This window comes from Diadema antillarum, unplaced genomic scaffold (genome assembly GCF_040938485.1).
Source record: "Diadema antillarum isolate AM-2024a unplaced genomic scaffold, OU_Dant_1.0 seq00000578_RagTag, whole genome shotgun sequence".
NCBI lineage: Eukaryota > Metazoa > Echinodermata > Echinoidea > Diadematoida > Diadematidae > Diadema > Diadema antillarum.
Window position 1 is genome coordinate 289542 of NW_027271513.1, and position 54140 is coordinate 343681.

At 37.6% G+C, this 54140-nt stretch overlaps 1 protein-coding gene across 1 annotated transcript; it reads left to right on the forward strand.

Moving 5' to 3' along the window:
- Positions 1-5199: 5199 nt before the first annotated feature.
- LOC139735440 (ras-related C3 botulinum toxin substrate 1-like) lies at positions 5200-42354 on the forward strand. Its single transcript, XM_071646193.1, has 6 exons — positions 5200-5426; positions 28528-28599; positions 33939-34056; positions 37258-37320; positions 40429-40563; positions 42153-42354. Exons 1-6 carry the CDS (start codon positions 5392-5394, stop codon positions 42309-42311), a joined length of 582 nt encoding a protein of 193 aa, XP_071502294.1. The 5' UTR covers positions 5200-5391; the 3' UTR covers positions 42312-42354.
- Positions 42355-54140: the final 11786 nt, after the last annotated feature.

Here is a 54140-nt window from a genome sequence, read left to right on the forward strand (position 1 = left end):
GTTTGGTTTTAACAAAATTTATCGACATAATGAAAGAAAACCGCCTGTCTTGATGACTTCATTATAATGGGAGTACGCTGTAGACGTGCAATACAATTTTACCAGCCAGACTTGGAAAAGCAACTTTTAGAATTGCCCGCCTTGAGATATGAAGGCCTTCTTGAAATGATTTCTTCAGTTTTGTGTGAGCAGGTTTCTCCCTTGGTTTGCATGTGTGCATCATGTAAGTGTGTACCTACAGGGGGCTGGTCATTTTCGCTCAAGAGTGTTGTAATGATGTGTTTGAATTTAGAGGAGCAATAGAAATTTTTGGAAAAACAGTCAGGACCAAAAGTAACACTGAAAAAAAAATTAGAAATGCCAACCTCTCCTTCTTTTGGCACATACCTCATTGGTTTTGATCTGTGGAAAGGAAAGGCAGAGATTGAATCATTGAATTAAGCAAAAAGGAAGGAGTGACAGACAGACAGACAAACAGACAAACAGACAGACAGACAAACAGACAGACTGATCAGTGAAGATGGGTGGAAGAAAGAAAATCAGTGGTTTTAAAGCCCATGGACTTTGTACTTCGATCAAGTGTCATTGGCATTGTGAAGAAAAGAGATGGGTACAGATTTTAATTGTTCTTTCTTTCTTCTTAGAAAATGAGAAAGGGAGAAAGTGGTTGGAGAGAAAAAAAAAATTGCAGAGATATTTTTGCATTGTATTCCTTTCATACCATTTAAGGGCAATACTGGACCGGTTAGTAGTCTGAAAAGAGTAAAATTTGATAAGCACAACAATGAGTATTTGAAAAACAGGGGAAGTTATGAAATTTTGCAGTTTCAGTGCTTTCACAAAACAGTTCTTCTGTAGTCAATGTTAATATGCAAATGAGTGAGTTGACTGACCCCACAAGTTGCCATATTGTTGTGCACGAAGTCTTGAAATTTCCAATTTTTTCTTGTTAATGCAATCCAAATATATTTTATCATTTTGATTTGATGTTATTCAGCCAGGAATAACAATATGTTTTACACTTTTATTGCAGAAAAAAAATGTACATTTTTGTCAAGTTTCCTTTGTTTGTACACAATCGATGATAACTTGTGTGGTAATAATATCAGTAACTCACTAATTTGCATATCCATATCAACTGTTTGAAAATCATTCAGCAAAAACTTAGTAAAACTTTACAATTTTGCTAATTCCCTAATTTTCATTTCATATTTATATAAGCTTCACCCTTGTGCTTATAAAAGGTTACTCTTTCTCCAGACTGACTTTTAACTGGTCTCGGAATACTGTAAAACATGATATATTCGCGGCATGAATTTTTCGCGAATTGGAGACGACGGCCTTTTTTGTGGCATGAAATTTTCGCGAACTGCCACTGGCATTCAATGCATATAGCGTAGACAAGAACTTTTTAATTTCGCGAATCTTGGCGCTCGCGAAATTCGCGAAATTAAAATGCACGCGAACATTCCTCGTTTTACAGTAGCCCCTTCAGATGCATGCCATCTGCCATATGTATCAGCATTTTTTTGCATTACATCATGTGGTGTGAAATAGAACAAGGCTGAACAAAGCCTAGAAATAATGTGACCCATTTTTGTCAACAACATAGCAAGCAAAACTTCACAGCACTTATCCTTGTCCTGTATCCTTGTGTGGCCTATGTGGCTTCTGTAACAATGCCAGAACAGTTCAATCAAATAATAAAAACCAAAAATGATGAAAATCAAAAATCAAGGATTGCTTCATCATGAAGGAAAAATCCTTGTGTGTTTGTCTACAACAGAATGCTGTGTATTTGTTAAAATCATATTAAAGTGGAATTCAGTAGGGGGGGGGGATGATTACTACTACATGGGGTTCCTATCTTAACCCTATTAAGCCCAAGCTGTTTTGACCCCTCGCAGGCCCAAGGGGGGGGGGGGGGGGCACATTGTGCCCCCCCTATATAACTTTTTTATTATTTGATGTATCATCGTCATATTTGGCACGTGAGTAGAGTAACTCATACTCTACATGATCGTACATTTGAATTTTCACAAGGTCACCCATGGAGGGCGCTATTTACAAAAATATAAAGAAATACATAGGAAATATGCTAAAAACATGATTTTTCGGTATAATTTCTTTATCCCCATTATATATGTCTTATTATAGACCAATCATTTTCATATTTGCCACAAATGATAAGCAAGTGGAATTTTATTATTCGTTATGTTGGAAATTTCTCAAGGTCACCACATGGGGGCGCTATTCATATCAACATAATGATACATTATGAGACCTGAGATGAAATGTTTGGGATGGGAACATGTATAGTTATGACATTTCATATTTGCATAATAGTGGAATTTTGAGATTGCAAATTGATAATATGATAAACTAATGATATTAGAGGCATAACTTGGGTGAAGGAATCAATATAACTCAAAATATAAGGGCAATCTGTAGAAAATATTATTGTTTTCAATTATCTCTATTATATCTATTGTTTTAAGCCTTTGTCACATAAAAACAAAGGAAATAATAAGAAAAACTTTCCAGGACCATAATTACTTCAAAATTTTGCTTCTTCAACAAATTTCAGCCAAGAAACACCCATTTCATACACTGTAATGCTGTTAAATGAAATGGGAACAGGAAAAAGATGCAAAATCTGACTGACATGGTTGTCAGTTTATGGTTGCCATGGCAACCAGCAACATCAAATATAGCTAAATTATATATCAAAATGTTCGCAATAAGATTTTAGGAAAAGTCACCAAATTTGGTTGAAATCGGATTAAGGACGAAGGAGTGGCAACCGAAAATCTGGTAGGGGGGGCACAATGTGCCCCCCCCCCCCCCCTTGGGCTTTATAGGGTTAAAGGGATGGTACAGTATAGTGGAGATGAGAATTGGGCTTCTAACTTCTTGCGAGATGCCAAGAAAACACTTATGAAATAGTACAGAGCATACCATTTTAAGGGGAACTCAAAGTTTATTTGATGAAAATCTGGTTTGGAATGACTGAAACATCCAAAAACAAAGTAAAACAAAGCGATCGTAATAAAAGGTGGGTCCCACGCTCCTATTAAAATCGCTCATTTTTGGATATGTCAGCCATTTTAAAACCAATTTTCATCAAATAAACATTGAATTCCTCATGGAATTACATGCTCTTTCATATTTCATAAGAGGTTTCTCATTATCTCACTAAAAAGTGTTAGAAACCTCAAATTAGTTCTCAACCAAAACTATATGATCCCATTAGCGTAATACATGTACATGCAATCTTGGTTTTCCAAATTCTTAAATTTGCTTTAAATTTAAAAAAGTGGAAGGTTACATCCATATTTTAATTTGTGCTGTTGTAATTTCTTAACCAGTGATTGAAATATGCATACATATATACAATATATATATATATACATTACATGTATTCACAACAGTAGGTCAATATGAAAACTCCGTTAGAGACGTATATTTGACGAATTTTTGCTCATAGGGCTTTGTTTTTGTTTTTGTTTATATATATATAATAAGGTATATATATATATATATATATATATATATATATATATATATATAATAAGGTATATATATATATATATATATATATTTATATATGTATATATATATATATTTATATATATATATATATATATATATATATTTATATATATATATATATATATATTTATATTTATATATATATATATATATATATTTATATACATATATATTTATTTATGTGTGTGTGTATATATATATATCGTCGCTGGGGCGATAAGACCTCGTATCTACAAAATGTCGAATGTTCAGGAGAGCCAAAAACATGGCGGCCAAAGCACTGTGGCGAATGGGATAGCCTTTCCTTTGACATGCCGTGGTGGCTTCATTTTTGGACAGGGCATCACTTAACCCATTATTTGACCATTAATCCAAAAAACTCATTTTCACCAAAATTGCAGATACAAGGTCTTATCACCCCAGTGACGATATCTATGTACATATACATATGTATACTACATGCATTGTACATACATATCACTCATATATCACTTATAATCTAGTTTGACAGTATATTCTGACAGTGAAAGACCTCCATGGAGCTATCAATATTAGAATAGAAACAGATGAAGTAAAAATACCAGTATTAAAAACTCTGCCCAAAATGGTGCCCAAAACATTATCATTGAGATAAATCCTATGGAGGGGGGGGGGGGGATAGCGGAAGAATGTCTCAGTCAACTGAATTCATTTTATGTGGAAGGTTGGAAATGAACAATGTGTAACAGATATCAATGTATACTTTAAAAAAAAATCAATGCCACAAAGAAAAGTCATTCAGGCTTTCATGACATCTGCAGAAAAGTGAACAAACCTACAACAAATTAGGAGAATTCCTCTGCAGTCTCCTATATCAGAAACAGGTAGTGCATCATACCATAGAGGTATATACAAAATATATCTGCAATTTTCCAAGCATATCACCAATAGGCCTACACCAGTTTGTACTCTTGAATCTTATTAACATTGGCCTTTTAAAAGTCCTGGTAAAACTCCTGTAACTAGAAAGTAGTTTTCTTCCCCCTTTGTTTTGGGTTTCTTTCATCTTGTATGTTGTTTTTCAACCATTGACAAAACAAAATCTCTATATAAAACTGCATGACACTGGTCTGAATGAGCTTATCATAATGAATGTCTGTGTATATACGTGTTTTATACATACGATGTAATTCCTTGGGATATTATCATCCTGTGATATTACTGTTATGATTTGGGGCTTACAAAAGAGTTTCGTGAAACGCATGTCGGTAGGTATGTCTTTCATATATTAACATCACCACACATATTTAAAGAACGAAAGGAAGCAACTGAAACGAAAATGAGTGGGAAGAATAAGAAAGACAACTTTTGAACCTTGAATATATTGTAAACTTTGCTCCTCCTCGCAGCTCCCTTTCTGCAGGAGAAATTATGCTGACCCTTCAAATCCTCTTCACTCCCTATCGCTACAACGTTAGAGTGGAGACAGCGAAATCGGGGAGCGTGCTTGTTTTGGGCCAATGTACCATGTACCGTGTGCAGTTGTTCAACGAGACTAGCGAGCTGGGTGTAGAGTGAAAAAAACATCACCGAGCTATTCTACCACTGCTGCCGTACACCGTATGTATATTGCTGATATTGTATGGGATATGCATGTATACTATTCTCAATCTCATGCACGTCATCTGCCTCCATTGAAGAGAGAAACCCTGGAACTACGACGAACGAGATGATCATTCTGTGTAACTGACTCTTCGTTCCCTTTTTTATCTCGACAACTGGTCTGCTCCTTGATAGCTCCGGATCTGTAGGAGGGAAAATACTTGATCCACCCTGCTGGTTTGAGGAGAATCGAAGAGAATGCAGTCCATAAAGTGTGTCGTCGTGGGTGATGGGTAAGGAAGGCTATCGGCTACTACGGGCTGCAGCTAGCTGCGCTGCACTGCTGGTCGCTTGCTAGGCTAGCAGCGATCAGCACACAGCTGTGGCTCCAATACTATTCACGTAGATAATCTGCAAACCTAATGTAAACGGCATGTAAACTGGGATTAACGTAGACCTATTCTTGAGAGTATAGTAATTTCGTAATTGGTGTACTCGTTGGTGATGCTGCCTGTCAAGTCGGTATGCTAAGCAAGATATCACATCATTTTGGGGAGCCTGTAAAATGTAAAAAATGAAACTCATCTGGTGATGATAAGCAACCGGTATGTTGAGAAGATTTTCACCACTCTCTCAGAAGTACAGATCTGTTTGATTTCATGTCACATGATGTACAATCTAGTACTAGTAGTAGTTGCTAATTTAATTCTGAAGACAGTAATAACATTCATTGACAGAAAAATCGGTCTGTATCTTGTCGTCGGGCCCGGGATATGTTCCGCGGACACATCTGACTTCATGAATCCCTTGCCATATTACTAATCTATATCTACGGAGGAGGTTCTAAAAAATAAAAATAAAAACTCCTCCGGACAGACAGATTTTTCTGTCTAGCAATGGGTAATGTCCTGCATCTCAAAAATGTAAATGTTGATGAGTAATGTGTGTTAAATAACACTTGAATCAATGAATGGATGGTATGTCTCTCGTAGTCATACTTCGATGTGAAACAGTGCGACGTTTTTCATCAGTTCAATTTCTTTAAAACATTTCAGCAACTGGATGCTGGATGAGGCTAGCTATACATAGATGTGTCTACATGTACATACATGTATTTACATGTACTTCTACAGTGTTTCTCATCAAAGCCTGTTCAGCATTCAAGGGATTCCCAAATTTTGAGTGTTATTGGTGACAGTTGAATGGAAGTAGAATCTAGATTAAAGACATTATTATTATTACTGTTATTATTATTATTATTATTGTTATTATTGATAGTAATAATAATAATTATTGCCATATTTTGCATTTGATTTCAGCTTCTTCACTCAGCTCTTTCAAGTATACAGTTGAAGGTTGGGCGAACATTGGTCCTTACAACAACCTTACAACACCAAATTCTTCCATAATATTTGCATGTCCACCCAACAAACTTGTACACTCAATAGATTTAGGAATGACCAAGTACTATATTGAAAGAATGACAGAAATCTCCATACCTACTACTTCTATATGCTGATGAAGATGATGGTACTGAAACATGGAAAAATGCAAGAAAACAACGTAATATACTTAGCAGCTTCTTCAGTTGATGATCTCTCTCACTTTGAATATGAATAGAGGTTCTACAGGCAAAGCATGCCATTGGACCAGGGTGACAAGATTTGTTTGTTTGTTTTTTGGTAAGATACAGAAGTTTACATATTTACCCTTTGTGAGGAAGCCATACCATAACATTAAAGGGGGTGGCCCTACTGGGGGGGGGGGGGGGGGGGGGGAGGAGGAGATTGCTCCCACCCAACCTTGAGATCTAAGCTAGCTTGTATGGAGCATCCAACCCCTGTCAAGTTTGCCGCGCATATTGCCTGGGATGTAATATACAGGATTGTATGACTAATCAGATTTCTGAAATCTCCGAAATCATAACATTTGTTCTGATCGTCAATGAATTATGCAAATTTTAAAATAGTAAACTTACAAGCATAAAAAGAGTGATTATGATATAGTTCTTGTTGACCATTTAAAGCTAGTTCATGTGTTCTGTATTGGGAAAAGTCATTTTCAACACATGTACAACTGTGAATTTCCCTGTTGTGCGATAACTATAAATATAAACTGTAACTGTAAACTTAAAAACAAAAAATGGTATCAGACGCTGATGTGTAAGACTCTAGGCTCAAAAGTTCATGAGAGGTCAAGGCACAATTTTTTTGTGGTTGGGAAATGATCACAATGCTGCCCCGCCCCCTCGAAGCCCTTTTAGATTTAGGGTTACTTTCTACAAACTTATTTTTTTATTCTGCACTGAAATTCTTCCTAGCTGCTATCTGATACCACACATTCTAACTATTTATTTCAAAGTTCAGAACACAAAATACTTTTATCATCAGCATTTATCAAGAAAGTTCCACCCACCCCACTGCTGGTTCAGATATACTTGAGAAGTTTGTTTTTATGTATCCTCATGTGCTTTAGCCATGTTAATACATTGTAGCTGCTGAAGTTTGTTGCACTGTACAAATGTGTGTGGTTGTCATGACAAAACAGTGTGTACAATTTGTGAAATTTTCCAAAACAAGTCCTACATGTAGCACATTGTACAGTGGTACAATGTATTATAACAACTTTTGAATACTATATATCAAAAAGAAAGTAGATTTTTTTCTTGTTAACTACGGTATCATAGCATTTTCTTCATTAGTACATGTATGTAATAGAATGTCACAATGAGTTTGACCATACATGTAGTAATTTGTCTTGATTTTGACAGTTTATAGTACAGTGTACAGGAAATTAGCCACCTACGTGTATGTGACTTTCAAAACTTTTTTTTTCTTTTAAATAACGATTCTCAATACATATTTATCAAGGATTTGCCCATGGATTGAATTTGCAACTTATTGATTTATATAACAATTGGTTTGAAACAAGTACACATGTAGATGTCATACAATGTGTATTTCAACCAACATAATAACTTGATGTACAGTGTACTTGTGTATTTATAAAGCCCTGTTTGGATGTTTAAGATTCATCCTTTAGGCATTGCAAAAATATTCAGGTTAATTTGTTACGACTTATTATTCTTACTTTCTACTAAACCTTAAAAAAAAAAAAAAAAAAACATTTATGAGCAGTAGGCAAGTTTGTAGTGTAATGTACATAAGCTACTACAGTAATTGGTAATGTGCATCCGCTGTTACTCTGAGACCAGTGCGTTGCAGAAAAGCAATTTTGCAATTGATGCATTTCTGTCCATGCCAAAGTACAATATTGTAAGTACTGGTGCTTGGAAACTGCTCTAAGGGACTGACCAAAGTACAATTGGTATATTCCTCGGGAGAGTTAGTGGATACTGTGAAAGGGTTTCCTTTTCCCTCTTTTTCTCTCTGGGATAGAGTCGTTTCTCTTTCTCTTTCTCTTTTATTGCCTTGGGCAGTGGAAATTGACACAGCTTTCTCTGATAGCAGGATTTGTTTACCTGAGTGTCCTGCTGCCCACACAAGTTCATTTATAGGGTACATTGTAGCTGTAGCTAACTTTTATCAGGATACAACATACACAGTGGTGTATACAATGTGTGTGTGTGTGTGTGTGTGTGTGTGTGTGTGTGTGTGTGTGTGTGTGTGTTATTTTTAATATAAATGTAATGTTTGCCTATAGAGATTATGGAATAACAGACGTGCAAACAAAGTTCTGGAAATGAAGGATATTTCTAATCACTTAAAAGATGCATACATATTGTATACCTAAATGTCAGTAAATGCATACATACATGTATACAGTACAATGTGTGTGTGTGTGTTATGGTATGTAATATTTGCCTTTAGAGATTATGGGATAACAGACTTACGAACAAAGTTGTGAAAATGAGGGATATTTCTAGTCACTTTATGCATAAATGTCAGTATTCTGAATATTTACCATTTGTCGCTTAATGTTGTTCTTTGAAAAAGAGATGTCTTGTACTATGTTACCTTCAAAAATTATTGCTGCAGTGTACAGTGATTGTTATGTAGATTCATGTAGAATGAAATGAGTTTCTAGACCTCTGCAGAGTGAGAGAGGTCAATGTTCCATCAGAATGACAATTTTTGACAGGCACAGTGCCAATGCTATGTACTTACATTGTATTAATAGAAACATCCAGGCAAATGGAAATAGCATGTGCTTGCTAAAAAAATTGAAAAGACAGTTCAAGGAAATTACTATACTGTAAGTAGCTTTTTGACAGACTTTTTTTTTTCTTCAGTAAAGAGTTTCTTATTATTAACAAATTCATATTCCAGGGGAGATGGGGGGGGGGGGGGATTAGCTTCAGTACAAACGCATATGAGATTACCCCCTGTGGTTGCATTTTTGGGTTTTATTAATGCAATATACCTGAGTACAGTTTGGGCATACATTGTACAATGTATGTGCACACACTTGAATGGTGGTACTGCAATACAGTTGTACACATTGTATGCTGATGTGTGTATTGTCTTCCCAGTTGAGTCCATGGCATATTGGATTTGGTTCCAGTTTTCAATTATGTACATCGTGTACAATCACTGAGTTCTCTTTTGAAGCTCTTTAGTACAATGTACGCTACAGATGATTATACACATGCATGCATACAGACTGTACTTATGTCATGCATTCATAGATTTTTAGTTTGTATTCAGAGTTCAGATGGAGTATACAGTGTACATGTAGCACACTTTTTAATGCTCATTCTTTGCAGAGGCAGAGTTGCTAGATCAAAGATTTTTTTTTTTTTTTTTTTTTTTTTGGGGGGGGGGGGGGATGGAGGGACCCAAATCATAGCCACATGAAAAGAGTTGATATTTATTCTTGATTCTGTGCATCAAAATTGACCTCAATGTATAGTATGCATAGCACTCTTGTAATGCACTCACAATGTGTTTTATGGAGATTATGGCTATTTTTGTTTGGTCAGTACATGGAGATGCAAGATTAAAATAAATGCCCTTGAGTTAATGATGCTAGGGGGAAACTTATTGCCAGGGCCCCTTGTAACACATACAATGTACAGTTGTACATGTACTTGTAGGTACCCTTAGATTCTGCACATCTGTACCCAACGATCACAATAAAACCGCTGTACATTTGCAGTGTACAAGCGCTTCAGCTTTGATGATATGAGTATTAAAAGTACAGATTGCAGCTTGCCTGCAGAATTCACATACTTGGTAGGATTATGCACTGTGGACTTGCACACCCGGAATATGAACTTACAATATGTATGTACAATGGACATCCAGGGAGCGGCATGCAAATCGAAATGGAACTATTGTGCCCGATTAACGCCCCGAAGGTCATTGTAATTGTCTAGTCCCGTCTGTGAATTATGCATGCATCGGGTATCCCTCTGTGTGGATTAGCTGCCTGATTTATGCTGCGTGATCATCAATTGAATTACATGATCGTGCTTAGTCAAATTCAATTCCCAGCTTGTCACTCCGATGCAGATCGGATGTCTGACGCTGAATGTTGCTTTTTATGTTGAAAGACTACCTCACATATTCAGGGTGAAATAAGTCTGTAAAGTGAGGAAGAAAAAGTAGAAGTTGAATTTCAAGTGGCCATCAAATATGTTAGTTTGACCATAATTGTGAAATTTCATATTTCATTATTTTTTGTTTTGTCCAAACAGTGCAAGTTGTCACAGCCATAATGAGATAATGTCATCTCATACACCTCCAGCTAAGTAGCACACAAATCTTCACCTAATTCCTTTATTTTTTTCTATTCTTTTATTTAATTAAGGGCAAGTCCAAGATAACACGCGCGTTACGTATGGGACATTCAGAGACTTTTATGACCTGAAAAATAGTGTTAATGGCTTTTGATCATATTAAACTTTATCATGGTGATTGATATCTAGGAGAAGTATAATCATGCAAAAAATTGAGAAAAATGACCCTCACAATTATATTCTAGAAGAGAAAATAAGTGCCGTTACGTATGGGACCAGAAAAATTTTGTTTTTTTGAACATTTTTTTCTACCTCAAAACTCTCTGAAAGTATTTCATTCTACAACTTGTAACTCACTGTGATGAAAGTCACAACACTCAAGATTATCACAGGTAAGTTTCGTGTCATTAGGTAAAAAGCTCTAATTACAGGTTCTAATTAAAGACAGACATGACGTGTTACGTATGGGACAGTTACGTATGGGACAGTTTGTCCCCCATTCATTTAGTGTGTGAAGAACCATGTTTATGGGTATTTTGCATAATTATTGAAGTAAAATCAGTTGAAACTACTCAAATACTGATCCAGATTGTCAAGGAAACAATATTCCCCAAATATTCACCATCCTAATCATATTCAATCATATTTTTGTATTTTTATGACCAACCTGAGTATGCATGCCCTTTGTCCCCCATTCGTTTAGTGTGTGGAGAGACATGTTTATGGGTATTTTGCAAAATAATTTTGCAAAATACCCATATAATTTTTTTTTTGCATAATTATTGAAATGGAATCAGTTGAAACTACTCAAATACTGATTCAGATTGACAAGGGAACAATATTCCCCAAATATTTACCATCATAATCATATTTAATCATATTCTATATTTTTATGACTAACCGGAGTATGTACACGTGTATGCCCTATTTCTATCAGGATAGTTACTACTGAAAAATTGAATAGTTTAAAGTGTTTACTTCCATTGATGATGGCCAGTTTGCCATTTCGTTTCAATAAAAAAAAACTTGACACAAGAAATATTAATTTTTATAAATAAGCAATACCTGCTGAATGGAACCTCAGTGATCGAGTAGATATATGATGTCTGTCTAGCAGTCAGGTCATTGATTCGAGTCACACCTCAGTATGTATACCCATGAATTTTGTCATGGCTATTATTGAAACCTGAATAAGGACAATTTTTGTATCACTTGCAATAAAAAAAAAAATCATTTTACTTTATTTTTTTTTTTTAATATTTATATCACAACCATTTCAAATTGGATCTCCATCACTAAACTTTGAATTCCTCTTGTCTTAGGATTGTATGCTCTTTAGTAATTCATATGATTGGTTTCCAATCATCTCATCAAATGTTGAAAACTGAATCCCCATTTCTACAAAAAATTATACCATCCCTTTAATGCTGATTTTTCATTGTGTATTTTGCCATTTTCCACTCCCCCTTTCTGAAAATTTTTCAGTCAAGTACATAGTATTGTTTAAAGTGTCTATAACTCAAAAAGTAGTTACAATGTTGGGATGCTTTCTTCAGGATGGTTGACCATTTGTGCACTGAGAGACCTTCCCAGCTAGCTACATGCATTCACATGCATTATGTATGAGGATGTCCCATACGTAACGCATTTGTCCCATACGTAACATTATTTCAATGCCTCATAAAAAATATTCCTTTTGCTGTTTTTTCTTTTTTCTATGGTATTTAATTTCTCTAAACAATAAATTAGAACTTTCCAAAAGGGAATTAAAATAACCTTAGCAATTTCAGAAAAAACCTAAAAAAATGACCTCAATTTGTTACGTATGGGACATCTCATGATAGGACACGAGCTAATTTGCATAATCATTTGCATAATCCCTAAATTTTCATACCAAGTTAAACTATTGGATGAACTTCTTATGTCCACATATTAATCAAATATCATTTGCTTTCCTTTGAATTAATATGAATTTTTATAAATGTCCCATACGTAACGCTGTGTTTCACATTTATGCAAATGAAGCCCCTGAAATTTGCATAAATTTACATAATATAATTTTTTCCTCCATGGAAATCAAAACTTCAACTCATAAGCTTCAAAATGATACCAAACATGTCAATATTGAGCAAAGATGAAATTTTGCCTTCTGAGGGGACCTTATCTTGGACTTGCCCTTAAATCAATACAACAAGCCACACCCTGTGGATCCTTCCTGGTTTTCATTTCCATCCAAATACCTGTATGTTAAAGGTGTAATTGTTTGGCAAAATGAATTTGAAGAGAGAGAGAGGGTGGTCGTCCATATGCACAGATTATCAACTAAAACATGATTTCTGTAAATGTCATCAAGAGAATTGTGCAGCTATGGCTTCATTGTCTTATCTAATTTGCATATTTGTGGTTGCTATGGCTACTGCTGTTTAGTGAAAATATACAAATTCTTAAAATTTCTCATTTTTCATTTCTTTTGAAATGACAGATATCGATTAAATTTGCATCGCCCCATTTTTTATACTTTGTGTTTGTTGCATTTAGTGTGGTCATTGTTTAACATTGAATGGAATATCATAGGATTTATGTACCAGATAGCCTTTCCAATCCACCATAACTTTTGCTACTCTACTCGATACACTTCTGAGCTGAACCAAAGTACACAGTATATGGAGAGTGTCCATCATATCAGCAGAGCTCCCCAACCTGAGATGGGAATGGACGGTCTTTCACAGGGTGTTTTTATCTAGTGTGGAATGCCAGGTATTTTCAGAATCAATTTAGCTTGTCACATCACTATGTGTGTGTTTTTTGTTGTTGTTTTTTTGTGTGTATGTGTGTGTGTAGGGACCTAATATGACTGCTGGCGTACACTTTGTAATAGACATGTCGTATGTATGATGCAGTATGACTCACTGCTACATATTGTGTTGACGGGGGCACAACGAAGTAGCCACATTATTCCGATACAGCATTTTCTAAGACAAATTGCATTGTATCTGGGTGCAGGATATTAGCATATTGAATTGAATCATGACTACAAGATTTGCATTTGTTGTTGTTGTGCATGGTGTGTAAATATTTGAAGCCCACTCACGTTTCTGAAAGCTGAAATGTACATAAATGGTTGGAATGAGTGATTAATTATTCATCATCAGAATAAATACTTGTATGTAAGTACACATTGTACACTGTGTGGAATGTGATATGCTACCAGTGAGTCAGTTGCAATTCATTAAACATTGTGCATAAGACCATAGTACTCAAATGCTTACAGTGTACAAATGTACAGTATGTACATACAATTTGTACATTGTTTGTTAGTATACATCGTACAGTTGTATTGTATGTTTGTAAGGCAAAGTTCTTGTCTTTCTTTCATCTCATAACCGAGAATATTTCAGGATTATTAAAATTCATTATAGAACACGTTTGTCTGGTAAATAAGAATCTTGATGTTCTACACTGTACCTTCATGTGTAAATTATCTACAGTACACAGTAATGTCCATACAATTGTAAATCTGTTCAGGTGTGGAAATTGTTACTGTAATACTGCCCTCCCCCCCCCCCCCCCCCCCCCCCCCGGAAAAAAGCAGTATATTGTACTTGGGCTGCAATGTGATTATATTACAGATACTGCTTTCTACTGCGCCTTCTATTGCTTGTACTGTACATGTATGTACATTACTATTTAAATGCTTAATTTTCAAGTGTATAAAAAACGAGCAGATCTACCATAACATTCTACACACGTGTATAAACATGCAATATTGACAAATATGGATGAAAGCAGAGAAAAACAATCAACATAAAAAAAACCCACCCAAAATAGTAATTTGCATCACAATAACCAGCAAGGACAGAAAACAGTTGAGCTGGTTTCTTGAAACAAAGCATAAAGTTAATGTTGTGACAGAACAAACAGTTTAAGTTTTTGGAATTGTTTGATGTGATGCAATGTGGATGACAACTTTGTAATGTGCTATGTGGACATACAATAATTCTCCATGTTTGCAAAGACTGTGAATGCCCTTCAGAATGTGCCCAACATCGCAAGAAAATGGTGAAAGTGGATTGAGAATTATCAAAGACTCGGAGTAGAGAGTCAACATGTACATGTATATCCGCAGGCTTTTTATTCTGCCCAACAGCTAGTAAACAGTCCTTAAACAGATTTAAATGTCACTGTGTCACTGACTGAGTAATAAATTGCTTTATTGATGCCAGGCATCAATGTGGAATGAATTGCTGTAGGCAACTTTGAAACAGGAAGCATAATTGTGCTGTCCTCTTAAAACGTAGATACTATTACAAAGTTAGCCCACATTATGATATCTGATACTACCCTCACACTACTAGTGTTTGCTGTTTGTATACCTACATGCATCTACCTGTAACTTTGTATCATACAATTGTATACCAATTCTTAGAGATCCGCAATCAATACAATACAACAGTTCATTCGCGTGCAAAGAAAACGTCAATATTGGACAGTAAATGCAAGCTACTGCAGTGTATGATGATTTTGGATAAATGATGCACTGGGTTTAGAAGCATCGTAGATATGTTATTCAGTTTGATATATGATGACAACAGCTCAGAAAGATTATAATGTGTTCTCAGTAATGAGATTATCACAGCTTTTTGTGTTATTTGATATGCATATATTGCAAAACAATTATGTGCTGTGTGTGGGACACAGAAGCATACTGTATGAGAGGTGGATTTAAATTTGTGGAAAAATAATCCCCAGAGTATACTGTAGTTTATCAGTGTATGGAAGGTCCAATCGTAGGGCTCTGGAAATTTGAGCGTAAAACAAGCAAACAAATAAACAAAGAATTTATTTGATGGCAGTAAATCATCCAACATCAGAAGCCTTTGGATGCATGGAACATCTATTTTGATTTCAATAGAACTGTCTCCATCAAATGATTGATACCCCTTATTTCAGGCCTCCACATTTGTCTTATTCACAGACAAAGATAGAATTTATACTGAATATGTATAGAAATGAATATACCAAGATGGTGTTATAGTGTGTCAGTCTATATGATGTTTGTTAAATGTATACTCGAGTATAGTTCAAGGGAAATGATGAACTCTTCTCAGTGGGTGTAAACCTGGTGGCATTTGCTGCACTATTGAATGAGGGGAACCCACGCGTCAAGTGTTACAGTTGCATAAAATGAATGCTGACATTCACACAGTCATAACTTTCTCGATATTTGCTTGCCTGCATTCAAATCTTCCTTGATACAACTGTATGTACAACACTTTCGTCCCAACACTCTTTCAATATTGGATATTTCTGATGGCATTTAAGATCTGTCAGAAATGCAATATTCTCAGCGAAAACGAGTTATGTATGTACTGTATGTTGAGGGGAAGAGAAGTCAGTTTCAGGTGTGTTTGATTTGTACCAAAGAGAGGGGTAGGACGCTGATATACATTGTACAGTGTGGTTTATACCCACTGCAGCAATATGAGGAAGAAAGGCAATTTATAGCAGCCAACTAGTATTTTTTTTCTTTAATATTTTGTACATGTATCTTTTTGTGTATCAACAACAACAACAACAACAACAACAAGACAACAACAACAAGATAAATTTTTGAAATAATGTGATTTGTATGTATGCTTTTTCCAAAATTTGATTCATTTCAATTCAGTTCACTTCACTTCATTTCAGTGCAATTTTATTTTCGCTTCTTCAACAGAACATAACAATATATGAATACGATAGCATACTGGTACTCGGTATGTTTGTACCTGTATGCATGCACATTTTCCTCATTTTGTATTTAAACCATCATGTGACTCTTGCCATAGCAGTGTTTTGTTGTTGTTGTTTTCATACTGTGCATCAATTTGTAGTCACTTTAGGGTGTGCTGTTGTTGGCAGCCCCCAAAATATACAGATGTGTAAGAGATGAATGAATATTAAGTATAAAGAATAAATAGATAAGACACATGCATTTAGTTAATAATAGAGAGGGAAAGGGGGTGGAAACAGAGAGGGAGAGAAAATGGAAGAATTTTTGGAAGCAACGAAAGAGATGCCAGTAATTTTGATAGATTTTGATATATACTTCAGGTTATAGTACAAGTGTCAAGAGAAAAGAGAAGGGGGGGGGGTAAAAGAGGCACAACTTATAAAGACAGAGCTGGATGCCTGTACAGCTGCACTATGCTAAAGAGTGAGAGCTGCGTATAATCCCCATCTGCATCTCACCTTACTTGACATCTGACCACCGTCTGAACTCACCGAGCCAGCTCAGCGCGCATTTATATACATGCTGTGTGCATTTAATAGAGTGTGTATGTTGAGTCCCGCTTGCATCTGCACTGTACTCGCAAAAATGTTGAAAGTGTGAGAAGCTCGGTGTATTAACCTGTAGCTGGGTATGCACTATTAGTGCTGTTGGGTTTGTTCTGCTATAGTTCTTTTTTTTTTTTGGGGGGGGGGGTGGGGTTAAGGAAGGGTTTGGGTGTTTGTTTGTTTGTTTTTAGCTCGTACTCAACAGATATCTGTAAGTGTCATACTGTAGCATATTTGATTGTGTTATTCAAAGTACATATGTACATTTGACAGTTGGTGGACTTGTGAAGAAAAGAAGAGGTTTAATTATGGCAGAGGGCCTTGAAGTACTATTGAGCAGAAATGTCACATGTTTATTTTATCAGCATTTGAGGTTGTGCCACTTTTTTTTTTTTTTACTGTCAAAATTTCATGCATTTATTCTTTGGCAAATTCAGAGTGAGCTGTGCTAATTAAGTTCTTAATCTGCAAAGTTTATTCCTTACCACTTATAACATGTTCAGTGATGATCGATTAGTATTTCAAAAGAAAAATAACAACAATAACATCAACAACAACAACAATAGCAATGCGCAAAACTACTTTGTAGAGAAATGTGCAACTCGAACAAGTCAATAGATTGGCCAGATCGCATTAAATCCATGGTTTTGAGGAAAGATGTACTATGGTTTTCGTTACTCTGTAAAGTAGAATCACAGAAAAAAGTTCTATGTCACATATTTGTGCAATTTATGTTCAACATTTCAATTACAATGAAACATCCAAATTATTTTACAATATCAACTAATTACAACTGTACATAACTTCTGTTTTCACATCGGTTTGTGCTTTTCAACAGAGGCTAGTGATATGTCTTTTTTTTTTCTTTACCAAACTTGAAAATGGTCAATAGGACCTGTACATGTAGATCACATTTTGTTTGATTTCAAACTGTAGCATTGCTATCACATACAATTTATGATGATTTACAAACACGTGTATTTAAACAAGACAACACAGATCACCAAGATATCATTACACTAGTGGTCTACTGAGCCAAAGTTTCAGATGGCAAGAAAATATCACACTTGTAATCATTGTTAGTGAAATACATTTCTAATTAATGTTTTAGAGCCATTCTGTTCAGGTTGTCCTGGCTGCTATTTGCAACTGACATTCCATGCAGCAGCCGTGTCGCAAATCTCGACTCGTCAAATCAGATGCACAGCAGTATGCATACAGTGTACATGCATGCATGCAAGAGTACAGTCAGTCATACATAATGTATGTATACCAGGCATCATACAACCATATCAAAAGCCCATGGAGTTTGTTGGAGAAGTTACTATATAGTGTGTGATCAAGCTGAACTTACAAGTCCCCATACATCATGTTGCAGCTCTGGTCAACTTAATTGCAGAGACCACAAACCCAGAATTGAGCAAATCGTGATTGGAAAACCCCACCGGATTAGGACCGGCCAAAATGTGATTTTACAATAGAAGCTTGATTAGAGAAACGTGATGCTAATTTGTGCATACCGGTACATATTATGTAGGTAGACGAAAATAACCCAATTAGTGTGAAACATATTTCTAAACTCGTTTCCAAATGAGTTCTCCTTGTCATCTTTAAAGGGCTTCTTGTCTGCTTCAATGAACTGGGAGGCCACTATCCCAAAGACCAACATCTCTGACCTTGCTTTCACACGTACTGACAGTGCTTAATTTGAATGCGGAATTACACGCACACGAATGTAATTATGATTTTGAACATCGTTCGTTTACACGGCCGAGGAGGCTTTACGGATTCTGTGGTTTTAAATTTCGTAGCGAGGAGGGGAGGTTTGGCTTCTTTCCAAGTTCTGATCAAACTTTTGAGCTGATCGTGGTCTCAAACGTGTTTCTAAATGCCGTTTCTAAACGCGTTTGAAGAACATGGTTGCGTTTATCTAACCCCTGAAAATGCCTAAAACACATTTAGGATCGTGATTCTGCCTCAGAAAATTTTTAGATAAATGCAGCCTAGTTCTTTGCGCACGTTCCTACAAATTATTAAAGTTCATTAGTTCCTGCACTCGTGTTTGCTGTTCTGGTGTATTCACTAGCCCAGTTGTTTGGGCAAATGAGAACATTGATTCTTGCAGCACCTCAGTAAACCGAAGAGAAATACATACATACATCGTAAGGCCTCTATTTGTATTGTGCAAACAAGAAGCAGAAGAAATATACTATGTCATATTCAAAACGCCCTGTCACAGTTGGGCTCACGCAGAAGATTCAGTTACACTTCGCTTGATGGCAGATTCCTCTCAAGTTCTCATCCATATCACTTGTCATACAGGGCCAAAATGGTTTCCATCGCATTGATCCAGCCTGAAGCAGGCTTGGCATTGTATCTAGACATTCCAAGTCACTTCATAAATGGAAAATATGAATATGAATTCATTGTGCCTAATATCAAGAGGCTTCAAAGTGATAGTTGTAATGGTTTTGCCCCAGTAAGTTTCTGACTGAGGGCAAAGTAATGTAATATTATGATTTGTCTAATCATGAAAGCTCAAAATCAGACATAAGGATTGTGAACAACAACAGTGGCTTTTTCCCTGTATGCAATATTCTGAATAATTGTACATGTAATGCATTCACAGGCATGTCAAAAGTCATTATTTTAGCACCTACCCTACAGATTCTACATTACAGAAGAAATATACCATGTGCACAGAATTGAATGACTTGATCAAGATGTCCAGAATTGAAAAAAAGGGGGAAAATTGTTATTACAAAGGTCAGTGTTTTATCATTATGGTTTTGATTGTTTTCAATGATTGATGCATTTTTCTCATATTCTCTTTTCCATACAGAACTTGATATTATGCCTGTGGCGTGGACACCCCCCCCCCCAACAATAGTGATAATACAACAGTCATTTTGAAATGACTGGAACAGTGAAAAATTAATTTAAGTATTGCATTTTGGCTTCAGAATGAATTTGCAGATTGCTTGATTTGCCCTGAAATTGTGAATAATGAAATTCAGCCCCTCTCTGTCAAGCCCTCTTTTTTCTTTTCCCCCGCCAAGTTTCGTTTCATAGGAGACAGTCTGCATCAGAATCGTGTATTGCAAATTTTAGCAGTAAATCAAGCTGACTTCTGTTACAATACCAATCAGCGTGTTCAATTTTTGGGGTACCTCTGCTCTTTATCTCTCTCTTTGTAGTCTCTGTCTCTCTTTCTTTCAGTATTTCAGACATCCTCTTCATTTGTGACTGTCACATGTAGTAGCAGTTATTTTTTCATTGTGTAGCTCTCCCGTTATGACTGCAGTGTGAAAAGAACATATTTCAGTATGGAGCCGCGTGGACAGATATGTAATATATAGAATGGCTCTGAATAGAATACCAGTACATTGTATAGTGTAGATTCCTGAAAGATAAAGAGACTTATACTATATTGCATGAGATCGAGAAGAGTTCAATATCATGCTCCTATGATGGACATTATTTTCCTGCATTCCATGAAATACTGTGTACACCAAATATCTCGCGAGGTTTTTATTTTGCGAATTTCGCGAGTCAGCTGCTATTCGCGAAATTAAAAGCATGCGAAAATATTGACTCTGATTCCGATATGAATGTGACGTGCGCGTACACATTTCTCCATTCATTACAGGACTCCACAATCGCGAATGTAACCACTCGCGAAATCGTCGGGAAGTCTCGATTCGCGAAAATTTAGACATGCGAAATATATGGCGTATACAGTAACATATTTCCATATCATTATTTATAGATTGAATGATTATTCCCTCTGCCAATGTTTGTCCATTTTTCGGGGGGGGGGGGGGGAGGTGGTCTGTCTAAATGTCTACTATCAGGGAGGTATAAGGTGAGCTTATTTCAAGGGGGGCGAGATGGTCTGTCTAAATGTCTACTATCAGAGAGGTATAAGGTGAGCTTATTGTACATCTCAGTAGCATGGGGATACCATGGAGGTTGGCCCAGCTTGGGTATATTCCAAAATCCCTGTACCGAAATATAATATACAGCTTTATCACTGATCTCTATATAAGTACACACACAGCTGAAGAATCTCAGCTGGAGTATTAAACCGTTACCGATGAGCAAACGCTTCAATGCACATATTCGTGGTTTTCGTATGTACCCCAGTGGGTAGCGAATGAAGATCGAGTCGGTTGGGCCACCCATATCTCTGCACGCTACTGGGTCTTTAATGTTCTTTTAGGGTGTGGTGTGTGTTTAGAACATTGTGCGATTTTCTGTACACAGCAAATGTGTGCTTGGTTTCAGAATATTGATCAGAATTAATCAGAAATTCATCAATACATCTGTTTATTGCTGATGCAAAAGATTGGCTAGGCTCCAATGTCATGTACATTGTAGGGTTCAGCTAAGATAAACATATAAAGAAAGTTCAAAGAGAGAAGAGTTGGAGAGGAGGAGGGATAGAAAGATGGAAAAATGGATGGATGGAGATGGAAAGAAATTCATCGATAGATGGACCAAGAGAGAGATAGATAGAAGGAGAGATGCGAAGATGAATTGAGGGGAAAAACTGGGTAAATAGCTGTCTGGAGTGTCATCAGAATTCTGCCATTAGCTTTTGAAGATGACTTTTAATGTGAGGTCCTTGTGTGGGTATGGACTTTATTCAAGTTCATCGTGAAGCGATTGTTGAGATGAAATGAAGTATCCATGCATGGGGGGCCCAGTCTCTTGACAGTTTAGGGGAACACTTTAAATGTATCTGAAAGTATAAATTTTGCTTTCGTTTTTGTTTTGTGTTCAGTGCTCAAAGTATGGAGTATTTTTGTCCATGGATATAATATGTGGAAGTTACGTCCAGTAGGGCTGTGAGAGCTTAGATTTCAATCTGATTTCAGACTTATGCCCTTCCCCAAACCCCCCTTTTCAGATTTTTTGCAGTTCAGATGTACTGAAATATCTATAGTTTCAAAGGCATGTCAGACTTTTTTGCCATAGCTTTCAGATTTTTCTCAGACTTTTTTTTTTTTTTTTTTTGCATGTACTCTCGCACCCCTGGTCCTGCAAGAAATGGCTATAAGACCTCAATGACAAAAAAAAAAAAAAAAAAATGTGTGTGAATCTTACAATAACCATACAATACATAACAGTACTCATCCCAACCCATCATTGCATAATTGATGCAAATTGTAATCATGTGGTACATTACTAGGAGAGCATTCAGACACACAAGTGAAGGAAATTTTATTCCATGTACCGTGTAGCAATGTAATGACAGCCTTGGGGCTATTTTAGCATACAAGTAAAAGCATTGACTTTCTCATGAAAATTATAAATCCCCTCTCCCCCCCCCCCCCCCATAATCCACATCTGTGTGAAAAGGAGGCATTATTAATAACGTGAATTGAAAAGCAAAGCAATATAATGTGGTGTGAATTTTTGCCTCAAATTGGAAGGAAATATGTCAGAAAAGGAAGGGAAACTGTAGTTTTTGGCTCAAAATATGAAATATGAGAGAATAAAGGGGGAAAAAAAACACAGGAGGAGTGTTTTTTAGATTGCCAGTATTGCTCCCTGTACGAGGGAACCATATCCTCCATTCAGTCATCCTACCCAAAAACAGATGCCAGGCGGTGGATGTGAAATCAATTAAAGACGAGGTGTTCTGTAATCTCATTCCTGTCAATGGATTGGGGAAGCTACTTGTGTACAGTGCGGCTGATTTCTCGTGCGTCTTTGCCGAGCTCAAGCCACCGCCGCCAATGTATGCAAGCATCGAGGGTTGGGTGATACGTGGAAAGCAGATTTCCACTTCTGACTCCACCATGCTTAAATACAATGGGTATACTAAGTACACAGTGCATGAGTATTGTTTCAAATCATTCGTATAATGGGAAATGTTATAATTGACACTGTGCAAATATTATGTGTTGTGGATGTCACAGTTGTGTGATTATGCATGGGAATGAAAAGAAAAGATATTGCTGCCTGTTTGTTGTTTCACAGTGTTTGTGATAAATAGCTGGATGTGGATTTGTTTGAGAAATGTCTAGTGTGCAGCAGAAGCTTGAATTAATGTCAAGAGTTCTTAAAGGGATTTTGGAGACATCCTTGTGCAGGGTTCATTTGAATAACATACATTGTGTGTGTTAATGCTTACCTTCATTGTATTTTATTCTACTTCTTTGAAATAAAATGAAATAAACTGATTAAGCTGAAATGGTAACAAGCAAGAGTCCAATGCCTTCTTTAGTGCTCTGTGTCGTATTGACACATTCCAAACTAGCTGGATGCACAGGAAATAAACAGCTCTTGATGAGGCAAATTATGAATGCATATTATAGCAAATTGCCCTCTTCATATGGAGGAAAGGATTCTTTTTCCCCTTTTTTTCCTCCCCTTCCACCTCATTTCCTAGCTAGCTGTGCTGTGGAATTCAAGCGCGGACAATATTTGCAACTTTGCGTGACGTGATGAGTGTTGATGACTTGGGCCATAAATCACCGAGCCGTGACCCCTTGGTATCGACAATGTATGCCTCGGTCACAGTTCGTACGCTCTCGGATTTAGAGCTGCACTGTCATTTCCATCTACCCGTTCCTCCATCCCCTACCAGGCTTCTTCCGACCCCCTCCCATCACCCCCACCACCAGCACCACTACCACCTCCACCATGATTCCCCCCCCCCCCACCTTAAACCACCATGACCGCTTCCTTGTGTATGTATACCGTGTGTATGAGGTATGACGTAGGGTTATGTTATATGAGTTAATGGGAAAAGTAACTCGTCAGCCGTGGGAGAAAGATTCGGCTAATGATTGCCAATCTTTGCCATGAATATGGTGGCCTTTATGCTCAAATGGCAGTGTGCAGGCATGAGTTCTTAGACCCTGTGTGTATCTTCCACTGGATATTCTTTCATAAGTGTATCATAGCAACCTTTTAAACATACTACACACATGCACACACACAAGAACACACAATCATGCACTGCCAAACGTAAACATACTTTTTTGCAGTCATATGAGTGTACATTTGTGCACATGTGTGAGTGTTGAGAAAATAATGTCTCACATATGAAGATGATTGAACAGAGTATGTTATGTTTGGTAGTGCATGATTGTGTGTACATGTGTGTATGTACAATATATGTGTGTGTTTACACGTGCATATTGTATGTCTGTCTGTCTGTGTGTATGCAAGCATTTACCCCAACAGATGTTACCACATGACAGTCCTGTTTACTGGACTTGAAATTCAAAGATGAGCCACAGCTGTGCCCACCTTCAATGGTTGTGATAGTATTGCACACAAAGTGTTTAAAGGTATAATTGAGTTTTGGTCACATGCACTGATGCACAGAACATCATTTGTGATAATGACTTCATTAGAGACCACAATGAAACTAACTCATTGATTTACTTGGTACTGAAGATTTAGATACCCAGTCCATATTACATTGTACATGTATGTCAATATCTCTGACAAGCTAGACTATCTAGGGTGGAATAGTTTTGGTAGAGATGGAGGATTCATATTTTAACTTTCTGCAAAATACCTAGAAACCACTTATGAAATATTAAAGAACATACAATCTTAATACCACTATCAATTCCAAGTTTATGTGATGAAAATCAATTTTGAAATGGCTTAGATTAAATACAAAAACAAAGTAATACAAATTGGTTGTAATAAAAGGTTGGTCCCACCTTTTATTAGGCCATTTTGTTTTGGGATATCTCAGCCATTTCAAAACCAATTTTCCTCAAATAAAAACCAATTTTCCTCAAACTTTGAATTCCTCTTAGAATTACATGTACCTGGTATCTAAAAAGAAAAAAAAAATCACCATCAAAAAATGTTTGAAACGTGAAGCCATTATCTCAACCAGAATTATACCATCCCTTTAAATATCAGAAATCTTTATAATATTATTGATTGTACCTGTACATGTATTTTGCATTATGCTATGAAGGTGTCAGGGAAACCTATAATTACAGTTTGTTAGCATACACCTATTGTGATATGAAGTGTGCATAATGTGTGAATGCTTTTCACATGCCTGTAATTTATTGGTGCATGCATCACATGAAACGAAATAGTGCTGGCGGTCAATATTGTTACGTAACTGTGATATTGGTATCAGAGTACAATCGTATGAGCTGTTGATTCAGTTTTTAGGACATTGTGAATATCATACATTTGTAGATGCATTGTATGAATGCTGGTCATTTGTGAGGGAAAGATCTTTTTTCCCCACACTGGGCTCTATGGAATGGAATCAAATACTTATATAATGGATGTTGTGTCTTGCCAGAAGTAGAGTTGTATAGGCACTGTAGCTTCAGATGTACATGTATGGTTTTGGTAAGTTACTCATTTTGTGCCTCTGTTTACCAACAGAAATTGGTCTCATTGTGAAAGGACTTTCAAAAATCTTCACTTTTGTAATGAAATAGGTCACATTAACATGACCTTGTATCATGATGAGGTAACTATTGCCCTTGCCTTGCGGAGGAACTAGGTCAAGTGCTCTTTCAGTATTGTGGGGAAATTGATTTGTGTAAAATTCCCTTATACATTTCAGGCATGAGATTTCTCCGCGGATCCGCGGATTTCCGCGGATTTTGAAATTCTGGTTAGAAAATACACAGTCGGGAAAATTTCCGTGATTTTCCTCTTTTTCTTTTTTTCTTTTTTTTTTGCAGCCACCATATCTCGCCGTGTGTGAATGGTGATGAGTGCATTTTGTCAGCGGGCAGCTGTGCGATGTTGCATGTTTCATGCGTGAAATGGATGTGAAACGTGCGTGTCGATCAACTTGTAGCTACTATACTAGTGTAGCTTGCAGTGTGGTGTGATATGATGCACACGTGAGGCTGTAACTGCGTATTACGTGTATCATTACTATCAAGGAGCTTCGGCATGCATGCTGCCGCAGCATTCAGCGCGATGCGTTGACCGAAAGATCGGTCTGTATCTGTCCGTCGGGCGGGGAATGTTCCGCGGAGACTGCGTCTGGCTTCACGGATCTCCTCCGTATACGGAGGACAGCGTTATGGCAAAATATAAAAGAGTCCTCCGGACAGACGGATCTTTCTGTCTACGCCATGCGTAGACCTCCGTAGGGATCCGTGATGCCAGTCGCAGTCTCCGCGGAACATTCCCCGACGGACAGATACAGACCGATCTTTCGGTCAACGCGATGCGCTGCTTTTGTATCCCGCTGATTACGTTGGCGTGACCTAACGTTACATTTGTCATCGTGATTTTGTGGACCGGTGAGAATATTTCTTTCTTCAACGAGAAAATGTTTATGGACTTAACCGGGTCTACAAATTTTTGTACCTCCTGTAAGGTATTATAGGCAGTCTAAGTTAGCTGTTGCATGGACGTAGAGACGGTCAACAGTGCTGAGCTGCATGTATGATTTATTTTCAGCTCTCTTACATACCATGGTACATGATTCTCTACTAGACTACATGGACCAAGTACAAGATCAGCAATACTTTGCCTGGTCTGCGCACTGTAAACTGTTAATGGACTGAGGTAAAGACAGCCAACAATGGCAATGCTAAGCTGTGATTTTTTTTTTGTACCCGTATGAACTGAATCCAGCAAGACGTCACCTGGGTGTACATTACTGTGATTTATTATGGCCTCACATTTGAGTAGGTCCTAGGTATTCAACAGTTAAGCATACTATTCCTTCCTTTAGATTTTGCAAGTGTCATTTATGAGTTCAATTATCACAATGTTTCTCTGTAAAATGTACCTCATAACAATAGTAAATTTCAGTTGTAAAATGCATTAAAATGAGTTTTTTCGTACCTTGAATTTCAAAAAGTCCTCACCGTGGGAGGGGGGAAACCCCCCTCCCACACCCTCCCCCCGCTCGGTCGCTACGCTCCCTCGCAAACTCTTCTCCTCTTTTTTCAACTTTTCTCTGTCTCATGCCTGACATTTTCTCTCAAGTATTCCACTTCTGTGACATCACAAATTGTTGCTAAGTCTCTGTCAAGAGAGGATAGCATATGGAATCAACCTTCCAAGAATTTGAGTGGAATTCAATGTCAACTTTTGAACAGATTGTCCTTACGCATTCACCGAGTGTTTCATTAAATCATGCAGCATCTGCCACATCCACGTTTGGAGAAACTTCCCCTTTAAAGTTTCCTCGTACCATTGTTAGTGTGTACCTCTGTGGAAGGATGCTCAGGGCGGTGTGTTTGATTGGTTGTCACCCATCTGCTCACCCAAGATTTCACTGTCATATTTCAATTACCCCTCAGCAAAATTCCTGATAATCTAATTCCTCGGGGTTATGGCAGGATGCAGGATGTACGTACAGTAGATATCTTGGCTAACAAAAAAGTCAGGAGGTCAATGTACTTTCATATGAATTGCCACAATAACATCTGTCACGGAGTTGGCATATCCCAAGTGACTGAAAATTGATAAACACAAAATTGTTTAATACTTAGGTATACATGTATATACGTAGGCCTGCCCTTAATTAGTTTTTACATTTTTTTTTTCCATTAAATGCTCCATTTGTGTGAATTTAGTAGAATTAGTGCTCTTCTGATCACCAAATGATGCCAGAAATGTTGTGTCACCACCTTGTGGAAGCAAAAATAGTGGTGTTTGCCTCTTGTTTGCAATGGCAAGCTGGAGGAGTGTGTGTATCATGTAGGTTTGACCGCAGTGTGTATAGGCTTTCATCACACATACAACACATGTATTCTGTTTTCTCAGTGATCACATGTTTACCACCTATTCCTAGTATTTAGTTCTAATATTCATATCTTTTTCCTCTAATTTTTGTCAGGAAAAGAAAAACTTTGTTCAACCTTGATTCCTATTTTTGTGATCACCTGCTTATAGCACTGTATTTGAGATGGATGAATATTTTTATTTTGCAATATTTCCTCCCATATATTCTAGTTTATTAAATTGTAGGGTTGGTGGGTACACTGTATGTGATCAGTTTGTCAATGAAGATACAAGGTGGTTATAAGCTTTGAATATTGCGTACGAGTTGACTTTTTCTTTAAATCCTATAGAATTCGGTGTGATGCTAGCCATTTTACAATCCAGAAAGATTGATACATCATGGCACAAGTCGCTTCTGGAAGTAAAATAATGATATTGAGCAGCATGGTACACACAAATGCATCCATGAATACTGTATCAGTGGAAAAAGTGCTGTAGTGACACTTATACCTCTAATGCTCATGATTTGAAAGATTATGTTTTCTCTATTAACTCAAGAGCTGTAAAAAAAAAAGTTAAAGGGACTCTTATACTTCAACTTGTCAAAATGAATCATTCTGATGTTACATTGCTTTTCATTCTGTTTTCTGTTGTTGTTTTTTCTTTTCACTCTGCAGAGCCGTGGGTAAGACATGCTTACTCATCAGCTACACCACCAACGCCTTCCCGGGAGAATACATTCCTACAGTGTGAGTAGAGCTTATCCTTAGTATTCCTCTGTCTTCCCATTGTACCATTCAATATTTGGCGATTCGTAAACATTTACTCTCGAGTCTTGTTGGGCAGCATACAAACCCCCGTGTATGTATAGTTGAAATCAAAAGTAAACAGATGATAAATCACAGCATTCACACGTATGTGTGCGGTGTTTGTATTTTCCGTACCAAACTGGGATAATAATCTGCGATGTTCTTCCTCTTTGCTTTTGCGTTGACGAGATGGGAAATATTTGGATCATAAACTGAGCGGAATAGCTGCAGTGGTTGCCATGTGATAGCGAGGAAAAAGAAAATGATCGGATGAATATGGAAGCCAGCATTCATTCCAACTCCCCCACAGAGGGAATGTTAAAGGGATGGTACAGTATTGGTGGAGATGAGAATTGGGCTTTTAACTTTTTGCGAGATACCAAGAAAACACTTATGATATAGTACAGAGCATACCATTTTAAGAGGAATTCAAAGTTTATAAGATGAAAATCGGGTTTGGAATGACTGAAACATCCAAAAAGAAAGTAAAACAAAGCGATCGTAATAAAGTGTGGGTCCCACACTTTATTAGAATCGCTCTCTTTTGGATATCTCAGCCATTTCAGAACCAATTTTCATCAAATAAATGTTGAATTCCTCATAGAATTACATGCTCTTTCATATTTCATAAGAGGTTTCTCATCATTTCACCAAAAAAATGTTAGAAACCCGAAATTAGGTCTCAACCAAAACTGTACGATCCCTTTAAAGAGCAATTCCACTCCATGTACAAGTTAACCCATTCTGTGCCAGGGACTTTAGACAGTGTTTACCATGTTACTTGGTTTCTGTGGTGATCGGCACTCAAATGCACACAGGGTTAACTGCTTTTAAAGAGTAAAAACAAACATAGGAGATGGAAGAAATTCTATCAAAACTGGATATGAGAATAGAAACATGTTTTTTTGTGAAACAGTAATAAAAGTGGAAACCACATACAATGTAGGCCTACTTCCGTCATTTGCGGCAAATTTTTGCTGTGTTGTAACGACCTAACAACAATGACTAGGAGAGGAAGTAATTGTAATTGCTAGATTTGTTGCCCCAAACACGGATTTTGTAGTAGTGGTTTTTATGACATCATCACCTCATGATTTGCATATATCCGAGTATACTGTGGTTGCGACCAATGCCATTGTTTTTGTGCAAACAAGCCACACTTTCATATTCAATAACATTCTAATGTCAGATCCAGTTTTGCTGAAATCCTTACCATAGTTTTTCTCTGACTTCACTCATTCAAAGCCAAACTTGAACAGGGAGAGGAATGGAACTTGGGTATCAAAAGCATCACTGTGAAAATGTGAGAAAGCTCATAAAGAATTATATCTTTGCATCATAAACCAACCATGAGTAGTTGTTATGATCAGACGGTGCAGAATGTTGAAGCTGCTTCAGATCGTACCATACTTTATGCAGGCTCTCTACAAAAAGCCTCAACTGGGAATTACCCATGTAGTGACATCAGTGTCCGCAGAAGACCAAGGTTAAGTTATGCATGCACACAGAAAATCTCACCACAAGAACATATTGCTAGTGGAAAACTGATTTGTTTGGATTTCATGAATGAAGAAGGGAAACAAACAACAACAAGGCATTACTCTGAATACCTTGAATTGAGTATGCCATGAGTCACATAGGCATACATCATCCGTGGTCCGTACACAGATATAGCTCCACATGGTTTTCTATTAAATGGATTGCAACAACCATCTGGTGATGGGGTGGGGGGGGGGGGAGAGGGGAGAGGGATCGAGGCGAACACATGTCGTTCAGAATGCCACTGAGCACATGATGTAGGACACGATGCTCGCTCCCCGCGTCCATTCATCTTGATCCGTTGCCGCCCGGTAAATTGCCCTCGTTGGTGGGATCACAAATCACATGCACAAGCATGTCCGGTATGTGACAGGAGCCGTCCATCTCCCGGCTATGATGGCCAAATTACGAGATAACAGCGGCCACACGAGTGACCAGTTTGTATCGTCGCAAGTGGCCTCATATTCATTGTAGCGCAGAAGCTCATAGCATAAGGCATCGAAAACACACAGATGTACACCTGGTACAAATCTAGTCATTTATTCCTTGCACATGGTCTACTTGTATGTATCCTGGCAGAAAACATTTGCTTGTGTGTTGGTATTAATAAATGTGCACATTCAATGAAAGCCTGATGATGATGATCATGATGAAACAGCATTTATATTGCACCATTTATCTGTAGAAACATTCAAAGGCACCCAGCTCCCACAATTTTTATTTTTATTATTATTATTTTTTTTTCTTTTTTTTTTTGGGGGGGGGGGGGTATTATGTCATTTATGTTAGTGTGAGTACCTTGAACGAGACAGAGCAGATCCGCCATCCATTGCGTGATACAAAATGTCAGACCTGATATTTGGTAGAGTCTTGTTTCAATTGGTTCAGAGCGGGCCAAATCATATCAATAATGCAGGGAGCACTGTAATAATCGCAAGTTTATTTATAGCAGTCGGCTCTTGATTATATTACATGGCAAATAAGTATGGTTACGAAATTGTGCCGTGTATACAGGTAAATATAAAAATGGAATAGCAAACGAGATATGCCATAAAGTGCGTGCCTTTTTCGTGCTACATTCGATGTTATGCAGGCCTGACTTACATTGTAGGTTTGGTCATGTCAAGATAGATCTCATGAGTGTTTCTTAAAGATTGTCAGTTGAGTTGTTGTTTGCAGTGGGGGCGTGGTACACTGCATATTTGTCGGTGGTTATTTCTATGGTTTCTGAGTGTACATTAACAGGCTGGACTACTGTGGCAGTAATGCATGTGTGCTTTAAACTTATTTTACATCTTTCTTTTCTTCTTTGATTTTTTATCTTTTTTAAGTTAGATGCCTTTAACGCTTAATACCCTTCATGTTATTACTACTTTTGCATTTAATTTTGTGTTTCATTTTTGTCATTTTGGTTTTTTTTCTAACTTTACAAATCTTTGTGTTCTTGAGATTTTTATGCTGATCTACTGTACAAAAGAATTGAGATCTTTTTGGCTGTCTGTGGGGATTTTAATGTATCTCCCAAATTATCATATGCTGCCTTGATTAGAGAAATGTTGATGCTAATTCAAGTACTTGTGATGTAATCAAGGTCCTAGAAGAAAGTAAAGTAAGTCTGTGTAGATTATTCTTCAGAATGCATACTGAAAACAGTGTATTCTTTGCTACAAGTTTTTTTTTTCTTAATGCTCAGTATAGAGTTTTATTTGAAGTGCTTGCTACTTGATAGTAATGATGATAAAATGCTGTAGAGGTTGAAGAATATTGAAGCTATTGACATTGTATTGTCACCATCTGTTGAATTAAGGACATTTTTCAATGGAGTGAACATGTTGACTCTAAACAGCATAATGTTTCCTGTCTTGATGTGGAGATGTGGGGGGGGGGGGGGGGGGGGGCAAAGAGAGGGAAAAAATGACATCCTCAGAGGCGGTCTAATGGAACATCCTCAGAGAATCTAGGATCAAATCGTATGGCTGCAGGAATCCCACTCAAGATGTTAAAGGGATGGTGTAGCTTTGGTTGAGATGGGTTTTTTTTTTTTTTGTTGTTAAGATGATGAGAAACCTCTTATGAAATATGATGGAGCATAATATTCTATTAAGAGGAATTCAAAGTTTATTTGATGAAGATTAGTTTTGATATGGATGAGATAGCAAAATAGTCCTAATAAAAGGTAGGACTCACCTTTATTAGGACCACTTGGTTTTTATACGTTATTGCTACAAATCTCAGCCATTTCAAAACCAATTTTCATCTAATAAACTTTGAATACGTCTTAGAATTGTATGCTGTTTCATATTTCATAAGTGGTTTCTAATTATCTCACAAAAATTTAAAATCTGAATTCCCATCTCAACCAAAAACTTTACTATCCCTTAAAAGGGTGAAATGTGTGAATGTATACTGGTAGAGCAATGTATACATGTACAGTATGAATGTTTCCTTTAAATGTATAGTGTGAAGCACAAGCCATTGTAGGATACAAACATTGTATAGATCACAAGTTACTGTACACTATAGCTGCAGTCTATGTATTCCAGTGCCTGAGAGATATTGATTTATTCATGTATTTATTTACCTGTGCAATAATTCATTTTGGCTATCATACAGTTAGCATTTCATTCTTTTATTCATTTAAAGTGGAAAAAGAAAATGTCTGATATTCCTTTGTGAAGAGTTTACATTGGTTTACATTCCACACTTAACAAAGGCAGAAGATGCAGCGTCTTATTTCTTTTCCCGCCCTTTGCAGATATTCAGAGACAAGCACACTTCCTGTCGAAGGGACAACCCCAAAAATTCATATTCACATTCATACATGTATGCATAAATGCACTGAGTCAATAGTATGTTGGCTTTGCTGCTATGCCGTACTTGAGCTCAAGTGACTCCCTCTTTTTCTCTGTTGAAAAAAAAAAATCAAACAAACTAACACAAATGAAGCAAAATAACTTGAATCTTTATAGAAGAAATAATGGAAATGTTTTTCTGCTGCAGGGTAGCCTTGAATTTTATACAAGGATGCTGTATGTATTTAGGAAAAGGCGCCTTTGAATGTTTCCAGAACAGATACAATGTATATGGCGCTATACAAATGCTGTGGATCATCATCATCATCAAATGCAGAAATACACTTGTTGATGCAAGTTTGAAGTAGATGTAAACTTGTAGCAGAACCAAGCAAATTCCATTAGCCGCACACACTAGAAGATAAAACAGCATATAGTTGCGTGTATACCATAAACAAAAACAAATCCTTCTCTATCCCCCCCCCCTCCAAAAAAAAAAAATAAGTAAAGACACAAACAAGCAACCCAAAGCCCCTCAAAATAAATTATTATGATGCATTGCATTGTGGGCTGTCGTAGGTGCCAATATATGAGGTACAGAAAATTGCAAAAGATAAAGGTCACATACATGCTCCAGTTGATTGATCCGGGGTACTGTAATAACCTTTGTCAGTTTTTTATCGTACTTAGTCTTCTCAGCATGTATGTTCATAAGATACAATTATGTGTGTCAATACTCTACGAAAAAGAATGGAATGTAGAAAGATGTTGCATTGTATAGTATTGACATGTGTTGTCATGTTCTACTGCCTTCCCCCCCCCCCCATCCCCGATTTGAAAAAAAAAATCCAAAATTGAAATGAAAATAATGAAAAAGAGTAAGTAAAAAGAAAAGGAACTGATCTTATAAGTGTTACTTCTATTCCACTCTTTACCCCACACGTGTAGCTTCGACAACTACTCGGCGAACGTGATGGTTGATGGGAAACCAGTGAACTTAGGATTGTGGGATACAGCGGGCCAAGAAGACTACGACAGGTTACGACCCTTATCATATCCACAAACTGTGAGTAGAGGTGGTGTATTTCTGTGACTAGTCTGTCACTGTAGGGTTCTGTCACTGAAACTCTACTATGGAACGGAGGTAACGCGCAGTGCCTTGAAGGTGGCGTTCGCCATTTTGAGACTCCCATACCAAGAAGCAAGTGCGCTGGCCCCACGCACTACTGTTTATGTGATGTAGACCAGAGTGTAGAAGTGGACGCAGAGAACTTTTGAGTTTGGGAGAATGCGAGGGAAGGATGGAAATCACTGTGGCGGGAATTAGAGTCTCAAAATGGCCCCGGTGGCTTCATACAAGCGCGACTGAACAGTGATGCACACTGAGCTCCAGTAGCCTATCAGCCACTTTCCGAGTGTACTGCACGCAGCGTCCCTTCCATAGTAGAGCTCAGTGAGTTCTGTTTTAAATCATTGAGAGAAGGAGAGAAATAATGCTATTATTAGCCAATCAGGGTTATCCATTTGGAGACTGGCATTATATCTTAGTGGTTTGCACTGAATTTAAAATTGTAAACAGCTATTCTGTGGGATTCTGGTCAAGGCAGAAGAAACAGGTGAAAGTGGAATCAAATGAGAGGTCTTTATAAAGGTGCAAGTCAGACAACATAAAATGTTGGCCATCCAGAGCAGAAATGGACTGACTGTGTCTTTTAAATAAGTGACAAACTCATTTTGTAAACCTATAAGAGAGCTAGATTCACTTTCATTGATTAGTCCTGTGAAATTTACAGAGGACTTGAAGATGCCACAGGCATTCACAATCATTTTAATAGAAAAGAACAAGTACCTTCCCATTGTTGAATGCACTGGTAGTATGAACTTCAGGTTATTAGTTGCTCTCTGGATACTCAGTCCATGGACACATCAGATAAAAACAAAGAAATTTTATGAAATAGGGCTCTTAATCTTAAGACTTCCATAAATTGATCTTCACAATTTGCGGTTGAGGTAATCATTAACATGAATTGTACGCACATCTCAAGCTTTGTCTGAGCACATGCAACATGCCACAAAGAGAGGCAGATGTTCAGCATCCACAATGCCAGGCAGACTGGGTAGAATTAATGTTCCATTCAGAACAAAGACCTGATGGAGAATGATAGGATTGTAATTGTGACTATGTATTGAAGCTCCATATTTTCCTTTCTATAAAATATCTGAGTTACAGGGGAACCTTGATTCAAGACTATCAGTACATGTGTGATAATATGGGATGCTGCTGTAAGTACAGGTATAGGGTCCAAGTAATGTCTTCCAGGATCATAGCAGCTACACTGTTAATGCCATGGGGGGGGGGGGGGGGGGGGGGGGACAAACCAGAAACAAACATGGCATCCAAGAATAAGGAATAAGTCCATTGTTAAATGAAAGCAAGAGATTATTAAGCAGAGGTGTGAAGATTGAGGTACGTATGATTTTCTCCAATTTGTCTCTATCTGTACAATGAAATTTGTGAGATCACAACTGCTGATCTACATTTTTAACAGACAGAGACAAATCGATGAAAACTCATACCTCAGGCCCATTGTTGTGAGGAAATATTGCAATATCAAAAAATCTTTCAGTTCACACTGCAGTGAAATATTGTGATGTCGTATGGAACTGAAAAAAAAAAGTGATTTTCTGCCACTAAACTGTGCATTAGCAGTTTACTGGGTAGTCTTTAAATTGTATTTTTTTATATCAGTGAGCATTTTCATTTATGAAAAAATTGTTCGGGTGAGCTTCAGGCAAGGTTATATATCACACTCTAGACTGCAATTTTTCTGGTGATCAGTGTTTTAGACATCTTTTGTGAGCAGATCATCACAATTTTTCACTGTCCGTGTGAATGGATGCTGGCATGGACTTTGCAGCTAATCTGCAATTACCCGTCCACCAATACAAATGTGTTACGCCCCGCAACCCCTCGTAAAATCCGCCATCAATCAATCCAGCTACACGTCTGGTGGATTATTTTTCCTCGTTCATGTTTCAATCTTTGCTTGGGTTTAATGACTGTGCAGTGTTGTGGCCCCTATCAATTACTGTTCATCTTGCAAAGTTCTGTTTTCCTGTTTACATGTACTAACTATATTTTTACAAAAGAGTTCTTTGATACAAAGTCACTGCAGATAATCAGTAATAAGGGCCCTGTCAGAGGTGAATTTAACCAAAAAAGAAAAAAAAGACATGAAGAAATGGTAAGAGAAGAATCCAGTTTTAAAATTAAAGGACAAGTTCACCTTGCTATATACATGTGGCTTGAGTGAATGCAGCAATATCAGTAGAACATATTAGTGAAGTTTTAGGAAAATTGGACAATACTTTCAAAAGTTGTGAATTTTTAAAGTTTCTATGCAGTGACTGCTGGATGAGAAGACTACTTCACTTTGTGATGTCACATGCATAGAATGATGTAAAGACAATTTAGAGAGAATTCCATAAAATTTCTTTTCTTGAAAAAAAGTTCACATTCCCTTGACTTGTTACTGATGTACTCAGTACTGTACAACCTGTATGTTCAGGGTAATATTTTCCCCCTGTCTTCTGAAAGAGGCAAGTCAAGTGCTCTTTCATGATGGGAGGAAAGTGAAAATATGTTGAATTTTCTTGATATTTTCTTCATATCGTTTTATGCATATGATATCACGAACTGTAGTAGTCTTCTTATCCACCGATGATGGTGCTGAAACTTCAAAAATTCATAACTTTGGAACAGATGTTCTGATTTTCCTGAAACTTTCACTGATATGTTCTGCTTATATTGCTACCTTCACTCAATCCACACGACTATTAAGGTGAACGTGTCCTTTAAGTGCAATTGTATCCTGGCTTTTCAGCTCATCAGAGGTGTGTGTCTTCATATCTTATCAACCGTGATTAGTGGCGAACATCATGTTTGCAACCGACTTTTGAAACCAGGGCTCCGTAATGCAAAACGCCAGCAATCAATTGCCATTTCCCAGTTCTAGATTCTGATCGGTCAGGTCGGAATGGATATTGATTGCTTTTTTTTCAGCTAGCAATCGATGTGTAAAAGTTTTGGATTACTGAACCCGGACAGCTCTGCATCCTAGATCATCCCACTTCTGCAACCACAGCTTGGAGTGAATTTGTCATTTATCATCCTCAATTCTTCTTGTCTCCCCTTTTTCTCACCCCCCCCCCCTCCCTATCCCACCACTCCTCCATCCCCCCTTCCCCCCTCCCGATCCACAAGCAGGATGTGTTCCTGATATGTTTCTCTGTGGTGAGCCCCGTCTCGTACGAAAACGTGAGAGCCAAGGTGAGTTCAATTCGAAAGTGGCAGGAGGAGGAAATTCCGCAAGTGGTATGGTCTGTGGCATTGTGTGCCACATCTGTGATTTCCAGTCACATTTTGTTACAACTGGCCAGAGTGCAAGTAGCAAAGAGTAAAATGTCTCTTCTGTTTTAATCACTTTTATCAGGAAATCACAGGATTGTTACAGTTTGTTGAGGCAAGAAGATAAATTGCACAAGACCATTTCATACAAAGCCTTGAAAAGATAAACAGGCGTAGCATGATTCAGTAAATGCTTTGGGCATCTCAGCAAAAACTCTAGAAAAGGGTTGATCACTCTTTCTACACATTGCTCTACAGACAGCCAACGCTACATTTTTTGGGGGTATTTTACCCCTCTAGGGGGGATTTTCCAGAGCTTGGGAGAGATCCAAGAGGGTTCGCAAATTTTCAGGCGAGATGCAAACGACCTTTTTTACACCTCCAGTGCTGGCATGGGTAATGGGCGATTTGGGTGATTGACGGGCGTGGACTGGTTCGAGACGAATTCATGCATGATTTAATGTCTGTCTGGCACATTACGAGATTGCCCACGTCACCGCATGCAAAATGGTTTTGGCGGCTCGCTTTGTGGCTCCCTTTTTATGAATAACATCACACCGAGAAGGAACGTTAAGGGGGGGGGGGGATGTTGTATTCAGTCTGTGAGGATTTTCATTTTCTCTATGCAAATTTTCATTGTTGAGCTTGTCACTGAGATAGCCCCGATGCTTACGCATGTTCAGCGCTTTCTTGGGTTAGGGTGAAATTTGGCTGTGTGGTGTATATCTTACTTTGTACAGTGTATGATTATTGGTGTGAGAAAGCATCCAAATGCAAGAAAATATGACGACTTCCCAAAGTGCATTCAAGGTGTATATGTGGTGAATCTCAAGCTTCAAAAACTGAAGTCAAGCCTTGTGAGAATACTCAAACAAAACAAGCAGTATTCATTGTTACTTAATGATTTTTTTTTTAAAGTCTGTCATTACTGGATGAAGCCCGTTCCATTGCTTTTCAAGTGATATAGGAAATCTGCAGTGTTGTGCAGTACCACATGCTGAGAGTATGAGATATATTTTAAGTTCCATTGCAAACTGAGCTAACTGCATTCTTGTTAAGTTGGGATATTTGTGATTAAAGCTGCTTAAAAAAAAAGAAGAAAATAATGAGAAATTATGGGATATCTTAAATCATAACTTCAAGAATATTTCCTGTTGTGTTACAAGTGAGGTATCACTAGAAAGGTTTTAGTTTGCTCTATCTGATAATGGACTTACTTCAAAAAAAAAAAAAATTTATAAATGGCATTTAGCCAGTTTTGTGATGAAACTCTACATTTCTATGCACCAATACATCAGACCAAGGTTTGACTCGAGTTAGGCATCACTTTTAAGTAGGACTTAGATTTCCGTTTTACAGAGATTGAGTTACACCCAAAAGTCATGTGCAACTTTACACCAGGTTAGGAACTGCACTTGACTTAACAAAGTCACATACCTTATATTAGTTGCTGGTAAGCAATGTTATCATACAGAATGGATGCCAATATAGCGTGATTGTTGAGAGAGTTCTTGCCAAGAAAAGAGAGCAAATTTTACAATGACCTCAACGGTCAATTACCATTAGGGTACAAGTGTGCATCTTTCTGGCTTTTATTGAGTGATTTGATGGGTGTGTTTTTGTTGGGTGTTCCTATTCTAAGTATTGTGTGTCACAGTGTGTTTGCATGTTTATGATGCTGATAAGAATTTGATGGAATTCAATTTCAACTCGGTATCAGAGGGTTAGGAGTATAAAAAAGACTCACCTTTTAACTTGGTAATTCCATTGTAAGCAATGCCTATTACAAATGGTATAGCCCATGTATATTGGGATGTTCTTTCATATTCACAGGTGGTTTGAGGTTGTTGCTACTGTAATGCGATATTAAGATTGGTTATTGATGGTGGATGCTCATTTGTGGAGATGTTCTAACTATTGATAGCGTATATCACTGCAGTATATTTCATAGTAGTTGCTTGCTGTGAATTTAAAATCAATATCTTCTCTCCTTGTATTTGCTAAAGATGAATAAATTATAATCAATGCTGAAAAATGCAAATGTAATGATGATAATGGTGAAGATTAAAGAACAAGGCTATGAGAGCTTGTGATCAATAATAATCCACCAAATTCAGGGAAGAAAAGAAAAGGAAAAAGAAAACATGCAAATGTGGAAAATTTCATGTACATTATGTAAATTGATTGTTTGCATGTGACCACACATATTGCTATTTTTGACAAGTAAAAACACCCTCTGAACACCAACACAGAGACCACATTGAAAGACCACATGGACAGACTACACTGAGTCATTTAAGTTGTACTTGAGTGGATATTGACTTGGGTGTTTTGTCATAAGTGCATATTATTTTGAAACGCGCCCAGATCTTGTTAGTGTTATAATCGTAGGGTTTCCATGAAGGCAAGCACAAATATTTGTGTTGGAAAAGGTAGTTCCCAATACTTCAACAAATTGTCATGCACGGCTTGTCAACTTTTACCTACATGTATAGTGAAGTAATTATTTTTGTTGGTTTTTGTTGTTTGATTTACTAATATGTGGTCAATTAAATTTGTTTGTGTGGTCTTGCAAACATTGTGCATAAGATTGAATATTTTGTTTGTATTACTGAGTATATTTCACAATTATTAAACTGTTATAGGCATATCAGGGCAAACACCCCCGAGGGCAAACACACACCCCACCCCCACCCCCAGCTAAATACTGGTTAGTGATAAGGTTAGAGTAAAGATTAGGATTAGAGTTAGAGTTTGGGGGTTAGGGTTAGGATTAGGTTCAGGATTAGGATTAGGGTTAGGGTCAGGGAAAGGGTCTGGGGTAATTGCCCCGAGACCCATTATAGGTCTTCAGCACAGTACAGATGGCTTCCATAGCCATGGGCTGAAATGAGAAGGTGGAAAATCCAATAGCATCAAGGGAATCAGCTTCGGGGCTCAGCCTCAAAAAGAATATTACGATCTCAGAGCACACAGACTATTTAGTGTCAAATTCTGGTAAGGTCTCGTTTCTTCATATTCTTCTCACAGTGGGCACCAGAGGTCAGACATCACTGCCCCAACACACCCATCATCCTGGTTGGCACCAAGCTGGACCTCAGGGATGACCCGGACACGGTCAACAAGCTGAAGGACCGGAACCAGTATCCCATCAGATACCAACAGGTCAGCTGGAAGGGAGAGGGGGAGCCTTGTCACTCAGGGTGCTAGAAAAAAACCCCAAACAAATGAGCAAAATATACTAAACCAAACCAAACCAAAGAAAAGATCAAAATAAAACTTTGCCAACTTGCCCACTTTCCCAGGACAACCAAAATTCTTGTTGTTGGGCAAGTGCTGTGAATGGGGACTTGCCTGTTTAGTATGGGGCCCTTGCAGGAGAATTATGTTATGAAATGCACCTTTTCTGAGCCCCTACCCACACAACTCACTTTGTCTGTTACCATCTGACATGTTTATCATTCTATAGATGTTTTCAATGGGATACAAGCAGTGATGTCTAAATGCACTGAAATCCATTTTTTAATATCTGTAGAGCTCATTTCATGCAGAGCTTTGCGCAGTCTGCTAATGGCTTGCTGAAACAGACTGGATACAGTGCCCTCCCATTACAACAAACACAGTGAAAGTGACATTTTGTAACATCAAAGTGAAAATTCATGTCCCAAAGTTATTATCTTCACGTCTTAATATACATTATTTGTTCCTTTATAATGACATTTCAATATAACAAAAGAAACTGCCTGTCCCGAGGACGTCATTATAATGGGAGTCGCCTGTACATGAATGTCAGTATAGACGAGGTTCTGTGGATAAGAGCTCATATAATAAATCACAAACTCCCTGGTTCAAGTCCCCTTGCAGCAGTGACTGTGCCTCAGGGCGTGGTCCTTTATCCTTACTGAGTCCGATTAGCTATTTCATATGGTCATCTTACAAAGATAATGGTAATATTAACATGATATTCTCTTACCTCTTGACTTGGTGCTTTTACAAGCATCAAATACTTTCTTGTTCTGCAGTCGTAGAATATGTTCATGATCCTTCACTAGGTCAGTAGTCCTTGCAAATCGGGGCAGCAGTGGCTAGAGATGCTTGCGTTAATTGAACATGATTTGAATACCATTAAACACTTCCTATGGATGCTACTGAATGTTTCACCTTTCATATTATATACTAGTAGGTGAAATCTGCTTTCACTGACCCTATGCTGCTAAGCGGAGGGCACTGGAGTACTGTATAAGCTGTTACTTTCGTGAGGATTTAATTTTCATGAATTTCGCGAATCACCGTTGGATTGCGAATTTAACAACACGCGAAAATGTCTCCATGCACTAGGGTAAAAATGCATTTACATTTTTTAATAGCATCGGCATCAATTCGCAAAAATATCTGTATGCAAAAATAACAGCGTATACAGTACTCTTCAATTTCATCCTCATGGGAGTTTGTGGAACTTACCTGTACATTAGTAGCTTAAAAAGTGCAACCTTTCACACATATGACTCTTTTCGCTGGGCCAAGTTCAGCGAACTTTGCATGTTCATATTTTTGTGGATGAGAGTAGTTTCATTCAAAATCAAATGTCATCAAAGCTGTTCATATATTTTTTTTCCACTCCGCAGCATATTCCATGCTTCCACTGTTTCATGCAAAAGATAACACATACACCTTGTACTACCTATTTGAAAAAGCAACAATAACAAACTTTGTTTGATTTTTACCTCAATTTTGTCTCCTCTTGTGTTGAACAGGGGATCCAGATGCATAAAGAGATCAACGCCGTCAAATACCTGGAGTGTTCGGCGCTGACCCAGAAGGGGCTAAAGATGGTGTTTGAGGAGGCCATCCGGGTGTTCCTCTACCCCCCAAAGCCACCCAAGAAACGCAAGCATCAATGCACCCTCCTATGATAGAACCTCGCCCCTCTCCTCCCCCTCCTCCTCCCCCTCCTTCTCCTCCTACTCCTCCCCCTCCTCTTCTTTCTTCCTCCCGCGATACTAGATACTTCCCCTTCCCCTGCTTGTTTAAAAACTCTGTATCATGTCAGTAGCATTGATTATCAAAAGCCCTGTCTAGAACCAAGGATGGTAGTGGTTGATACTTTTAACAGTACTTCTGCTAGAAATGCAGAGACGAGAGTGTATGTACACCTGTAGGTAAGAGCTCGTTTACCGTTTGTCACAGCATCAGAGACAGATGTGAAATTAAAAGCAGAAGTGATGTATGAAATGATTTCTGGGGAAGACGTTCAGCTGCCTTTATGTAAACAGGGCTTTGAGCTCAAATTCCTTTACAGAGTTGCAACAGAGTCCACTTCGTGAGTCGGCGCCCTCGTGTGACGGTTGCTAATTGTGATTTAAGGATGACTTGTGACGTCCTTTGTGCAGAAAGCATGTGGTACGCTGTGACGCAGAAGAATTTGCATCGGATGTGTAACACTGCCCAAATATTTGAAGTCGGGCATGAGCTTGTTGAATGCATACAGTGTGTATGCAGTGATATCTTTTCTGCCTCTTTAGATTACTCTTTGAAATGCTCAGTACAAGTCGCTTTGTGGCATCGGTAAATGTACTATCTGTAAATTTTTTTAAAAGCCAAATCAAATAGACAGGGAATGTACTGTCTTATCTGTGGAAATGTATCTGATCATGATAAGAACAGCTTGTTCTTGTTTCTGTATATAAAAGTGTTCCAATTTTGTAAAGAAAAATAAAAGGAGAACATAAAGATTTAAATACTACTACGATGTGCATGTAGAGCAAGATGTACGGCTAGTCTTTGTTAAGTTACTAGAAATCTAAAACATGGCGTCCCACCTGCAGGTTCCATACGTTTCATTGACTTTAGGCGGTAGGTGTTTTGTGAGCATGATTTTATCCATCTTTGTAGTATCAAAATGTACAGATTGGAAAGTACTGCCATGTTACAGAGACTGGTATTTGGCGCACCTGTAAGTTTATTACGATGATAGAATTCAAGGAGCTATCGATGTCGATCACTGCATGAAATTTTATGTGTCAAGGGGTTAATGTTTTTTTATTGAATCTTTGTTGTTGTTGTTGTTGTTTTAAGAGGACTTTAGATTATTTGTACAGACCAGTACTGCATGCACTCTACTGACAATCCTTTGTGGAAATCATCATTCTTTAAAATTTTTTATTTTGAAGTAGCACAAAATATTTTAACCAAGGAACTTTTACATGTCTGGAAATAACAAGATATGCCCTTTTAAAGTTATCTAATGTAGAAGGTTAAAGGTGTACTACCACTGCATGTTACCCATTACTGGCAAGAATGTGTACACGTTTTCTGGACTTTGTCAATGGCACAAATAGGTGATTCTCTCACTGATGAATTACTAGACATTTGCAGGTCTCCAATGACTGATTATAATCTGATTGAACTTTGATTGGCTGCTTGTACATCATCAGAAAGCAACAATCTTTCAGACCTCAACACCTAATTTATGCAGGGTTTTCCCTTTTGATAATAAGCAATTCCAGTCGTATTCCACAGAATCATTTTTTGTAAGTTTCCTTTCTACGTTTGTTGTTAGACTCACTGGATGTTTTGTCAGTGCTGTATTTCAGGGGCCTCACTTCACACAAAGCTCACGGTAAAGAATTTTGCAAAGTCCGGTAGTTGTGGTTGCCATGGAAACCAACTAGTGAGCCACCAACCAGCCTTGAGCAGCTCTCTTTTTCCTATTCTAGAAGATGCTGTGGTGGCTGCAGGGTGTTGCCACCAACATCAGTTTGCGACTGCCTTCACGAAGTGGGACAAACTAGACGTAGAGGGGGGTGAGAAGTTATGTCGGAGAGAGAGAGCGACGTCTGGAGTGTGTAATCCCACGAAGGAAGTATTCAACGTGACGTAGAGTGCGCGTATCTCTGGCATGCCTGATGGTGGATGGTGCGTCTCCTGATGAAGGCATGCCACATGATCCAAGACCAAAGAAAACATCACTCCGCTTTTTGATTTCCACCCCCACCCCCCCCCCTTTGTGTCTGCGTCTCGCATTCTATAGAGAACACAGACGTTGACCTAGCATCGACCTCATGTATAGAACGATTTTGTGATGTATTGGTCACGAGGTTGGTAGGAGATGGCTGTTCTCCCATATGTCAATCCAAAGATGTAATGACTCAGTACCGCAGCGACATTTTTGTGACCATACGACTTCTCGTATGTACTGTTTTATCCTGTGTGTAGGTCTCAATGGCTGTTGTTAAAGTAGATATTCATCTCAGCTTATTGTATTTCAGATTGCTTCAGCTAGGTGAAGTGAACATTACGAAGCAAACTGTTATCAGGATTTCTCTTTTTCAAAAGCCTAATGTGAGGTAGTTGTCTTTTAAAAAAAAAAATCTTAGTATGTTGTCGATGATGTTGATTCTAGCAGTAAGTTGGCCTTTATTGTCGTTTGTTGGAAGTTGAGAACAGCTTGCACTAATGGTTACTTAAAGTTTGTAGGTTGATGAAGGTTTGCTATTTCAGGGTATCATGCTGACATTTCATACTGGCACAAGCTGAGTTATAATCTTGGCTGAGCCACTTTCCGTTAGGGCTGTTCTTGAGAAACCTTTCTTTTTTTCTTCTTTTTTTCTTATTTTTCAAAAGTTCCTGCACTTCATTTCTCACCCAAAAGCAGTGTTCAAAACCGTTGGAGTGCTTCGCCCCACACATGTACCAGAAGACAGACAAGAAAATTAAGATCGCTCTCTGGTTTGCCCCAGGTGACTAAAAATAGTCCACAAACATTCACAACCTATAACATCTTGCCATGGGAATAAAGAGGACCTACCAAGTTTAGAAATGATGGAGGGTATTCCTGATTTACTTGCATGTGTCAATTTCAGTACTGTGTGTGTATGTACAGGTAATGATTTGAGAAATCCAATGCAGTGGGCATTTGGGTTACATGGTGTTTTTTCACAGTGCACAAAGCATGAAAGCTGGTTGTAGATTTCCTGTCTCAATTTGGTATATTTTTATGCGTCCTCTGAGGAAGCCTGTCTTGGGTAGGCTGGATTCATCCATGTGGGACCACAGCTCTCTCTATACAATCAGCTTTTTCCATCATGGTGGTATGATGCTACAAGCTTTTCAAATCAGTTGTACAGTACTCTTGATACAGATATTTATTTGGGATGAAGGAGATTGAAGTGAGGACAAACATGAAAAAGTGCAAAATGATATTTGCCAAGTACTCTATATGCTAGATTTTATCTGGGAAGTCTTGTGTTTTCAATGTGCCATGTAAGGACTTTTCTGAAGAGCCATGCAGGTAATGTGTTGGACAATATCTACAGCCTTGCACACTCGTAAAAAGGAAAAATTGTCCTTTAATTTATGCTTGAAAATCATTTGACTTTTACTGCCAGGGAGGTAGAAACGGATTCCAACAGACAAATTTGAAACAGTCTTTGATAGTGGTTTCATTGTGACATCATTGTATTAGTTTCAGCTATATTTGTACCATGGACATAAACTTGTATGTGTGATACAGGTGGCAAGAAATACAATGTATCAACTCGAGTAGATTGTCTGGATATCTTCAAAACAAAAAAGCTCTGAGCTCAAAACATGTTTTTCTATTTGGGAATGCCAAAATTACCAGTGCCATGTAATTATATGGAAAAAGTGTGGGGTGCAGGTACTGCATACATCACATGTTGATTTTCGCAAGTCAACTGATATTTGCTAAATGAACAACTCCTGAACGTGTTGCCTCCGACGATGGAAATGCAAAGTATTGTATAATCTCCAATGTGGGAAATTGTGAAGTTTTCTCTTGAAAGGAGATACTTCTCATTCATCGTTCTGTCATTATGATTCTCGATTGCAATTGCAACCATATGCAAAATAATCCCACAAGACTCGATTTGGAAAAATATAATGCTCATGAAATATGTTGCCTATACCGTGCAAAAAGATAATGACTGCATATGCATCTACATTGATTAAAGAAATTTAGTTCAACAGTTTAGTGGAGGTAAGATGGTGTGGACGTGACACATAACTACAACAGTTATATGCGAGAAAATGAAATTTTGAAATTATGTTTATTGAACAAAGCTGTATCTGTATGTTGCTTCAGCTGGCCTTTGAGATATTTTCTGACGATGTTCAACCATTCGCTGACATTGGAAAATCAAGATTTGTACAAAACTGTGTAAATAGATAATGTATGTAAGTGTATAACACATTGTAAGTATGAGAATGGACAGGAGACTACTAGTATGTACAAAGTCAAGCTGAGATTCAGAAGAAGGAATTATGAGAAACAAGAATGTTACGAAAACAAGGAATAAACAGTTTTAGGATCCAGGCTTTTTGTTTTACTGTATAAACTGTTATTTTTGCAATCTTTTTTATTTTCGCAAATTTTGTGAATCACTGTTGGACCGCAAATTTAACAACACACGAAAATGTCGCCATGCGATAGGGTAACAGTGCACTAATGATAGCCTCGGTGTCAAGATGCAAGAACAACATCTCACGAAAATGTCTGTGATCTCCTCATTCGCAAAAATATTTGTACGCGAAAATAACAGCTTATACAGTAATATCATTATATGTGTATATCTGATTTTGGTTATATTTGGCTCATGTTATATTTAGTTCTTTTTTTTTACTATCACAGAGCATTTTCAAGTTTTCTTTCAGTCAATTCAAACAAGCAAGAGGATAAAAGTAAATGCAAATCCTGCTTGGTTGACTGACTTGGTCAGGAAGGGATTCAAATGAAGGTAAAATTAATGGCATTTGCTTTAACGAGCAAGAGAAAAATGAAAGAACTTTAAGTAGAGTGCGACCTTCAAGTCATAATTTACCATTTGCAGATGAAATAAAAACCCAGCATTGGTGCTTCAAAATAGGTCTAAAATGTGAGTTAGGGATAGAAACAACCAATGTAAAAATTTGAATTAGTATAATCAATGTTAAGTGTTCTTAAAATGTGAACAATGGTTATAGTAAAAATGTTTCCAGACTAAACCGCCTACAATTATGATTTATTGAGAAAAATAGTGATATCTCCTTATATATTAGGTTTTCTTGCAAAATTCTTATATGGTAGGATGTTTTGTGATACAGCTGACCTACAAATATGCATCAAATGTGATATCTTGAACATTTTGTTTAAATAACTACTCCCAAATGTAAACAGGACCTTTAACTCCTGTGAATGTAGTGAGAAGAGAGATTTATTCTTCATAAGGAATCAACAGATGGAAGTTTGTGACAACGCCTGATGAGTTTTTAAGCTTTTTGAATGAGTTGCCGTGCTCGTGGCAGACACAGTTCGATTCCCAGGGCTGCTCCTGAGATATTTACGGTACGAGTCTTGCTACTGCCAAAAGAGCTGCAAGTCTGATGTAGGATATATTTCTTTCTGTAGTGTATAGTCCTGATGTAATTTCCGTGAGTGAACTTTCAAGTGCAATGGGTAATGAGACAAATGTCTTTTGAGAAGTCGTTTTTAAATTGTACGCTTGAACTGAAATAGGATTCGTGTACAAGGGAAACTGATTCAAAGCACCTTTTCATCTTTGTCTCTGCACGCACATTTTATGGTCGCACGAAAAACTTTTGCACAAAACCACCTCCAAGGTGGTTAGGCACGCACTTGTAGTGGTTGTTTATATGGATGTCTGACATGGTACATCATAATGGTGGTATCAGATCATTCTGTGTGTATCCTATGGAAGAAAGCTGTAAGCAATTGGTATATGGGTTCTATATATGTCGCACTTGAAAACTCTGCAGAGTATGCTTTTATTGGAATCATATTGTTGTTTCCATGGCACCAAAGACCAAAGCGAAAGCTGCATTTTAATATGACTTGAAGATGGGACCAACTGATCCTTCAAAAAGAGTTTTGCCAAGAACTTTAAGGCATACGACAGCAGACACGTGTGCATAGCATTTCACCCACTATAGATTTTTTTCTTTTTTTTCAAAGTAACACTTTTGTAGAGACCAAAGTTAGAATAACACGACACACATGCGTGGCAATGATATTGTGTTGTATTCTGTCAACATGCATTTTTTTTTTTTACGTATTGAAATTCTCTCAGATGAAATAATTACTGTAATAAAAAGAGAGAAATAATGGGGGAAACAAAAAACTCCTCAAGATGTGCAATGAATACATGTATTCATAAATGTCATTTGAAAGAGGAATTCTCTGTTGCATAATAGCTGCCACTTTGTACCTTTAAAAAAGGCTGATTCTTCTTCAGCATATTATACAGTATGCTCGTATTCTGAAAGGCTAGATTTGCTATGGATTTCCACTGTTTGTTTTCATTCTTGGGACACCAAATGTCAAACCATGAAAGATATTTCATCAATGGTAATTTTATTTGATAAAATTGAAACAACACAGTGACTGAACGATTGATGCTTATTTATGTAGATGAAGGGCAATTTGTCAAGACAGTTAGTTGCAATTATTATCTAGAATTCATGAATTGGAATGAATTGTGTATGCAATACCTGCTGCTATAAGGATTAAAACCAACACTTGCTGTCAGGGGGAAGCTCAGTGGTCTAGTGAATACGATGCCTGTCTGGTGATCAGGAGATTGTTGGCTTGAGTTCAACATGACTGTGTACGCCCATGATTTTTTATTATCATGGATACTACTAAAACACTGAATAATTAGTGCGTATTTTCATCAATGCAGGGCCATTTGTCAATCAGTTGCCCCAACCCCCCCCCCTTAAAAAATGAAGTCAATGACTTTTCATAGCTTGAAAGTGTTTAATGGATTTGTATGAGGTCTAAGCTAGGAGAATAATCCATGTCTTGTAAAATTAGATGGCTCAGGGAAATACTGATCATTTTTCCTTTCACTGACTGCAATTCAATTTTTTTTTTTCTGATTACTTTCATAGCCAGCTGTTGCTGTAGAACTCTCCTTTAAAACTTGACACACTGAAGTCACTGCCTTGAATTTGGACATGCAGTTGCGAAGCCCGGGGTTCATATGTGTGTGCACATTATAGGTACATGGTTTTGTTTATTTGTTCATACAGTGTTTGTCCCTGAATGCCACAAGAGGCAGGGGGGATCTATTATGTAACTTTGCAGAGTGTAACTGTCATCCATGGAAAGAGCTGCAATCAAATAGACCCGCATTAACCCGTTGAGGACGAGTCCTGAGTATACTCGGGCAAGCCTATACGGGAAATGCGTGTGGTAGCAAAATCAAACCATCCTCAACGGGTTAAAGATTTGGTAGCGTGGGGAAACTGGGGTGGTCCGATTGAATCGGTCTCCATTCGCTGCTCTCTTGGGTACATTTGAAAATATGAATAGCACCTGTCAGCCAGGGTCCCATTTCATAAAAGACGTCAGAATAGCAGGAATGGCAGCTGCTTGTTGTTGCTATGACAATTGCCATTCCCGCAAGAGTTGCTATCATATCAACTTTTTGTCTCGCCCACCGGAGGTGAAGGCGAGACTAAGGGATCCAAATGGTGTCCGTCCGCCGTCCGTAAATGTTAAAGTTAACCTGCAAGACTCTCTTATGATGCATAACTTGGCAACTGTTGATCCCTATGTCTGTTTGTGACCAAACTTGGACGGTAGATGTCCTTTGGGGAGTTAAAGGTCATCACAAGGTCAAATCTCACAGAAAGGGGTCAACAAATTTTTAGGGCCCAATGTTAAGTTTTTATGGCGTGTTTCGATTATGGCTCATTACTTTTGATCCCTTTGTCCGTTTGTGACCAAACTGGATGGTAAATGTCCCTTGGGGTGTTGAAGGTCACCACAAGGTCAAAGGTCATAAGCAGGTCAATTCTGGGAGTTATAAAAAATATTAATTCCTTGTAAGCGAATGGGCGAGACACAATTTGGCACTTGCCTTGTTATGAAATGGGGCCTTGGTGTCAGCGAACATGAGCATCCATGCTGACACTCTTCAGTAATGGTCAACCCCAGTCAAGATTCTTCTACTCTGTGTGTATGGAGATCCTTGAATATACCCGAATGGAGCCCACCTTCTCACAACATGAATCCTAGAACTACCAGGGCCCCGTTTTATCAAAAGATAAAATCGATTTTAAATTTCCTTACCACACAGGCTGCCATTGACCTACAGTTGAAATCAACAATATGATCAATTTTAACTCTTCATAAAACAGGGCCCAGGTCTCTAAAGTGCAGTCTGTATTTTCTTCCCCCCGTAAAATGATGTTGCACTTGTGATTTGTTCTCAGTTTTGCATTCATATTTTCATCTAGCGTGGATGTACTTTAGAATTCTGTATTTTCATTTGCTGCTTTATTTGTGGTATTCGGTATCTGACAATAACTCGGAAATTCAATTATTAAACTGTCTTTTTGCCTCAGACATTGACTTGGCAAGATCTGTGCCAAGTACGGTCTTATTTCATTTTGTGTAATATGAACTAAAAGCTGCTCAAAATGCTCAAAATGCATGTGCCAGTGACCAAAGGATTGCTTGTCTTGCTCAGAAAAAAATGATAATAATGTTTGCAAAGTTTGATTTATTTCTTGTATGTTGTAGATTTCCAGTATCTTTATTACTATGTGTGGAGTAAAGTTAATTGTGTATCACTTGTCAAACCTTATGTGGAACTCGATACATTTTTTTGTGTGTGTGTGTCAAGCAATGTGCATCATTTTGTCTTGTAATGATAGGCTACGAAATAGAAACGACTTTGAGAACTGCAAACAATGTTTCAATGTTGTCATTGGCTAAAGAGGGCACACATCACACAAGTTTTCCGTAGGCTTAGTAGGACTGTATAACAATGTAGTAAGATTTGTCTCAGTGCATTTTGCACTTCAGCAATGTCATGGAGCTTAGTAGGCAGCCATATTGCTTTCATGCTTATCACCATAGTTCTCATTCACAGGATTTTTACCTGAAGGAATGTACAGGATAATGCATTACAGTTGAAATGCTTGAAAAAAAAAAGGAAGATTTCTTAGTCAGTGGTATTCTCAAATTTTACTGATCACTTGAGCATCCTGCCATATCCAGTTCATGTGGTTCTGTGGATGTCTGGGCAGGTGGCTATAGCACTGTTGGCCAAAAGAGGGCACACATCACAAGTTTTCTGGGACTGATTGCAAATATACTTGGTGTTTTCACATTGATGAACTAAGAATCCAAAACAATGTCAGATATGTAAGTGTACACAAGTTAGGGGTTTCAAAGAAAATATCTTGTTACTCTCCCAAACTATATACACACAGGACCTTACTCTTCTTAATGTTTCTCAAGAAATAAAGAAATTTGTAGAGCATCAAACATCCCTTTTCTTGGATGCTGTGTTGGTATGCTGTTACTTTTTGCGGGGCAGTATTTTATACCTTTTTTGCCGAAAATACTGGTTTCATGTTCCCCCCCCCCCCCCCCCGAAAAAAAGAGAAACATTTTTCCAGCCCTCTGAGTACTGTCATGCTTTTAACGAGGTTGGTTTCCCAGTATGCAGGACTTCATAATGGTTAGAGTGTAATTGCTGATGACGGTAATGTTTCTTATTTTATATTTAATTTATTTCATATTTAATATTTCTTTCTCTCATTCTCTCTATGGAGTTTGTCAGTAAAGCAAAATTTGCCTACACTATCAAAGTACTAGTAGTATGAATGTCTGTATTCACATGATTTTATGCTATCTTTTGTTATCTCTAATTGAAGCACAGTAGAAGAATTTCCCTGTATTGTGACACTGTTGCAGTAAATGGGGAGCTAGCATACAAATGACTTGGCAGCAATTGATGCTGAATTTTTTAAAGTTTTCTCCCTTTTTAGAAGAAGCTGCAATGAAATCACCCTATGTGCTTGCCATCATTTTTCTCTCTCTTTTAAGCCAGATTTGAACCCTGAACCTATAATTCTAATGTGAATTGCATTCAGAAATTTTTTTTTTCCAGAGTTTTATTCCAGTACTGTGCATTGTTTTATACTGATGGTATAGAATTATTCCTAATTCAATTCTTGTATTCTTCACAACGGAGGCATGCTTTGCTGTATGAACAGGTTACTCATGGGTATGATGTATGTTTGCTTAGGAGCCCAGAGTGTGAAAAAAGTATTTGCATTTCTGTAAGTCATTTTAATACGAGAAGAATGATAGAATAGTTTTTATTTTATGGGGAATTTTACCTCTACAAGAAACTTGATAATTGGTCAACTCATTTGAACTCTGAATGCATCAGAAATATGAATTCTTTTTCCTTCTTTGTTTAAGGAGACTTTGGTCGTTTGTGTTCCTTTTTTTTTCTTTCAAACTTTGGAGGGATAGTGTGTAGGTCATGGAGCATGTGTTTGTTTGTTTTTTATCAAACCATGACTCTGGAAAAGTTTGTCTCTTTTTTTTTTTCAGAAAATGTCGCACACCACTGTGTTGTGGAAGAATTATCATGTACCATAAAATCTTCAATTGTCGGTATACTTATTATTAAGTGGTAAACACTGTACATTTTTTTCAATTATGTTTCCATGTATATTTATCCCTTGGTGTTTCTCCAATTAATTTGATCGAATAAACTGATTTGCAATATGTCATTCTTGAGAGTGCAGTTTGTGTGGTTATTGCAGTGCACTATAGTATGTTATTATTATTATTGTTATTGTTATTATTATTATTATTATTATTATTATTGTTATTATTATTATTATTGTTATAATTATCATCATAATTACAGGAACCATGATACAAGGTCGCTGGTATCACCGATATTACCCCATATACTGTAAAACAAGGAATGTTCGCTTGCATTTGAATTTTGCAAATTTCGCAAGCGCCAAGATTCGCGAAATTAAAATGCATGCGAAATTTCTTGTCTACAATATATGCATTGAACACCAGTGGCAATTCGCGAAACTTTCATGCCATGAAAAAGGCCGTCGGCTCCAATTTGCAAAAATTTCGTGCCGCGAATATATCACGTTTTACAGTAATCACTACCTTGTAAATGAACTAAAAACAGAGATGAGCTAAATACAGTAATGGAAAACCACGACCACCAAATTCACCTCTTTAAAAGTGGTACAGTATTCATCGCATAATCGGGACAGGTTGGGAGTAGCAAACACGGCCCCTTTAAGCGGGGGTGTCCGATTTCGCGGCGAGTACTCGCCATACACTAACAGCATACGACATGTACATGTAGTGCACACACACACACACACACACACACACACATGCATACTGACGTATTGTACATGTACATGAATACACAACCACGCTACCCCTCAGCGCAACCCTCTAGCTCATTCACAACTGAGGAAGATTGTGACGTACACACAGATCACAGTGTATTGAAATTTGAAACACTCAGAGACAAGAAATTTGGACTTTGCCCTCAAAGTGTATGACTGAGATTAAACAACGTACACAGCCTGAGCTGTGTGAGCGAGGCATGTTTTTTATTGGATGTGAGTAGGAATTGCAAGCGAGCACATGGCTTTGCTTATGTAGGGGAGAAGAATGTTCGCAAAAGCATGTGTTTCGCAATGGCATGGATACTTATACACGGCGCTTTCGTGGCTATGCATGTACGTGTACTAGATGGACGGAGGTCAAAACACACCAGTCCGAAGCTTGCTTTGTAAGTTCGATGTAAACGACAACTGATACGGAATCTTTGAAATATTGTTGTGGTATTTCGGTAGATTTTTTGTGTAAAATATCAACAAAATCAAAGATCACTTGAAGAAAAATTGTCCCGTTTATCAGAGGTCCCAGC

Bases quoted from the DNA above. Each gene is read 5' to 3' on its own strand.
- LOC139735440 (XM_071646193.1), top strand. From the start codon at position 5,392: ATGCAGTCCATAAAGTGTGTCGTCGTGGGTGATGG. The intron at 37,321-40,428 runs GTGAGTTCAATT...TTCTTCTCACAG, and splicing joins ACGAAAACGTGAGAGCCAAG to TGGGCACCAGAGGTCAGACA. The intron at 40,564-42,152 runs GTCAGCTGGAAG...TGTGTTGAACAG, and splicing joins ATCCCATCAGATACCAACAG to GGGATCCAGATGCATAAAGA.